The 72,089-nt window shown below is 41.7% G+C and overlaps 4 protein-coding genes across 4 annotated transcripts; 1 reads left to right on the plus strand and 3 right to left on the minus strand.

Moving 5' to 3' along the window:
* Positions 1-838: 838 nt before the first annotated feature.
* Positions 839-1,966, minus strand: LOC149277321 (dnaJ homolog subfamily C member 28-like). The gene has a single exon (XM_089503093.1). It carries the CDS (start codon positions 1,964-1,966, stop codon positions 839-841), a length of 1,128 nt encoding a protein of 375 aa, XP_089359219.1.
* Positions 1,967-5,682: 3,716 nt separating this feature from the next.
* LOC149277322 (trifunctional purine biosynthetic protein adenosine-3-like) lies at positions 5,683-22,804 on the plus strand. The gene is made up of 17 exons (XM_089503094.1): positions 5,683-5,827; positions 7,105-7,200; positions 8,690-8,864; positions 9,951-10,062; positions 11,205-11,330; positions 15,244-15,394; positions 15,997-16,116; positions 16,496-16,605; positions 17,110-17,308; positions 18,198-18,449; positions 18,977-19,129; positions 19,413-19,616; positions 20,070-20,201; positions 20,440-20,570; positions 21,120-21,261; positions 22,246-22,349; positions 22,601-22,804. The coding sequence occupies exons 1-17, from the start codon at positions 5,683-5,685 to the stop codon at positions 22,802-22,804; spliced, it is 2,556 nt and encodes an 851-aa protein (XP_089359220.1).
* A 2,872-nt stretch (positions 22,805-25,676) lies between these two features.
* LOC149277323 (trifunctional purine biosynthetic protein adenosine-3-like) lies at positions 25,677-40,814 on the minus strand. Its single transcript, XM_089503095.1, has 21 exons — positions 40,670-40,814; positions 40,158-40,253; positions 38,990-39,164; positions 38,580-38,691; positions 38,085-38,153; positions 37,679-37,804; positions 37,354-37,441; positions 37,001-37,086; positions 36,124-36,292; positions 35,635-35,866; positions 31,475-31,569; positions 30,517-30,626; positions 30,107-30,305; positions 29,757-30,008; positions 28,863-29,015; positions 28,528-28,731; positions 28,098-28,247; positions 27,578-27,708; positions 27,178-27,319; positions 26,978-27,093; positions 25,677-25,874 (listed from the first exon to the last, which is right to left on the minus strand). Exons 1-21 carry the CDS (start codon positions 40,812-40,814, stop codon positions 25,677-25,679), a joined length of 3,048 nt encoding a protein of 1,015 aa, XP_089359221.1.
* A 4,405-nt stretch (positions 40,815-45,219) lies between these two features.
* LOC149277324 (protein PAT1 homolog 2-like) lies at positions 45,220-55,597 on the minus strand. Its single transcript, XM_089503078.1, has 19 exons — positions 55,574-55,597; positions 55,336-55,438; positions 54,513-54,805; positions 53,954-54,025; positions 53,759-53,830; positions 52,114-52,278; positions 51,498-51,584; positions 51,072-51,241; positions 50,463-50,534; positions 50,113-50,251; positions 49,581-49,701; positions 49,298-49,395; positions 48,077-48,130; positions 47,438-47,590; positions 46,640-46,789; positions 46,414-46,554; positions 46,181-46,278; positions 45,359-45,508; positions 45,220-45,259 (listed from the first exon to the last, which is right to left on the minus strand). The coding sequence occupies exons 1-19, from the start codon at positions 55,595-55,597 to the stop codon at positions 45,220-45,222; spliced, it is 2,202 nt and encodes a 733-aa protein (XP_089359204.1).
* Positions 55,598-72,089: the final 16,492 nt, after the last annotated feature.

The following is a 72,089-nucleotide window of genomic DNA, read 5'->3' on the forward strand; positions in this document are numbered from 1 at the left end:
ATATTCTCATAAACTTCAACCATTACATAATTATTTACCAGATGATTCCTGAGCGATGTTACTACAAGGGGGCAGTGAAGATGAACAATAACCCATGTCCCAATAGCACAGAACTCAAACTGAAACTCGTGAATTTTCCCCGGACTGCTGCCAAATACCTCCAAAGCGTCCCCTAAAAGACAGAAAGGGCTGCTGGGACATCAAACCCCCCGATATCCATTTTCTCCCCTGATGCCCCTTTCTCCTATCATCTCAAAATGTTTGCCGGGTATGAGGGTATCTGTTAACGTTTGTGTTCTGCGCTGTGTCGCAGCCCTCCATGTGTATTACATGTATGTTCTGCGGAATTCATGCTATTCATGATGAGCCGATCTGGGTACATGTCATTCGACTGAAAATACTGTGTGTGTTACTACCGAGTATGATATGTGTACTTGAATGGACATCAGCGTGGCAAAGTGTGGCCAGTAGATGTTATCAATTAAAATTATATTTTAAAAGCTGATAAAGATGATGATGATAACGGCGGTGATGGGGGGTATATGGTGAATAATAAAATATTGAGGCTAGGACCCCACAGGTACATTTAATGTCCAGATTAACGGCACTGCTATATACGGTTCTGGTGTTCAGTTATTTCCAGGGTTGTTTTGCAATCCAGCCCTGCTCACCAGAGTTGGCCCTTTATAGCCTATTGTTAAACCGGGAAGCTGAAATATAACACTAGGTTTAGTAAATAAACCACTTAGTAGATCTCTCCCCTTCACGTTTGTCTCTAATAGAAGAAAAACATGCTAATGAGGTCATCAACAGCAACTTGTTTACCATGATATATATTTTATGACATTTTCAGACAGTTTATCCAATTGATAAGGCTTTCTTTCAAATTAAACTGTTTATCGTCGACGTGTTTCGATTCTTGAATTTCTTTTTGTGCTTCTCGTTCCTCTTCTTGCGAAGACAAATACGCTTGTTCAATTCTTGCTATCTCTTTATCTGCATTAAAATGAACCATTTGTCTGCTCAAAAGAGGAACAACCAAGTTAAAGTCATTTATCTTCTTGTTGAGCTTCGAGATATCTTCTCTCAAACGTTCACAAATTTCATCCCACCGCTTGTTCGTAGCGTAAGTCAACGGGTCTCCTAACTTCTTCCGAGAAGTCAAAGCCTTGCTCCTGAGCTTGTCGATGGTCTCCCGGATTTCTTTCTGCAGAACTATCCACTCCGGTTGATAGCCGTTGTCGATCAATATTCTATTGAGGTTATGGGTCATGGGGTCAACATGTGGACAGTAGGAGAACTTCTCAAGAGGTTTGCCTTTTCCGCTTAAGTTGTCAAACTCACCTTTCGCCATTGACTCCTGGATGAGGTCTTCTACCAAACGTTCAACGGCTTGAGTTAATTTCGCTTTTTTACTCTGCTTTATGTCTTTTACCAACATCGTGTTTTCGGCATACTCCCTCTCTAAATTTTTCTTTCGAAATTCCAGAACTTGATCACTGGCCCGGTCTACACGGAACTGCATGTACTGTCTCTGCCTCTGGCTTGGTGTCCCATAGCCAACACCTTCATAACTCAAATACTGCCTGTGCTGTGGGGTTTTATACTCTGATGCATCATCTTCCTCCTTGCGAGTTTCTTCCTTTTTAACCTCCTTAGGCAGATGTAAAAGCAAAGCTTTGTATGCTTCGTCAATCTGCATGAACTTGTCGGCATCGGCGGTGATGGAGCCACTGTCCGGGTGATATTTCTTTGCCAGCTTTAAGTACGAGTTTTTGACCTCCTCCGAGGAACATCCTTCAGGAACATCCAGGATTCTGTAACATTCTTTAATGTTCCTTCTTTGACTAAAGGTTGAATAAAACACGTAGCCTACAATGTGATGACACGATATTCGATACAGTAGTAGAGGTGGGTAGATGGACCATCTTCTATTCTGAGTTAATAAAATGCGGGGCAACTTCATAACTGGTAATCCTGGTGGGGGAAAAAAACATATATAAACATTTGAAGAACGTATAAGGGTGTGGAGTCTGAAAATATGTTAAATATTGTTGAAGTCATATTTGAATGTGCTTCCTTAACCTGCACCACGCGTGGGGAGAAGGTGTTCCATTTGGGTCAGTGGGAACAGTAATATATGTGTCTCCGAAGTCATGGATGTCTTCATTAATGTTCTCTGCAGTAGCAGCGTGGCACAATCTACTAATCCAATGCCTTCTATCATGTCAGATAATGGGGAGCTTGGGTTGTATATGCCACTCAGAGCCTGGCATAAAGAAGGTGGGTGGCAAAAACTCCGGGAATGCCGAGCTGTACCCCTGGATACTCTAGGATACAGTGCCAAAATCGGGACTGTCCCACTTAAAGCAGGACAGTTGGAGGGCATGGAACACATACTGGATCACCAACGTATAAAAAGTCCACCTCACAGTCCATGAAGAGCAGTGCTAGCACTCAAATAGTTAAAACGTCCTTAATAATGTATTTATTGAATCAGTGTGTATACTTAAGACAGTTTGACACATACGGCACACCGTCCTGCCTCACAGCCCCTTACCTTGTGTCATAATCATTCCACAGATCAGCTGTGTGCTTCACCTGCAGCAGAAGCAGACATGTTTGTTGTGGAGCAAGGGGTTATGGGTAATGTAGTTTCAGTGACGTTTGGTCACAGCGCCCCTACAGGCCACCTGGAGAAGTAAACTAAGGCTCGTGAAGAAAATATAGAATTTTATTTTATTATTGTCTTTGTCTTGGTGAAAATGTATATTCTTCAGAAAACCACATATTTTGCGTTATGAGGAACGTGTAAACAAAGCTATCAGCCTTTACGCTCACCAATGTCATACTGCAACTTATGATGTGGCGAATGGGATGCTGACCTTTAGTATGTAGGGGTTAATAAATTGAAATATGAAATATAAATAATTTTTACGTAATATTCAGTATAATTAATAATATGATTCTGCCTATTTTTTATTTGTAGGGTATAATTGGAAGACACAATCCAACCTTTAATGATTAAAAACAAAATCCATATAGATTTCTCCCTGAGGATCCTCTCCTACCTGAAATATAATAAAAAAGCCCCCAGATAAGACTGATTCGGCCTGTCTAGTCTGCTACTTTCCCCTTCTATAAGGAGCTAGACCTTAATCAGTCGTTGGTCTCGTCTTAGATTCAGGAGCCGTATGCCTATCCCATGCATGTTTAAACTCCCTCACTGTATTAACTTCCACCACTTCTGCTGGTGCGCGGTTCCATTTATCTACTACGCTCTCAGTAAAGTAACATTTCCTTCTATTACATCTCAACCTCTGACCCTCTAGTTTTAGATTATGTTTTAACATTTCTCCTGCTTTTAAATAAGCTTCCCTATATCACATCTCTCCTCTCCCTCTCCCTCCCCCAAGCTGTGCATATTGAGATCTCTTAGTATTTCCAGAATTTTCATTCTGACAAAGCATTCAGTGGAAGCTGTTCCAGCTCAGCACAATCCCCCATAATGTAAATGGGCCAACTGGGCAGATCAGAGGTCTCCCTTGTGGCCGCTTTAGGGAGTGTCTGGAGTAATATAGAACCTGGGTACCATTCTCATGATGACTTGATCCTTTTTGTGCTCGTTTTGTGGACTGTCTATGTAGATGTTTTTGGTATACCTTACAGGACTGTACTGTATCCATTGAGCGTGTAGGCTGCCAACTGCATACCAACATTTCGGGTGTCCCTCTCAGGACTCCTGTGCTGGGAGGTGTGCCAGAAGGTAGAGATGGTGGGGTCACCACAGGTAGTGGGTAAGGGCCATTCCAAAGAATTGGGCAGACCTGGAGGTGACCACCCAACATCTTACCCAAAGATCCACGGAAGTGGCCACGTAGGAGCTTCAATAGAGGTCTGTGCTGCAATTTTACAGACCCCATGCCAGTTAGGGGTGATCAGAGGATCTCCCTAACCAGCCTATGATCCTCGCTCACCTGGAAAAAGATAACAGTGGGGCAGTTATACCCTAGACAGCTGGTGACAGTGACCCTAGACAGCAGGACAGTGTCTGAAAATCATGACTGTCCTGCAAAAAAACAGGACTTTTGGGAGGTATTCAATTATGATTTTGGGTGACTATACTGGACATCTGTTGATCATAACACTGTAATAAATATCACAAACACCAAAACATTTTGTAAATGATTATCGTAACATTCCTTCTGCTCCTTCCGTGTCTATTACACGGCCATTTAATCACGGATGGAAATTGGAAACTCAAATGACTCTCTTTCCTAAATGGATCGTCGTTCCCTGGACCAAAGCAGCAGCCGTCTGCGGGATCGTTCTGCCAGCATCTCCAGCCCGTGGTGCATTTATATATCTACTGGACACAGGAACAGGAATTTCTTGTAAGTAAATTAATTCCATCTGTCCATCTCTTATATTTCACTTCTTTTTTATATTAATCTAAATCTATGTACATTTGGATTATTTATATATTATAATATGATATACAAGTAAAGGGCTGTATTTCTACTGGGCGGCTCACTGGGTTGGATAAGGAAAGCTGGTACAGGTCCAATATAATATAAAAAAAAATATAATATATAAGCTGCTTTTCCATGTGCCTATCTATCTAGCTATCTATCTATCTAGCTATCTATCTATCTATCTATCTATCTATCTAGCTATCTATCTATCTATCTATCTATCTATCTATCTATCTGTCTGTCTGTCTGTCAATATAACGCATTTATCTGACATTTACAATTGCATTACTATTGAATTGTAAATGAGTGTCTTGCAAGTGGCTTTATAATCAAATTACCATAATACAGATCATTTTTATACTACAGATCACATTTTCATATTTTTTCCACTAAAAATGATCTGTAACCTATTTACAATATATATATATATATATATATATATATATATATTTATGTCCACAAAATGTTAGATTTCTGTTTACTCTCACATATTTTTAGACTGTACTTCGTCGTTATTAATCCTTTGGACTGTCAATCATCCATATAATATACCGTACATGTATTCCCGTTTACAAACGTACATCGCGCATCTGAGAGGTAAATAACCCGAGTGTAATGTAAATGACTGCGGGAAATGTTAATTACTGCGCCCAATAAAAGGTCACTGTTGTCTCTTTTCATTTGTATGAATAATTGCCAGACGCTGTCAGTTAAATAAAGGTCATGTCCTGTCACGTTCCTACACAAATGGAAGATTAGCAGGTGTCACGGTTAGATGGTTGGGGTCCTTGATCAGTAGTAAGGGGCAATCATAATGTGGTATTGTCATAGGATGCCACCTTTCCAACAAGCCAGTTGCCCCAGTGAATTGTAAGTCTTGTTGGGTAAGCGCCATAGGGGAGGAACAATTGTCTTACACAGGTGTTCAGGGCTACCATTAGAAATCTTGGGGTCCGCTACAAACCTAAACACAGGACCCCCTGCTTGTCCCACCCAATTCTCCTCTTACTGCCCCATGCTCCTCTCACACATAATGCTAGCTCAGCCCTTCTTGCAGGATAATCTCACTTCATTATAAAGTGAGTCAGCGAATCATCCCATACTAGCCCTCATTGTAGGCAGTTGTGTATTATGGGTAGAGTTCTTGACCCATACACCTTGGGTAACAATGTATCTTGGTAACTTTTTTTTTTAATGTTGTAGAACTATGGCTGAAAGAGTGCTGGTGATTGGCGGTGGTCCTGGGGAGCAGGTCTTCTCCACGAAACTGGCACAGTCTGGCCACGTGAAACAGGTATTCATGGCTCCAGGCAACGCAGCAACTCCAGACACTGGGAAGATCTGTAACTCAGGTCAGTAAATACAGGAAAGAAGATGTATTATGGATTATAGGGGCCCTGGGAGATTCTCGGTGGATAGTAAATGTATGATCATATATGGTAGGAGAGAAGGAATATCGTTGAGTGATTAAAGAAGAGGCATTGGTGAGTGGGAGATATCGGCTGTGTTATTTATTAGACCTTGGAAAGTTCTCTGACCTTGCGTGCAGGTGGCATGGCCTGGAGGGGGACAAGCCATCAAAAAGCCCCACCTGACTCACCAAGCCACATCATTGTGTGAATCCTTCTGGAGGCTATAAATACATATGGAAGGGAAGGAAGCACTTTAACTGGCCTGGGTTGCTGTCCTCCCAGTCCTTACAAGTAGGACAGAGAGCCCAAGATAACAGTGAGCTTACACCATATCTATTAGAAAGACGATGAATACCAATAAAGTTATGGTGGGTAAATGTGATGGAAAACCCTTCCACTTAAAATTAAGGGTGTACGTCTTCTTTGTCCGTCTTAAACTGATTGGAAATAAACTTTCAAATACAAAAAAACAGTGCAAAAAAAATTCTGTGCCAAAACTGTTTACAAAAAGTGCTCCTCACGGAAGCCCCAGCCTTCCGGCTGGTGTGATAAAAACGATCTCGTATGCACCGCACACCTAGCCAGAAGGCTGGGGCTAGTGCAACCAAAAATAAAAAGTGCATATAGAGGTCTGAGGTGCTAAAGGTGCTTATCAGCATGTGGCACGTGAAAGGGTGCAGTGCGCCTAACCTCACACCCGGTGCACAGCGCCCAGTCCTGGACCAAGGATTGGGGACCTAAAAACACCCTCGAGGCTTCATGCATTCCCAGCCCTAAAGCCAGAGGACCAAGCTTTCCCTCTCTCACAGGTACTCACTTGATCTTAGCCAAAAGGCCCAGCTGTAGCCCGCTAGCTACAGAGGCTATCAAACTCAACTGACGCCTTTAAATTTGGGTTGGAAAGTCATTTATTGGGATTAAAAGGTTAATAAGGGCAAGATTAATCATAGATTGTTCATCAGATAAATCAGATTTTTGGGACCAGGTAGGATTTTTTCCCCCTTTATTAAGGGCACAATTGTCTTCATTGTGAGGGGTTTTTGTTGCCTTCATTTGAATTAACAATGGGTTGAACTTATATATATAGATTTGTGTCTTTACTATGTCAAGGTCTCACCTGGGAGATGCCTCATTCCAAAATTACTAACCGTATGTGATTATGGTTATTAATATTGTTATTATTAATAATAATAATTTCTCCATTTTAATTCCCACAGCTGTATTAATCAGCAACCCGGCTATCTTAAAGCAGTTCTGCAAGGACCACAACATTGGACTGGCAGTAGTTAACCCCGTTTCACTTCTCACTGCTGGTAAAGTATAGTCTAAATGCTGTTTCAAAATAATGTGGCCCAAGTGAAAATATTTAACTCTTTTGCCACCAATGACTTACCAGATAGGTCATCAAAATATGTCCTTAGTGGACCAATGACATCATTCACTGGGTCCTGAGATTTTTACCTGACCCTAAGGGGCTCAGTTTTTATCCGCATTTTTAATGTACAGTATATCAGTTTATACGTTACTTTGTTGGGGGTCAGTTCTAATGGATTAAGTAAGATTAGGTCAGGGTTAGGTAGCGGTTAAAAAAATAAAATAAATCCGTCAAAAATATTGCTAACCTATTTAAATAGGGTAGTTTTTAAATGACTTTTCTAACTGCGGATTTATGAATACATGTGTTTTATGTAAATCCCATGTCTTATTTGTATGAATAGGCTTTAAATAAACCCTGAATATATATATATATATATATATATATATATATATATAGTGGGTGCACTAATTGAGAAAGAGAAATAATGGTTAAAGAAACAAATGCTCCTATGAAGGGGGGACATTAGAAGGTTTCTCCACTAGGGTGTCCACAAGTCCCGCAATGGGACTGAGTGAAGGAGGTCTCAAGCGCAAGAGACTTCTCAAGTCTTCTGATTGGCTGAGACTTTAGGAGCCTCTCCTGGTTGGCTTAAACCCTCAGCGAAAGCTTCAGCCTACACAAGATAAGAAACCCACTGTGTGTGTGTGATAGGTGTGTGTGTGTGTGTGTGTGTGACCGTGTTTGTTTGCCTGACTGTGTTTTTGTGTGTATCTGGTTACAGAGGGGTTATTTCCTTGAGACTGCTCACGTCTGGTATTGGAGGAGGTTAATAGTCTGAGACTGCTCACGTCTGGTATTGGAGGAGGTTAATAGTCTGAGACTGCTTACGTCTGGTATTGGAGGAGGTTAATAGTCTGAGACTGCTCACGTCTGGTATTGGAAGAGGTTAATAGTCTGAGACTGCTTACGTCTGGTATTGGAGGAGGTTAATAGTCTGAGACTGCTCACGTCTGGTATTGGAGGAGGTTAATAGTCTGAGACTGCTTACGTCTGGTATTGGAGGAGGTTAATAGTCTGAGACTGCTCACGTCTGGTATTGGAGGAGGTTAATAGTCTGAGACTGCTCACGTCTGGTATTGGAGGAGGTTAATAGTCTGAGACTGCTCATGTCTGGTAATAACTGTATGTATATTATAATATAAATATATTATTTAATCTGAAATCAACATGGTTCTCAAGGTTTAATAATAATTTAGATGATTTAAAATTTATAAATTTTTATGGATGAGAAGACAGAAAGGCATTTACCTGCTGGCCAGTCTGGGCTTGGATTTACCTGAGATTTATACACAGCTGAGAATTTTTTTATGGGTGCCTAAGATGTATATTTGGTATGGAATATCCCTGTAGGGAGTTATTAGTTAGTAGAACGTTTGGGGTTCCTTAGATCACGGAGCTTCCTTCCTTGTGCTTGTTTTTGGTAGGAATTATCGATGATCTGACTGCTGCTGGACTGAGATGTTTTGGACCCACTGGAAACGCATCTCAGCTAGAGGCCAATAAGTGTCTTGCCAAAGACTTTATGGATCGGCATGGCATCCCAACAGCTCGGTGGAAATCCTTCACAAATCCTCATGAAGCTTGCAGATTTATTACCTAGTATGATGTCTATACATCCCAGAAATGCCTTCCCCATCCCTGAGTTCCCCCTAGCCTGCTCCTCCTAGGTGGCAGAAAGAATATCATAGGAAGTAGCCTAGATTGCTAGTGGGTATTTCCATAGAACAACCTTCATGTCAACAAAATGTTAGCAGACTGCGGATATTTCTGAATAGACCTAAAAACGTCTTCTTCTTTACTCTTCTTAAAGCCCCATCTTCCACATAATCGTTTGTTATGATGAGTGCTAAGAAGCCCTTTGAGTTGGAGCTTTGGACTCCTGGATATTGTTAATAGAGAAAAAATATAGGATTTTATTCAACCCAAAGAAATACAGCTTCTTAAAACTGAACGTCTCATACTTTCACTCTCTCACATTCAATCTCTCTCTCTCTCATGCTCTCTCAATGTCTCTGTACATTCTTTCACGACCGCTTCCTCTTCCGCGTCTCGCAGCTCTGCTTCTCTAGCATCTTCTTATTCTTCATCTTCTCTACGTCTTCCTTCTTTGCTAGCAAGAAGTGGAGCTGCAACACATAGAAGCAGAAGCAGTTGGCAGAGATAAAGGAAGACATTCAGAGAATGTGGGGGAGAGAGTGAATGAGAGTGTTAGAGAACATAGATGAGAGTGGGAGTGAAAGAGCCCATGAACAGTTAGGGAAAATTCTGAGCACTTCACTTATTTTCGTTCCGTTCATGGAGGGGTCTTGCTTCATTTTCAGAGATTCGTACAAATTGACAAAATTGACAAATTTCATTAAATTGACAATTCGTACAGAATGCACAAGTCTAGTTAAAACTATGACATGTTACGAGTCATTAAGACCATGCAGCCTGTTATTTATTCTTCCATATCTCCCCACTCGAATAAAGATATTGCAGATCATTTCACCCTGCAGTAATGTGCAGTTAACACAATGTAATAGTATGTAATATATTATAATTTGTCTATAAAGCACATGTACAGTGTTATACAAGGAGGGATACAATAATGACAAAGATAAAGGAATAATAGCTTCCATGTGGATATCTGATTACATTAAAAATGATATATTTGGGATTCTTTTTCTTTTCTTTTTGGTTCAGTTCAGACTTTCCTGCGCTGGTGGTAAAACCTAATGGTTTGGCATCTGGAAGAGACATACACATCGCCAACGATAAAGATGACGCCTGCAGAGCCGTGCAACATCTCACACAAGTAAGACCTTTATTTACTTAGCATTACTTAGTGACACTAAGAATGTACAATCATAACCATCATATACTGTATACTGAGAGAAGAACAATTAATTGTAAAGCGAGCAAAGGCATTTTCATTTCCATCAAAAAGAACGAACATTAAAGAAATTTCCAACGCATTTTACACCAGCGTGATTAGACACCTACTCACGCGAAACGCGTTACCCAGATGTATTTGTTACAGGACTGGACGCTGGTTACACAAACAGAAATGTTTATTGTTGAGGAGCGTCTGGAAGGTGAAGAATTTTCTGTAAGTTGCCAGTTTAATATTATATTACATAGAATATTTTTAGTGATAATTATTGATGGCCTTAAATTGATGATGTCATAGTATATCACAATCAATTAATGTTTCTATGAAATGCTAAATGTAGTTGGGAACGCTCCAGCTGGGAGTCTCTGGGTGGCGCCCTGCTTCCAAGAGTCTCCGGGTCAGTTTCTTCTTTCTATTGGCAGGAAAGCGATATTTGGCCACTCCCACTCCCTGCCCACTTTCTACCCTTCCCCACCCACTAAAGGATGTCTCAAGGGCTAGTCGCAAAGTACTTAAATACTGACACCATCAGAAGCACCGAGGAGTGGTACAGAGACCCAAGAGGGTCTGTTTATAAACAATTTTTTTTTCATGATGGCCCCCCTAGCTAGCTGGTCCCAAATATAGCAACCTAGAATGCAGAGCCGCAGAGATCTGCTTCCTGTTCGCTGTGTGATAGTCTGCAGTGGGAATTCAAATCAACAGGAGAAGCAACAAAAATGGGAATCTTGATTGAACAAAAATTGTAAAAAAAAACAAAACAAATGTGATTGTAGGGACCCTGTATTGCATCTGCTACACAGTTTAGCTCGATATTCATGGTACACAATTCTGTGTGGGGAAAATGTTATTGCATGTTGGCGTCCAGGTTTGGAGGACTGTGGCCCTATCATATGTCTAAAGTATTAAACAACAATGCTTGGAACATTGAATGATTCCATACCATAATATCACGTGACATGTATGTCTGGCACGCAAATGCTGGCCCTAAAATTAGCTTGTTGGCAACTACCAATGTGTATGCTTCAGATAACGGATTAAAAGGTCTGTTACTCTTTTCGCAGTGCTTGGCTTTTACCGATGGGAACACGCTTTCTCCCATGCCCCTCGTACGACTCCGGAAAGGACAGACACATCAAGATGAAAATTTACAAGCAGCAGCTACAGGAGTCTTACGTCCAACAACTAAGGTATGAATAATTGAATATTATCTTCCGTGCCAAACTGGGTCAGAGAACGGACTTAAATATTGCCAAATTTCTATATTTTTCTTTCTTTCTTTCTTTCTTTTTTTTTTTTTTTTCTTTTTTTTTTTTTTAATAATTGCTGTTATCAAAGGAAATCAAAGACATTCTCCAGAATATTGCTGACGCTGTAAAGCAGGAAGGATGGCAATATGCAGGTAAGGACAGTCCCTCTAAAGTTACACAACTCAGACATGATGCTATGGCCTTGGCAGCACAGACATTTGCATAATATACTTTTTATTGTTGGACATTAACCCCTTCAAGGACCGGCGTTTGCGTACTGCGTCTTCCCTTGAAGACCGCAGTTTTTTTAAAATATTTTAATTCCGTGCTCATGATTCGCTTCAAAGCGATCATGTGCACGGAATTGAGGGCGAGTGGCTGCTACGGATCGCTGGGGACATAGCGACGCTGGATCGCGCATCATCAATGACGTACCTGGTACGTCCCGGTCTGGCGGTGACCTATGACCAGGAAGTACCAGGTACGTCCCGGTGTTGAAGGGGTTAATAGACATCTGATCTACTGTTGTGTTTTTCACTTACTTTTTCACACATGGCTTCTCCATTTTGGCTTTATTTTTCTTGAATAAATCACCACACGGTGTAATATGTCATGTGTTGTTGTTCATCTGAGGTTGTCTTTACCTTATTTTTAGACCTGCTAAGAAACAGATGATTGTTATTATGTCCTGCTATGTAAAACCAAAGAGCCTCCATATCTTTTGCTTCTGTAAATCCAAATTGATACGCAATACACCACTTGTTCTTTACATATTGTACGGCGCTGCTGAATATGGTGGTGCTATATGAATCAATAAGAATAAGGGTACTCTGATGTATTACCTTAGCTTATAGTGTGTGTACAGTAACCCCCCCATCTGCATGTTTCTTATCCAGGTGTAATAGGCGCCAGAGTGATGTTAACCGGAGAAGGTCCTTTTATTCTTGGGCTTAAATGCACTTTCTCAGATCCGGATACCCAGGTAAGGGGACTGCGTTTCAGAAATGTCCCAGTTTTAGTTATAGCATGCTTTGGACTGGTAATCACATAACTACTTAATTAACTAAATTCTAGTTTTACTGAATAAAGCACGATTAGGATATTTATATTAAGAAAGGTACCCATATCTTCCTTGAATACATTCATTCTTATCGTTATTTTAATTCATTCTAATCAACCCTCATTCCCTACACAGACTCCAATACACTAGGGAAGGGGTTCCATTAAACATTACAGACTACGTAATAAACACTCCAGACGAGATAAGAATTCCTGGCATTATTCTCCAATTTTAAATTTTTGGGGTCTTTTTGCATATTATTTTATTAAATAACTGTCCTATAAATTGCAAGTACACAAAATTATATTAAAAGTGAGAAAAAAAAGACAATTCTTAAATGGTAATCTTGATTTCATAATAGACTACATGGTTTCTTTATTGGGAGACTACACATTGAATCTGGGCTTTATGCCAGAAGAAAAAAAAGTAATTACATCTTTAGGAACTCTGATAATTGCCTAATGTGTTGCTATAATTACTGTTACTAGTATAAATTATCTAGGAAACAGATTATATAATTGTTCACCCTATATTATTGCTGAGAATTTAAAAACCACATGGATTTATTAGCGTTAGGAGAGTCATAAGCGGAGGGGGCTGCGATGATCAGTAATGATAAATATCTCTTTCCCTGTTCTCACCAACCCATTACTGCACTTACCCCGTCACTAAAAATGTTTCCATGTAATTAAAATAAATGTAGAAAAATGTACTTCTTGGCATCAGTACCCAACACATTTCACCGGAAAAAGCGATCCAACCCTACCTGGCCCTATGTGAAAAAGTAATTGCCCCCTTAGTTAATAAATCAACTTATTAACTAAATGTAATAGATAATTGGGTTCAGTTTCACTAGACACATCCAGACATGATTACTGCCGGCCAGATTGAATCCAAACATCAATTAAATAGATTCTGTCTTGTAAAGTCGGCTCAAGGTCTCAAGAAGCAGCACGTGATGCCGCGATCTAAAGAAATTTAGGAACAGATGAGAAACAAAGACTTTGACGTCTATCAGTCTGGAAAGGGTTACAAAGACATGTCTAAGGCTCTGGGACTCCAGCGAACCCCAGCGAGATCCATTGTCTACTAATGAAGAAGACTTGGAACATCGCTGAACCTTCTCAGGAGTGGCCGGCCGTCCAAAACTCCTCCAAGAGCATCGACGACTCATCCAGGAGGTCACAGAATGTCAGGATCCACTCTCTGCTGCCTGAACCATGGCTGAATTATACTTCAGGCTAATACTTCAGTTACCACTAGTGGCCACCCTCCTCCCTCTGGAGTGAGCTGAACCTGATTATCAGGTACAGCTGCGCCTCATGAACTGAGTGAAGCCTGCCTTTATAAGACCTGCCCTGCCCATCAGTCAGGGCCTTGGCATTGAAGTTGTAGGACTGCCTTTGCTCTGAGCCGCTACCCGTGCCTGAACCCGTGCCTGAACCCGTGCCTGAACCCGTGCCTGAACCCGTGCCTGAACCCGTGCCTGAACCCGTGCCTGTTCCGGTACCCGTGCCTGTTCCGGTACCCGTGCCTGTTCCGGTACCCGTGCCTGTTCCGGTACCCGTGCCTGTTCCGGTACCCGTGCCTGTTCCGGTACCCGTGCCTGAGCCGGTACCCGTGCCTGAGCCGGTACTCGTGCATGATCCAGTACCCGAGCGTAAGTCCGTACCCGTGCATGAACCTGTACACGTGCCTGGCCTGGTGGTACTCCGTTCCCGTCCGCCCTGCCAGTGGGCCTCCGTTCCCGTCCGCCCTGCCAGTGGGCCTCCGTTCCCGTCCGCCCTGCCAGTGGGCCTCCGTTCCCGTCCGCCCTGCCAGTGGGCCTCCGTTCCCGTCCGCCCTGCCAGTGGGCCTCATCGTTACCTGTGCCTGAACCTGCCTGTGGGCTTACCTGCCAGTGGGCCCGCACCCGAGCCTGTACCTGTGCCTGAACCTGCCTGTGGGCTTACCTGCCAGTGGGCCCGCACCCGAGCCTGTACCTGTGCCTGAACCTGCCTGTGGGCTTACCTGCCAGTGGGCCCGCACCCGAGCCTGTACCTGTGCCTGAACCTGCCTGTGGGCTTACCTGCCAGTGGGCCCGCACCCGAGCCTGTACCTGTGCCTGTGGGCTTACCTGCCAGTGGGCCCGCACCCGAGCCTGTACCTGTACCTGCACCCGAGCCGGTACCTGCCTCGGCTCCCGTCTCTCTGCCTCAGCTCCCGAGCCTGCACCTGCCTCAGCTCCCGTCTCTCTGCCTCAACTCCCGAGCCTGCACCTGCCTCAGCTCCTGTCTCTCGTCCTATCCAGTCCTGCTACTCTGTCTGTACCTATATCAGTGTCACCATGCATAAAGGGGTACAGACAGAGTTCCCCGTATCCCCTGCACATGGACTCCTACACGACCTGCTCGCCCTGGTCCTGACACAGAAGGACCCTGACCTAAAGCTCAAGCGCAGGACGGTGATCCGAAGCACACAAGCAAATCCACTTCCAAATGGCTCAAAAGAAACAAAATGAAGGTTTCGGTGGCCGAGTCAATGTCCTGCTGCGCCTCAATTAAAACATGAGTGTATCCAAGCGTTCTACAGCCCTAATTGTGTATTAACAGTTAAAATGAAAACTCTCTTTACAATGGAACACAGTCACGTAAAAAGTTTTGGGAATGTCCTTCCCTCGGCGAAAGACTTTAAACCAAAAGTGTCCCTCTTTGGCCGTCTGAAGCCACGCTAAAAGAAATGTTAACTTTGTTTACGCTCTGGTGATTAGAGCTGTTTCAGGTTGGCTTTAAGGATTTCACACTTTTCCCGCAGATTATTCTGCCGCTGCTGAAGTCTGATCTTTACGAAGTGATTGAAGCCGCTATTACCAGGAAGCTTCACAGCTATTCACCAGAGTGGGCGCGGGACGGATCTGCCGCTAGCGCGAAACGCGTGGGTTACCCTCCGGGGAATGAAGCACAATGTACTTATATTTATTTTTAATTTTGCATTGGATTTCTCATGAGTTATGGGCTGGCTGCATGTTGTATTTCAGTATTTGCTGACACCACACAGGCCCTTGGAGTTATTTTTGGTGGGACAAACATGTGGTTAGGCAAACATTTAACCAAAAAAATTTAGGTCCAATGTGGGTTACGGGCCATGTGACCTAGAAAGGACCCATTTTTCGAGGGGCGTGCATACGTTTCACATGTACAGTGCTGCAGTATGTGGGATATAAAACCTCACAGGAGGGAACTGATGACTCCGTTATGCATCATACAACCTGCAGGGGGCAGCACTTTGACATGTGAAATGTATATGGAAAAAGAAATCATGGCCGCCATGGATAGTGATGAAATTACCTTTTTTGGTGTTTTTTCACCCACTTGGGTAACTTATACACAGTAAGACCTGTTAGTAAGTTTATTACATTTAGGGTAACTTAGGGTAATGACCTCACATTAGCAAAGAGCAGCAAACCTGTTTAGTAAATGCGCTGTTACAAAATGGCCGCCTAGGTTAAATGTTATTGTATGTTCCTGACCTCTTTCCCCTTTGCTTATCTTTTATTATATCATAAAGGCACAGATCAGGGTTCGGAGAGCCCCCACTCCGACCAGCACTACATTGAAGTGGTGACGAGCGGCAGAAGAGATCTTATATCTGAGCGAGGTGACCTTGCGCCCTCTTCAGACGTGTGCGGTAAAGGTGTGTTACCTAAACAATATCCATGTCACGTATGCAGGGTAGGGAGACCACTTAATAGCAACAGTTTACATGTCAGCAACATATATATGCCATGCATGTTTAAGATCCCTCACTGTATTAGCCTCTACAACTTCTGCTGGGTGGCTGCTCCACTTATCTACCACCCTCTCAGTAAACTAAAAATTGCAGGGAATGCATTTTGTAATATTTCCAGCCACATTCTCTGTTAATAGGAGGTGAAATGTTGAGGTGTGCTTCTAACCAAAGTATGACCCCCTTCATAGGAGATTTTTTGGCGTGCATATAATGAGTAGGAGAAGAAAATCACTAATTTCCAGGCTGTCAATTTAACGTTATTCTTTCACTTTTACAGGTTTGTGTTGGGATACCAGAAAATATGTTGGATATTATGAGTTGAACTCAGCTCTGTATAAAGATCCAGTTTTTCTATGTACAACCAATAGCGCTGGAAGTAAAGCTAAGGTGAGAGCCGGGGGGGCCGTGGTCCAGAGAAGCTGAAGCTCCAGAGATTGTATTTTGCTGACATCCATACCATTAACAGCTCGGAGTTGGACTGTAAGCTCAACGAGCACGGACCGCCTTCCTTAATGAACGTACGCCTAGTGTACCCCAGTCAAAATGTCTGTAGACCACTCTACTTATTATATGACTCCAGTTATTGCGCCTACCCTTTTATTATACTGAAAAGGGCTGGAGGTCAGACCTGAAGAGTTACCAGGTACGATCTTCACAATTTACTTCTACGAGAGCCTGGATATAGAAGGGCAGCATGCATCCAGCAGGGGGCAGCACACCACCTTATTACATAGTAGTATCGGAAGGGTGTGAGAAGGGACACTGGGTACTGGCCGCTTGCCCAGGCAGGTCTGGGGTAACCATTAATGGTGTCCTTGAGAATGTAATATTTCAGGCACTTCTTAGTAACAGAAGTAAAGCTGATGCCCATCTTGTCTCTTCTTGTTACAGGTTGCCCATGTCCATGATCGGCATGGTTTAGTGGCCCAGGAGCTGGCGGCGGTTTGCATGAATGACCTCCTGTATCAGGGAGCGGACACCCTCTTCTTCATGCCTCACTTGGCACGAGGGCGACTTCAAGCAAATGTGGCCGAGGAGATCTCTGACGGATTTGCCACAGCTTGTAAAACGGCTGGGGTGACATTACTCGGTAATGAAACATTTCACCCTCAATACAAAATCACATTATTTGCTGCATTTGCCCCATGAATCAATAGGTAGTTCTCATTTTTTATATTCTTTTATTTTGTGAGAATGTAATTTGCATGAACAGAGTTTAAAAGTACTTTGAAAGTTTTATAGCACATTCTAAGTGTTAGAAATTAAAATCGTGCTTATTATCGTATTAAAGCACTGCTTTTTATGTTGAATATTTGAAAATAACAAATATGCTTCTATGGCAACACAGAATTCCACCACTCATTGCCACCTCCTAGGGTCACAACACTGCCAGCATTACCACAATTAAAATAACCTGGAAAAACAAAAAAGTTAGTTTTTCAACATAAATTTGCAACCAGTAGTGAATCTCTAGATTGTAAGCTTGCGAGCCGGGCTCTCTCCACCAAATGTATCGGTTTGTCTTAGTCTGTCAATTCTTGTCTTGTCATATCCCTTGAATTTATGTATTGTATTAAGCGCTGCGTAAACTGTTGGCGCTATATAAATAAAGGATAATAATAATAACTTGTTTGTCCTATATTGCACACATCCCCCCCCCCCCCCCCGATTTGATGCTTGTTATATACAGTAGCTGCTAAATCCTCTATTCTGCTTCTGTTTCCAGCACCATGGAGAGCGACAGGCTGGATGAGCCTATATAGTTTTGTTAATCTTTGTAGCATGGATATATAGAAGCTTTATAGAGCTTCACATTTGTTTTCCTCTATTTGCTGCCACTTTGGAACATTCATCTTCGGAGAGCAACGTCTCATTTTTAATTCAACTACTTGATGGTTCTCTGGAATATCCGACCCTCTCCTGTCTTTTATACTTTGTATAATTTTTCACTCTCAGCCTACACTCTCTATTCTTCACAGAGAGACAAAGTGTGGATGATCCCGACACTTACCCCGATGGCTTTTACAGCCTCACTGGATGTGCGGTGGGGGTAACGGAGAGGAGACACAGACTTCCGAGGATGGAAAACATGACAGAAGGGGACGTACTTATCGGTGTATACTCATCGGCGGTGCATTCCAGCAGCGTGGGTCTAATAAGAAGGATAATGGACAAACATTCCCTCAAATACTCCTCCTTGTTACCGCTCCAGAACGGAGACCTCACCTGGGGTACGCTGCCCTTTTGTGCAGGGATCTCGGTCCTTCACGATCGCACTTTAGCTGTTCTTTAAAAAACATACCAACAACTACTAGACCGAACACGATATAGACTACTGCCTGCAAATATCAGCAATGTGCTACATATTTAAGTATCAAAAGTATTATTCTAAGTATGTAAAATAAACAGTTTGTAGGACTGCTGCTCAAGGCCCTCGCTATAAAACATTGAGATTGTTGTGAATTATTTATTGGATGCAGGATAGCATGTTACATTTTCTCACAGTATTAGCCTCTACTGCCGTGTGACTGTTCCACTTATCTACCACTTCAAATGAATAATTTCCAGCAGCAGTGTTTTCATAGCGGTACCTGCGACATGCCGTGGAGAGCCCTCATTGCATTAGGGTCAGTATTAGTAGCACCCATCACACTGGCAGGATTATTTTTCTACATCTTTGATTATTACTATTTCCGTTGGTACGTTACTGATTAAATCCTGAGTATTAATAATAGACGCTCTGGGTTTCTATTTTTAGGTGATTTGCTTTTGAATCCAACCAAGATATATGGCGCATCGCTGCTTTCTGCTGTTCGGACCGGTTGCACCCGGGCATTCATTCCGGTTACAGAAGGTGGACTCAAAGGAAGCATCCTTAAGGTCCTACCAGACTCTATCGGATTTATTGTAGGTATGAAGGAATTGCATTATGTACATGAGAACCCATAACGCTCCCTAGTATCCATAAGAAGTGCTGTAGAGTGCGCTGGTTTACATGCGTCACCAGTCTGGCCTAAGAAACCCCGATTTATAAGCTGAGGAGCAGGAGAAACACCATGTTTATTGACAGATAATAACCAATTGACCCAAGTTGTTGGTCTATCTAAGCCTTTGACCTTCTAGATTAGACAATGTCTTATCACCCAACATTGCTCATCGGTACTTTAAGTATTTGAAGGTTTCTGTATCAACAGATGCTCTGTGTTGGAAGATCCCATCCATCTTCTCTTGGTTGTACAAAGAAGGTGACCTTTCAGAGGAGGACATGATCTCAAGTTTTAACTGTGGCATTGGAGCCGTGCTAATAGTGCAGAAGAACATGTCCCAGCATGTCTTAGAAGAGATACAGAAGGAGGACGAGGCCTGGTTAATCGGGGCCTTAACCCACCATTGCGAAGGTTAACGCTTTTCTCTATCTGATTTTACACCGACAATATGCAGCCTTTCCCATCTTCTATTTAAGGTGGCCAATGTCTAAAGCCTGACCCAGGGCAGTCCTCCCAGACCTACCAAGCCAAGGAGGTCCTCCTCCTTCTCTGCGGTGGGTCTTCTTACTGTAGAGCTCTGAGATATGGCATCATATTCCAGAACAAATGCATTAATGCATTCAATCACACTTAGAAGATGCTAAGGAAGCGTTTGACCTAACACCATTCAGTGATGCACCGCAACAGAGCAATCAACCCCTAGTAAAGTTGCCCCCAACTCCTGGACCTGTTGCCCTACGGGGTAGACCAGAAACCAAGCACTTGCTTTATATCTCCAAGCCTTCTGATTCTATTCTATAATAACCGTTAACATATCACTATTCCAAATGTTGATCATTTCCCCCGTTCTGTCTCTTTTTATAGGTTCATCACGTGGAAGGGTCACCCATTTACTGGAGGCTCTGTGGATGAACATGTCACAGTTGTCGAAGAAAATAACGGCGAATCGACCACCGGCACGTCTTAGAAACGTGGCTGTGTATATCTGCACCGCAGGTACATAACATCTATACGGAGAGAATGGAATACAGATATAGGAGGGGGAAGGTAGACGAAATGAAATGTGCATCAGGAAGGGGCTGGCGTTGGCGCTCCACCATGTTGTACACATATGTTAACTTTTACCCATACCATTAACCATTGTTAGAATATTGATACATCTAAAGAAGACTGATATGTAAGTCTGAGCCTAAGAACTCCATATTCTTTATTCTGAGATTTTCCCCTATTTTAGGGGCTAAACTAAAACAGTTGATAGATAGCACCAGGCTGCCGGGCAGCTGCACTCGGCTGGGCCTTATCATCTCGAACAAGACCACGGCGGGGGAATTGAAAAAGGCTGCAGGAGCTGGAATTCCTACACGGGTACCCATTTTACTATTACATACATTACATAAAGTCATCCACCTTCTAAATAATTGAAAGATAAGTACAGTGTATTTGTACAAAAATAAAATCATTTATTTAAATGCATTTTGAAAGCAAGACCTTTCATTGCAGCCTGTATACATTAATAACAAGACTTTAAAGCGATCTTCCCACATTATCTATACTTTATACAGGGCCATCTCCTCCCAAATGGCAAGAGATGATAACTGATGTTAGCCTTTCGTAATGCATTGAGTCAGGGAGGTGACCCGCAGTTTAGAATACATTTTTCTCCACCCCAGAAATCATCCAACTGGAATACATACAGCATCCATAAACAGAAGGCAACATCTGTGCCCTCATGTATAATCATCCTTCCATATGTAGAAGAGACCTCTGAGGTCCTGAACCCTGAACGGTTGTGTACCTTTTCCTATGTTGGCCCACTAAATAGTAAATAAATGGTTCTATCTTCTCTTGGACCAAGACAGACAGATCAATTTTTTTAATTATTTGTGACTTCGAAGTATTCCCTCCTTTCTTTAGGTAATCGACCAGACATTTTTTGGATGTCACTCGGAATTTGAGTTCACGATAAGCAAAGTGTTGGAAGAATTCTCCATTGACCTCGTCTGTTTTGTTGGGTTCAGGAGGACACTGTCGGATCAATTTGTAAATAAATGGAAAGGTAAGAAAAGAGACGTGCATGCATGTAAAATGTGTATAAAACATATACGTAAATACGTTATACTATGTTATAGACTCAAAGGTCAAAGAAAAGGCCTACTCTGTGTATAGCAGAAATACAATATCAGGAAGTGTTAATGCAAGTTATCAAGAGAATGACAAATAAGTAGCTTTGGCTGATTTTTAATGGAATATTCATAGGCGTACAGAGGCCCTTTATCACTCCCATCACTCCTGTGTCCCAATGGCCCTTTATCACTCCTGTGTCCCAATGGCCCTTTATCACTCCCATCATTCCTGTGTTCCAATGGCCCTTTATCACTCCCATCATTCCTGTGTTCCAATGGCCCTTTATCACTCCCATCATTCCTGTGTTCCAATGGCCCTTTATCACTCCCATCACTCCTGTGTTCCAATGGCACGTTGTGTTCGCTGATCCAAGTTTAGGATTAAAAGGCTAATTGATTGTTCAAACTTTTTTGCAATTATGTAACAGCCAGAAATGCCCTTCCATGTAACAGTTAAGTGACCCCAGACTTTTGAACAGTAGTGTGTGTGTCCTGGAAGAGATGACTTGTGTTGAGAAAGTGGCTGATGTAGTCGCCCTCCTAGGCGAGCCAGCATGTGCCATAGCGGAAAGCCTGGGTGGCTCAGCTCTCCAGGAAGGTGATGAGAGACAGTCAGAGACACGCTAGCTATAAATCTCTCTCTTTCTGTTGTGAGTTCCCGAGTGTACTCCATATCTATCAGGTGAGTCCTGCTTGTTCTGGGCTGCCGGAGGACCAGCTTGCGCCTATCATTTTTATGTATTTTGTTGTATATCTGTACGGCGTCACGCTGAACCTGCCCAATAACTCAACTTTTTAAAAGGCTGCAATTATAAAACTTCATCCAATTAAAACAAATGGTGCTTTTGGATTCACATCTTATTTCAGTCCCAGAAAAAGTCACAACTGAAATATTTTCCCTTAAAATGTTTTTTTAGGAAAATTACTGAGCGCTTACCCGTGGCTGTCCCCAGCACTTAGCGTGGAGCGAGTTCTGCAGACCAAGCTCAAGGTTTCTGGCTGCACCATATGCTTCACGCTGGTGAGTACTAGACGTTTATCACAACCCGCTTATCCTCAGCCAAGTCTACCAACAGTCTAACGGCCCCCGCGGGAGCCGGACATTCTAGAACAGAGTCGTAACGATGACTTTTTGGGAGATTAGTAGTTCAGATTCTGTATATTAATGCTCTATATATACTATTGCACTAATCTATAGAGTTAAGTTTCACCAATAACAGAGTACTTAATCCTAAAAATAACAACCTAAATGTTACTGTGTAACATTTCTAGGATGGCTGCGCTCCCGGACCTACAGTCCTGCAGGAGACCGTGACGGTACAGACGGGCGACACAGAGGTCACGCTAAGCGCAAGGATGGAAGACGCCCAGCAGAGAGCGGTGACCAAGGCCCTGCTGCTGGTAGCCAGTGGGATAGTCAGCCTGCCAGCAGGGGGCAGTATCCACTGGAGAGCCCAAGACAGACATCAGCGGTAAACGTTAATAAACGCAGTAGTAGCCTAAACACCTGGCTACGAAACGTGTGTACGTGTGTACGTGTGTACGTGTGTACGTGTGTACGTGTGTACGTGTGTACGTGTGTACGTGTGTACGTGTGTACGTGTGTACGTGTGTACGTGTGTACGTGTGTACGTGTGTACGTGTGTACGTGTGTACGTGTGTACGTGTGTACGTGTGTACGTGTGTACGTGTGTACGTGTGTACGTGTGTACGTGTGTACGTGTGTACGTGTGTACGTGTGTACGTGTGTACGTGTGTACGTGTGTACGTGTGTACGTGTGTACGTGTGTACGTGTGTACGTGTGTACGTGTGTACGTGTGTACGTGTGTACGTGTGTACGTGTGTACGTGTGTACGTGTGTACGTGTGTACGTGTGTACGTGTGTACGTGTGTACGTGTGTACGTGTGTACGTGTGTACGTGTGTACGTGTGTACGTGTGTACGTGTGTACGTGTGTACGTGTGTACGTGTGTACGTGTGTACGTGTGTACGTGTGTACGTGTGTACGTGTGTACGTGTGTACGTGTGTACGTGTGTACGTGTGTACGTGTGTACGTGTGTACGTGTGTACGTGTGTACGTGTGTACGTGTGTACGTGTGTACGTCAACCCGCTGCGAGGTTCTTCTAGAGGTGCCACCACAGCGGCTCAGCTAACGACTGATTTAATGGAGAAAACCCTTTTCTTACACGTTCTCTATTTATTTCTCAAAATGTGTTTTTTTTCTTTTCTTCATACGTCAGCTTTCTTCTAAGGAGGCTTTCCTTACACCCGCAACACTATCTCTAGATGGTAGAACCTGCCGCCGCTCCACCTAGCAGCCCATAGTTTATTCATAAGCAGGGTTGGGGTTAAAATTACATTATTGACCTACCTCTGTAGTAGTGAGACTACTTTGAGAAGGGTTGCCCCCTACTTGGGTAGTTAAGATCAAATATTTCACTACAAACAAGTCAAGGCTGAAAAATGCCTACTTGAACACTGGTGTACCAAACTTTTTTTTTTTTTAAAACACCTCCCAATCTAAGCACAAATAGCAAAAAAAAAAAAAAAAAGGCACAAGCCTTAAAAATACACAAACGAGAAGGCAGGGAGTTTTATTGGAAAACCACAAGCTGCAGCGGCCACACGCCTCAGCTGGAAGGGGACGTAAGACCAAAGACATCTGGAACGATTAAGCGCGGAAAATCAACCTAGGCTTTATGAAAGCCAACATCGCTTTAGATACTAAAGGGAGCTAGGCATAATTTTAACAGAGGGGCAAGATCATGCGTGATTAACCCTTTCACTTATTGAGGGGGTATATAGGGACAGGAGCATTTTCCTTGGGTTCAGTAAGGTTACTATAGAATGCAGCGCTTAATACATCTCAAGTTTCTTGAGAAGTAGTAAGAAAATGTGTGTAGACCTCCACCAAGGGCAAGTATAGTGGGTAAAAGAGGGCAAAAAACAGAGAGGGGGAAAAACACAAACAAAACAGCTTGTATATAGGGGGCTACAAACCACCTAATTAGTTCTCAGATACCCCTAAACAAATAGTACAACAGTGAAAGTAATGGGTGTTAGCACAAAGGCTAGGCGGAGATGTGGATATAAAATTATTTTTTATGATATAGTTATTACAATAAATATAAAACACAAATAGTTGTTGCTGTTATTCACAGGATTTCTTCAATATAAATGCACGTGTGTTGGTAACGCATTTCGCCTTTTGGTACAGGCAATACAAATGTACAATCTCTCTCTATCCATATGGAAAAAAAGACAAGGGGAAGAGGAAAAGAGTTAGATGTGATGCCCAGTTTTATTGTAAATATTATAACCTATGCTTTTGTTGAATGTTTATGTAATTGAATAGCAATCAGTATTTATTTAATCTTATCTGCCCCGTTAGTGTTTAATAACAAGCCATTCCCATCTGTAACTAATAAACCCAATGAATAAAACCAATTTGTTTTTAATCTTAATAGTTGTTTTTTTTACATGAAAATGTTGTACATTTGTATTGTCCATAGTTCTAGCAAAACCCATTAAAATAACTATTTTAATTGTGTTTTCATTTTTATTGTATAAATTATATTTTAAATACATTATAATTTTATAACCACATCTCTACCTATCTTTGGAGCCAACACCTAATACATTTAAGTCAGAAGCAGGGCAGATTTAGCGAAACATCCGTCAGGACATTCCGGCCTCATTTGGAAGTCAAATCTCCACGAGCACCAGAATTTTATAAAATGTACCACCCAAAAAGGAGTAGGGGCAACCGAGGCCACAAACAGTAAGCTGTGATACTTATTTAAACCGAGGGCCATGGCTAGGAATGTGATAAATATTTTGGAACAGATGCACTACAAGGAACTTTTTGTTTGTTTCCATTACAAGGTAGCAAGTGGGGAAAAAAACAGCGTTAACCCCTTAAGGACAACAGTTGTCCTTAAAGCCATTAATGGCAATGCATTGTGAGCCTGTACATGTACGGGCTTTGTCGCGAAGGGGTTAAAGTGCTGCTCAATCGCTGTCATGGACATGTATGTGTAAACAGGAGGATATTGGGGAATCGTGATGTCTTCTTTTTTGGTAGGATTACAGAACGCGTGGGAGTCTTCCGGCAGCTGATAGGAAAGCGTATCGAAGGTAAAGCTCTGCCCATGACGATACTCTGTTAAAATGGAAGAAAAAGACATCTGTAACGCTGTGCGGTCATTAAACAGCCAATGTTTGAAGAACACACAATGGTTAAAGTGGGACAAGAGAAATGTTTCACTGGGTCTGGATCAATACCAGGGGGACATCCTTGAATTTGAGCTCCATCCATCCATATACCCAAGAGCTGCGCCACTTACTATGTTTTCTTGCGTGCGCTCCAGCAGAGCTTGCCATCGGCTCCCAGCGTCACCGCTCCGCTCGCCACCAGCTGAAGAGCAGCAGGGAAAGCTCTGTGCTCGACCTTCTTAACCCTTTCAGACAAAGTCTCCTCTGTGTCGTCCAGCTCCACTGGGACAGCTTCCTGATAAACAATGGCTCCAGCATCCACCTCCTCCTACATGAAGAGCAACGCGTAAAGCTTTTGGCATGTTCAAATACGCTTTACGTATCTTTGTGCGGTTCGGTATATAGCACTGTTTACATAGTAATTTCTTAATCACCCATCTCCAATTTAATTAAGACTTAAAAACAAAGAAACCTATGTGTTGTGGACATGGATTGCATCGTCCATTATTAGCGATTCACGTCACAGACGCACTATCTGGATCTCCCTTTGGATAAACCACTCCCCTAACTGTGGCATACATCACAATACCAATTAGTTCTATTGTTTAAGAAGTGCCTTACCTCTACCACCAGGTAGCACTAGAGAGTGAGTGATGTGTACATCTATTGTTTATCTAAGACCATAGATAATGGCTACCTACATGAAAAGCCATGTGGGCTATGCCAGGAACAATGGGATATCAGGAACTCCAGGAAGAAGGGGGAGGAGCAGAGGAGACTGGAAGGACAGGAAGGAAGCAGCATGGCAGAAGCTAAGGGAGCTGTGAAAGTTTGCCAGAGAAAAAGTATGAAATAGAAAGCTGCTCTTCCATCTTGGGCTAGATAAGTGCCAAGAAGCTAGGACTAGTTACGTGCCTAGTATTGTAACTAAGAATTAGAAAACAACTACTGAAAGAATCCTTTAAAGTCTTCTATATGATCCTGGTATCTAGAGCCATTTTGGAAACTGAACACCAAAGGAGTCATTTGATATGCTGATACTCTCTGAAGTTAAGTACATATGTTATTACAATGTTATTAGAATATAATTGTTGACTGTCTGTAACTTTGTTACGGTAACCTTTTTCGATATATTGTTTTTACCGCTAGAGGTATTAATAAAGTATATCATTATATATCATAACATCTGTTGGTATTCGTCTTTACATAGTTTAACTGTATTCCTGAATCAAATTTATTGTTGTATTGTTAATGTGTTTTGTCTAAATTGTGTATTTAAATATTAGCATAATTTTGCATAAAACAGGCCACGACCACAACACTATGGAATTGCAGGTTTTGTGTGTACGGATACATATATACAGAGCATTATGGATTTTTATTACCTATGATGGGTAAAAATTAACTCTGTGACATACAAAGGGTACTTACGGCTACAAAGTGCACGGTGCAGCCCGTGACCCTCACACATGCCTCGAGCACCAGTTTGTGAGCATGCGCCCCTTTAAAGGACGGCAACAAGGACGGGTGGATGTTAAGAATCTTCCCTGCAAGGAAACAGATATTTAGAATCACAGTTCTGTCTGCAGACACTCAAAAATAAAAAAAATAGATTCCAACCCGGAATTTACCATTCCATTTCCTGACAAATGGGCCGGACAAAATTCTCATGAACCCTGCAAGGCAGACGAGCTGAACGGAGTATTCCTCCAGGACCTTATCGACGGCGCCGTCAAACTCCTGGCGGCTGCTGTACTGCTTGTGATCAATCACCTGAAACGTTGGAAACCCAATATGAACTGACTGAAATACATATTATATACACATACATATATACACACACACACACATACATATAAATATATACACATACAAGACTAGCAAGAACACATTTGGTTTTGCCTGTCCTGGAGTGTCTTGGCCCATAAATCCTATAAATCTGGTTGACACACGAATGTCGGAAAGGGGCAACTCCAGGAGATCCTTTCGTAATCCCCTCTCGGTTGCCGCTGTGAAATGAAAGACTCTTACCACCGTAGGGATTCCAGCAGCTTCAGCTTTCTTCAGTCCTCCCACCCCAGCTTTGTTGGAGATCACCAGAACAATACTAGCGGCGCTGCCCGGAGACTGTGAGCTCTTTATTAAAGCCTCGAGATTCGTACCTGAAAATTTTAATATATAATTACGCCAATATATCGAACACCAAGATCCGGATTAACAGACACCGGTACTCATCTGGAACGGAAAGTATTAAGCCTTCGAGATAATTTTGGATATATCACAGTTGGCCACCCAATTGCAACGGGCACCCAGAGACAGTGATATCTTCCATTTATGCTTTCACTCCGATACAATTTAAAAAAAATACTATTTAGTAACGGCTCCTACAAACAATTAGCTGAAGGCTAGTCTTTTTTTCTGAGGTTGCATTAAATGCCGCCAAATTCTAGATTTCTATAAACGAGATATTGCTAATTGCATTGATCCAACTGTAGACACAACAGATTGTTTTTCTGAGAATCAGTTACTGAGCAAAGGTTTCAATTCTCACCGGAACCAGAAATGAGGACGGCCACCCTGACTTTGCCCTCCGGCACGGCGTTCTGAAGAGCAGGGCTCCGCTCCGAGGTATAGCCCTCTGGCTCAGGATCTGTCTGGCGAAGCGCGTCCATTAAGTTCTTTATTTCAACACCGCCAGAGGCTTAAAGAGAAATTCAGTTCGATATGAATGCTTGAGAGAGACCAAACAAGATTACAATGCCATCTGAGCAAGAAAAGTCACTGGGTTTAAGGGCACATCCTTGGCGTATACATAAGCACGGAGAGACACGTTTGGTACTTATGTGTAAAGTCCTGCTCTTATGTTAAATAATTTACTTGATAGTAAGACCCATATCTTGGTGCAAACAAGCTCTACTTGTGGTCAACTTTTTTCGCATCATGTTTTGTTCTTTATAAAGCCAGAACTTGTGCCAACACACCCGTGGGGCTTGGAGTCACCGTCCCGATGATCCAGGCTTCCTCGCTGCTCCGAACGTCTTTCAGGACTTTCTCCGCCAGGTCACTGTCTACTACCAGGACGGCTCCGATCCCGCAGTTAAAGGTGCGGACCATCTCCTGCTCAGAGAGTCCTCCGTGAACCTGAAGCCAGGAGAAGATGCCAGGTATCTTCCAGCAAAGGGCATCTGAAGAGACAAAAAATATACTGATAACCTGAATTCTCCAGCTGCTGGCGGATTCCAGCTTCTATGGTGCTTTTTAATCACACGAAGTATAATGGTTCAAGAGGGAAACAAAGTAAAGCTGCTTTTCTCACCCAGGCTGACTCCAAATGATGGAGGAAGAACCCTGGGGATGTTTTCCAGCAGACCTCCCCCAGTGATATGAGCGTAAGCCTTCACGTTCCCCGACCGCAGGACAGGCAGCAGAGTCTTACTGTAGATCTTAGTTGGGGTCAGCAGAAGCTCGCCTGCAAAAATCAAAATGACAAAGTTACAGACTGTGTGTCAGATGTATCCACTTAACCGCCATGAGCCCCAGGTGACTGGACAGTGGTTTCTCAGACCTGCGCCATGATAAGAACAAGACAAGACACCATATATTCTACTGCAATGATCAGCGTCATTGGACCAGCAAGAGGTTACATTTCCAGCTTCTTTCTAAACAGTTGAAGCTTTTGAGCCATACGTATATTAATTTTTATTTTTTTATTTTTAACACATTAAATAGCAAGGACTGCAACAGTAGCACAGACATAAATGTAACATGATTCAACATGACAGAGTAGGACGTTAAAGGGACACTGGCAACCATGTGCACTTTAATGCAAATGATAGCCAAGTGGTCACTTTATTTAGTTTGGTCCCCCTTAGAAACGCATGGAGGGATTCTGCGAAGCCCCCGTATATATTTGCCTCTCTTTACCTGCCACGCCAGCCGAGCACATCTGCTAACTAAAGCACATGCTCTCTATACTCGGCGCTGCGCAGCTCCAGTGCTGGCTCGTATGGGAGCGTTTCAGAGAATCTGAGCCGTCCCCATGAATAATGCATTTTAAAGCCCTCACAAAACTACTTTCATACATATTCTTCATTGATGGGACCACACGGTACACCAGAGCGCGCCTTTAAAACTGAAGTATCGAATGTCTAAAGAAACCGAGCTTTCAGTAACACGCGGAGCCTCTTAAGAAAGAAGTCGAAATCCTCACCAAACGTCTGTCCGCCACAGAACGAGGGCGCAGGAGAGGAGAAATCCAAGGATTGCTTGTCTAGAATCTTCCTCACGAGGCTGAAGCCATTACTGTGAACCCCAGAAGAAGCGATACCAATAACCACGTCCCCGGTGCCGATCCTGTCCATGCGCGGCAGCATGTGTCCACGTTCGACAGCTCCGACCGCAAACCCAGCCAGGTCGTACTCCCCGGGGGAATACATACCAGGCATCTCGGCCGTTTCTCCTCCTGTCAGAGAAATAATGGAACATAAAGGATGCCAAACAAAGATCCTTAAGGATTCCACATTCCTAAAAAAAATGTATTTGCAGAAACAAGACTATTACCTAGCAGGGCACATCCAGCCATTCTGCACGCGTCCGCTATACCGGAGACCACCGACTCAGCCACCGCTACGTCTAACGCGCCACATGCAAAATAATCCAGGAAAAAGAGGGGCTCGGCTCCCTGAGCCAAGATATCGTTGACACACATGGCTACCAAGTCCTGGCCGATGGTGTCATGTTTGTTACACACGTGTGCAATCTACAAGAAAGGAGAAACCGTTAGCATCTTGTCCTTGGATGCAAAACTTAAAAGTGACTGAATATTAGACACAGAGATTAAGGTTCTAACACAATTTCTACCCAGAAAAATTGTAATTGTACCAATTTACTCCTCGGCCTTCCGTCAGGCTCCAGACAGACAGATACACGTCGGGGGCATTTTCAGGGGAGGCTGAGAGTTGTTCTATTACCTTAAGTTTGGTTCCAACGCCGTCTGTCCCCGACACAAGGATGGGATCCGTGTATCCTGCAGCTTTCAGGTCAAAAAGCCCCGCAAAGCCCCCAAGCTCCGCGTTACAGCCTGTGGGGGGCAAACGGCAGCAAGGTGTGAATATTTATGTTTTTTCCCCATCATATGCTATGACATCAAACACGTTGACATTTCATTACAGATAACAGTAATGGGGTGTCTTTAAATGGTGCGTAGCATTGAACAGATAAGTCCTTTTGGGAAGAAACCAGCTTTCTGGGGACAATATTTTCTACATGCGCTATAGCCAAGGGACCTGCACTATAAATAAAGCTGGATATCATTTAAGGACGTAAATAGACATAGAAAGGAGATATATCGCAAATGAGGGTATTTAAACATGCATGGGACAGGCACAAGGCAATCCTGACAATAAGATAAGACCAAGGACCAATGGGTAAACTAGACACAAATGGATATTATCGATCCCCACATTATATTTCCCTAAAGTTTTTACATGGAGATTAGCGATGCTAAATGGGGTTCTTATACAGATACCCAGAATTTGGGGTGGGGTTCTGAACCACAATATTGAATATATACATCTTTATGGGTTTGTTTTACCGCACCGTAAATCTCAGACTACCTTCCCATACACAAATACAAGGCTACGAGTGCACAAAATACTTAAATAGCTCATTGTACAGAATGTGGAGGAATGAGTCTACCTATACGAGGAAGCCCCATTTAGTTAATCTTTCACAGGGCCACAATGTGTCTCGGACATACGATATCACGCAGGTAATCCCCAAACCCGTATATCCTTCCAGCTGCACCTCGGAAGCTATTTTTTATGTAGTGAACATCCAACCCCCCATAACTCTAAAGCCTCTTCTGTCATATTCCTAGAATTTGGAACGTTTGAAAATCTTATTACCATAATTCTCAGGACCACTTACCAGACCTCGCCGTGGATGCCGCAAACGGTTTAATTTTTTGGACCAATGTATTTCCAGCTTCAATATCCACCCCGCTATCTTTATATGTCAGGGACCTGGCAGACGGCACACAAAATACACAAATAAAGGGCTAGCTCACGTTACAAACGCACACTGCTTGAGGGGCATCTTCTGCGGTTTTATTAAACATTAAAGCGGCACTCAGTCACTTTAATACATTTAGTGGACAGCTTAAATTTTCGGTGGTCTCCCTTGCAAATGCACGGTGGGATTCTGCCTATTTCTATGGCTGGCAGCCAAACACATCTTTCACTGACGGCTCCCAAAACGTATATTCACCACTAATCAGTTCCAGAAGTGGTTAGACAAGGGGTTCCATGGAGGGTCCAAACGGATCCCCTGTACCGATCAGAAAGCACAGGGCCACAGAGCCAGTGCTGCCCGGCACCCCAGGAACTGATGCTATTCCCAACGGTAAGTTCCTTTATTTTATTTTTTTTTTTAAGCGGATAAAGAATGCATATGAAACACTTTTCACATTCTTCGATGGAGAGGCCGCCAGAGACCCAGAGCTTCCCTTTAATGTTCGGGAACACCATAGGAGCTCTGGGAAGCAGGTCTGACCAGGAGGGACCTCAATACTCTGTAATAACACGAATAAGAATTATAAAGAGGTGTTGGGACAGCTTTAACTTCAGTATTATGTCACGGGTAAAGTAAGACAGACAACTGTTTATAACAAGTTTCATGTGTTTGAGCACACACAATAATGGGGGGTACGGTTCAACTAAGCAGTGATACAGGAAGAGAACTCAATATAAAAAAAAAAATGGTCAAACACAAATCATTTTAAATTCAAGTCAAAACATTTTAATTAGGTTGTGCATCTATCATACAGAACAGGGAAAAGGGTGACAAAACCTGACAAACTGTAATCGGGTAAAGCTGAACTAGACAGCAAGGTAGCAGAGCATTGGGGGTAGATGTATTTTGATATATAGGTGACATTTACATTATATATATATATATATATACCGTATTTGCTCGATTATAAGACGAGGTTTTTTCCAGAAAAAAACTTCTGAAAAACCGACCTCGTCTTATAATCGAGGTCGTCTTGTAATCAGGCCTCAGATCATCCCCCACGATACCTCACAATTCCATCGGCAGCTGCCGCCGCCGTATCAGCTGCAGCCACCGCCGCCGCTTCTGTATTCGCGGCAGCTGCCGCCGCCGCCGCTTCTGTATTCACGGCAGCCGCCGCCGCTTCTGTATTCGCGGCAGCCGTCGCCGTTTCTGTATTCGCGGGAGCCGCCGACTCCGTATCCGCAGCAGCCGCCGCCTCCGCCTCCGTAATCCGCGGCAGCAGCCGCCGCCTCCGTAATCTGCGGCTTCAGCATCCTCCGATGCGGCCGAATCGGAAGCTGTGACCATAACAGATGCGCGGGTCACGTGGGTCGCGCTGTTCTCACCTGACCCAGCTTCGTTTTTTACGTTTTGTGCCTATGATTCTATGCAAATCAGTCCTACCTGACAGTCTGTGCTCCTGTTCACAATTTGTGAAGAGGAGCATAGACTGTCAGGTAGGAATGATTTGCATAGCTGGTTCAATTAGGGGCACAACCTAGTGAACTACATTTCCCATGATTCCCAGACCCCTTTAAGCGTGACTGAGGAGCATGGGACATGTTGATGGGACATGTTGATGGGACATATAGATCTGCTATTCCCACTGACAGGTGAGAAAGAAAAAAGAAAAAAACACTATACACATGCAATAAGAAACCACCACATTACTACCACCATTCCCCTGTGTCATAGTGTAAAAGTGCATATGAGTGAGTGTCAGATTTTAAAAGTGCATATGAGTGAGTGTCAGATTTTAAAAGTGCATATGAGTGAGTGTCAGATTTTAAGTGTGTTTATGAGTGCCTGTCAGATTTTAAGTGTGTTTATGAGTGACTGATTTTAAGTGTGCTTATGAGTTAGTGGTAGATTCCCTGCAAGGCCCATTTCATTCTATAATACACCGTATGTAAAATACAGTAATGCTGGTATTGCTTAAATCACTGGTACGTAATGTACGTTTATTTCCAATAAAAACAACACTACAGAGTATGCAAACACTTTACAGTTACACATACCATATACAGGAACAGAATAGCATGACTAGTGTCTTCTTGTTATTATGGTTTTAGAGTACCTAAACAGCAAACCTGCCAAATTGCCATCATGTCTTCCACTCCTTCCACATCCAGAGGAGAGCCTTCAAGAGTGTCACCAGTAGAGAAAGCGAAAGGAAAAGGCAAATCTACTAAAAAATTCTTACGCAAGAGCTACGATGCCAATTTTAAAATTAAGGTGATAAACGAGGCAGAAAAAACAAACAATTGTGCAGCTGCCAGAAAGTACTGTGTCACAGAGTGTAATGTCAGGAGATGGCGGACACAGAAGAAAGAACTCCTGAACACACAGTCCACCAGGCAAGGTTTCAAAGGCCCTAAAGTTGGGCGTCATGAAGAACTTGACAAACAGGTAGAAAAATTTGTCTGTGAAATGCGTAGCAAAGGATACCCTGTAATCAGAGAAGCTATGCAGATAAAAGCACTGGAAATTGCAAAACAGTTAAAAATAACTGAATTTAAAGCCAGCATGGGATGGTGCAGAAGGATGATGCTAAGACATGGTTTGTCTTTGAGGCGACGCACAACTTTAGCACAAAGACTACCAAATGACTTTAGTGAAAAACTCCTTTCCTTTCAACGCTTTGTGATCGCTCTGAGGAAAAAGCATGACTATGCCCTCAGTCAGATCTGTAATGCAGATCAAACACCGGTGTTCTTTGACATGCCAAGCAATGCTACAGTGCACAAGAAGGGAGAGAAGTCGGTTCTTATAAAATCTACTGGGAATGAAAAATCTCGAATAACCGTTATGTTGGCAGTACTAGCAGATGGAACAAAGCTTCCACCATACATTATTCTGAAAAGGAAAACAATGCCAAAAGAAAAAGTACCATCAGGGGTGATAGTCAGAGTTCAAGAAAAGGGGTGGATGGAAGAAAGTCTAGTTATAGACTGGCTTAAAGTTGTTTGGGGAAGACAACAAGGAATCCATTGCAAAAAAAGAGGAATGCTTGTCCTTGATGCATTCAGAGGACATTTAACCCCAAATGTTAAAAAGCAAATTTCTAAGATGAACACTGATTTGGTCATCATCCCTGGAGGTATGACCTCACAGTTACAAGTCCTGGATGTTGTGGTTAATAAACCATTTAAAGACCATTTAAAAAGGCAGTACAATGCATGGCTCCTTTCTGATGATCACACCCTCACTCCAACAGGAAAAATTAAAAAGCCATCTATTACTCTTCTATGTGAATGGGTACTTCATGCCTGGGGCCAGATTTCTGCTGACAGTATTGTTCTTGGCTTCAAGAAATGCTGCATTACTAATGCCATGGATGGCACAGAGGATGATATCTTGTGGCATGAGACACCACAGAGCAGCACTGAAAACAAAGGAGATGAAGAGGACGAGGAGGAGAAAGAGGAAGAGGAAGATGATGATATCATTCCAGTCATCATTGATTAAAAAAATCTAGAAACAAAGACTGTTTGTTTTTCCCTTTGATTGTTTTTTTGCACGTTTTTTTGCACGTTTGCTATTTTACAGATAATCTGGTTGTTATATGTTAATGATTAAACTATTTTTATGACAAAAACAGTGGTTTTGATTTTTTTCCCATTAGGGTCGTCTTATATTCAGGCCTTTTCTTTTTTTTCCCCAATAAGATCCAAAATTTGAGGGGTCGTCTTATAATCGGGGTCGTCTTATAATCGAGCAAATACGGTATATATATATATATATATATATATATATATATATATATATATATATATATATATATATATATATATATATATATATAGAGAGCAAACATGACAGGCGACACGTTGGCGCTTTATATACACATAAAAAAAAAAAAGTGCAGGAGGTAAGAGCCATCAAACTTAAGGTGGTTTTATTTTGGCTTCCAGGTCAACTAAACTTCTTGGTATTAAGACTAATCTCTCAGTCCACCATGAAACCAGCCAGAGGCCCGGGAAGGTCCCAGATATACTGTATTTACCATCTAATTCATGTCTTCTAATACACACCTGGGTTGCTTGAGATAAGCAATGGCACGGAAACCAATATCTTTGCGATACACGGCTCCGGGGAATTCTATGGCAGACACGCCTTTGTTGGCTTCCTCCAAAGCCGACACCAGGTCTTTCTTAATAGAAGTGACGGTGAGAACTCTTCCTCCGCTGGTAACTACTTTTCCATCCTTCAAGGTGGTGCCAGCGTGGAACACCTCCAAACCGAGGTCTTTGGCTTTCTCGAGCCCTGGAGGAAACAGGCACGCGGTTCAGATATTATACGTCTCACGCTAACATTAACACTACAGCAAGTGGTTTCAAGGAGACATACAGACGGCTGCACCTCTGCTAATGAAGCAGATCACAGTTGGGTTACTTGATGAGCGATGGAGAAGCACTACCTAGTTAAACACTTCTCCTACAACATAGGCCTTTAGGATATCTATATTCCCCTGTTGAAAGAACCCAGAATAACTTTTTATTTATTTCCTTAAGTTCTCTTACCAGCGATCTCCAAGCCCTTGGGATAGCTGCCAGGATAGCCACCACTGGCCATAACAACAGTGACAGCGGCATGGTCTTCAAGCCATACAGGCATGGAACTAGACAGCTGACCATCGATGGTAGTCTGGATAACTTTGTACAGATCACTCTTAAGCAGGGGAAGGATGACCTTAAAATAAAATTAACCTGGTTATTTGTCTTAGTTTGGCTTTCAAGAACATCTTTACTGTCAATGGACATGGGGGCTATGGTTTCAGATACAAGACGGGAGAGAACATGAAGGTGTGAACGTCAGAGAAAAGAAGAGAACTTCAAAGTATCCGATGTCTTCAATGGCCGCGGGGTAAACCCACCTTTGGAGTGGGAATTAAAACGTTAGCATTAGAAAAAAATGCAACAAAATGAAAAACGTACTGAATCAGTTGAAACCAATTTTTGAAAATCATATACAATTCCATTACATGGCCAGAGGAAATAATTTAATACGGTTATCACGAGAAACAAATCACAGCATCTCACGCTATAAATGGATTTGTAACAAGACACACATGACTGCTGGCTGATCCCAAGTCACAGCCTCACCGAGCAGAGAGCCGATCGGTGACAATAATCTCATTAACCAGCTTTGACACAAACTTCTTAAGTTTTTAGTGAATTTCCGGCATAGTTACCTGTCTCATTTACAGTAAAAAGTAAAATTGGGAAAGGGGCAAATCCATTTTTTAATAGAGTGCATTTGCGAGCATTATTAAGAGATAAAGGATAGGCTAGCAGTCGCCATTATCCTATCTTCGGTTCGCACCATAGGGGTGCTCCGGGTGAAGCCCTTCCTTCCTTCAGTTGTGTATATAGAGGCAGAAATGTTGGGGATTCTCACCTGACATTCCGGGTCCCCAAATCTACAGTTAAACTCCAGAACCTTTGGGCCGCCCTTGGTGAGCATGAGTCCGGCGTACAAAACACCTGAAAGACAGCCAAAAGTACGTTGCTTTTGTTATTAATAGATATTTGTCTGCCTTAAACCACAGATCCAGAAACCAAGAACAGCAGAGATTAGACGACGGATGAGCTGTACAATTACCATAGATCCTGCCTCATCACTCATGGTTCTTATTAAATTCTAAAAAGTATCAATACAAAGCTATAAACACAATGAAAAGACATCTACAAGCGATACAGTTTCCAGACATGTAACCTGCACCCCACGTCTCTGTAACAGGGAATGCTCACCGATATAAGGAGATCCCTCTTTCCGAATTCCATTAACCGTTTTCTGCAAAACAGAGTCGCGGATTTTCTCCAGTAATTCCTTGGAAATCTAGAATACAGAATTCCATTGCACTGCATTATATGGATGAGCACTGCGCCTGAGAATACGTCTACAAATCTGTGCCAATGTCCTCTGCGCACGGGCTGTGGGTTAGTTCTGTGCATTTGTGGCTCATGGTCGCCGCTTCCCGATGCGTAAATGTCCTCGCCGCGTCTCTCTGATACACCCATGACGGAGACAGCGCATTGTGATGTCTAAGTACTCACAATAACACAAGCTGTGTACCTGAGGTGCTGGACAATAGGCTCCCATCCCTCCGGTGTTAGGACCTTGGTCTCCATCCATCAGTCTCTTATGATCTTGGGCTGGAGGCATTGGGGCAACCGTGACCCCATCACTAAAACATAAACACTGCCAATACATCAATATGATTAATATCTCATGAAATGACCAAGTGTTTCAGCATCTTAAAAACTTATTTCACTAATTTAATCTCCAGAGAGTTTAGCAGCAATTCCTGGGAGGCTATTCCTGACTTTTTCTGTAAAGCTGAAATACGTGTATTATCCTTATTTTCCAGCATCCAACCGTTGACATTCCCAGTAAACTATATTACTGTTTTGGGTACACAATATGGTTCGACTTCATGTAATAAACATAAAATGCAGGTTTATCCTGCAAAGACACATACCGACACTTCTTCACCCTCCAACAATTCTTCGACGACAACTGTGTCGCCCGCATCGCCAAACGCTTTATCCTACGAGAAAAACATTGACATTTATGGCTAGAAAAAAAAAACATGTTTTGGAAAAATTTCATGGATAATTAATGTTGCCAAATGGTCAGTATTTTACCTGATTTTTTATTTATTTATTTTAAAGAGCAGCATTACTTTAAAAGCACCTCCATAAGTAATTTTGACTTAAACTATACTATAAGCTCCAATTGAAATCAGTCTTTCCATAGATTCGCGCAGGGGTCTGAATCAATTGCTGCCTCCAGCAAACACCGAGCAATCACTGTAAGCATTTGATGCATAGGGAAGGGGCAAATGCACATGGGGAGATTCTGCAGACCCCCCCATGTATTTGGAAGGGGAACAGAATATGAATAGGACCTCTCAGCTGTCGTACACATTATTATTCCATGACGGAGCTGTATGGGACACTTGTACATCAATTACCGTCATGATTTCATTCACAGCTTTGCAGGCTTCTTCCTTGCTAGCGGCTACAATCACTCCTTTCCCGGCTGCCAGACCACTAGCTTTCACGACCAAAGCTGGGAAATCCGCACTAGATAAAGCAGAGAAAGGCTCAGGTACTCATCACCTGAAAAGCCATGCTTTTACACCAACGCAAAAGGTTATATAGAAACGATACACAAATTCTAATAGTGCAAACACTGAAAGTAACAAAAGAACTTTGAGTTCAAGTGCCCGTAACGGCTGATTCAGAAGAAAAAAAAATACAATATTGCCCCAAAGTGGTTAAAAATGTCTTCATAGGCATACAGAGACCCTTTATCACTCCCATCACTCCTGTGTTCAAATGGCTGACACGTTACATTAATACGGTACGGACAGCGTGTTACCTTGTAATGAAAGTGCAGGCTTCCTCCGCACTGGTAAACGATTTCCAACGAGCTGTTGGGATGCCGTGCCGGTCCATGAAATCTTTGGCAAAACTTTTACTGGACTCCAGCCGGGCTGCTTTCGCAGTGGGTCCAAAACACCGGACGCCTGCTGCGGTCAGATCATCAACAAGCCCTTAAAGATGGAACAAAACAAAAAAAATCCTATTAACGCATCAATTTTGCAGAGAGTTTACAGCAACAGAAAAGCACGTACAAAAAAAAAAAAAAAGAGAAAATGGGAAAAGCTCCAGTAGGAGTCCTGTTACAGACAATATATACCCTAAAAGGGACACTGCAGCCATCACATGCATGTTAACGTATATGTTATGGCCCTTTTACATTTCCGAGGTTCCCCCTTTGCAAACGCATGCATAGATTCTGCAAAATTCACCCAATACGCATTTGCCCCTTTGTGACCCCCTATTTCCCATGTAGGACGTATGTTCAGACACACGTATAGCCTCAAGAGATATATATAATATATATATATATATATTATACATACAAAGACACACACACGTATCGCCAGTCAGCTCCGGTGCCGGCACGCCATAAGATTTCCATAGGAATGCTTTCCTGCCAACGACTGGCCTCCATGAAGGAGGCAGATAGCTGCAGCTTCTACATAAGTGCTTTTTTATATTTTTTATTATTATTATCATTTATCATATTAATATTTTTTAAATGCATATTAAACTCACAAAGTAGTTTAATATACATTCTTCTTTAGCAGGGCCGTCTGGGACAACAAACTGTACCAAGCGTTCTTCAATACAGATGGGCTACCTAACTTGTTTTTCTTGTTAGCAATTTAGAAGAATGTAGAAAATTCGGTCCTTGGCATAGACTCTAACAAATCAAACTTTCTGAACGTTTCTTTCCTTGACCAGGAGGTAGCGCTAGGTGAGTGATCTATAACTACACATATCAATAAGGACACCTCCAGTATGGGGGGGAGAGGGTAGAGAAGGTGACCCCCCACATCTGACAGGCATAAGAATTTGCTATTGCGTGTTCTAGGATATGTCATGCTATAGATCAAGGAATGTATCAATCACCATAGTAACCGGAGGAATGTCCTCAAGCGCTTAGAATTCACATTATAAGAAATAAAACCTCCGCTTACCTGCCGCAAGGGGAGCCTCGGGGCCGACCACCACGAGGGAAAAGGCATTGTCTTTGCAGAATTCAACAAGCTTCGTGTGATCACCGACTGGTGCATCTACAAAAGAATTAAAAAGTCACATTTTCATATATATAAAAAATAGGAAAAGGATTAAATGTTAAAGATTCCATTTTTTTTATTTAAAGTGAGGGGAACTCGGCTCATTATCCAAAACAACGGCCTTGTTTAACGTGGAGGTTATGATCACATGTCATATCAATGAATAAACGTGTGTTCCACATACTAAACAGATCACATGTTTCCAAACACGGACAGTAAGGATAGCGGATAATTCATTTATTCCGCCACAAGATGTAGATAATTACAGCTATTCAAAGTGATACTTTGTTGAAATCTACATAAACATTAAAAATAAAACTCAAGCCCCATAGCCAACAAATGAAATGGTTCAGATTTCTGTGCTTGTAACGTAAATCTGTATACGGAAAGCGGCGATTGAAATCATTACAGACCGGTATTTGAGATTTTCCCGCAGTTGGCCGTGCCGGCATTCCCCGGGGCCACCGATACTTGCTTGACGTGGGCAGACTGTGCCAGCTTCCATGCCAGAGCGTGCTCTCGGGCACCACTGCCGATCACCAAGACATTCTCAGCCATCGCTGCAATAACCAAGGAGACATACATTACCCGTTGTAGAGCACTACGGAATTTGATGGCGCTATATAAAACAATAAATAATAATAATACACGATAATAATCCTAAAAAAGGATGCAAAGTGGAAACACCGTCATGTCCTGATGATAAAGTCATGATCTACAGATTAATGATGTCAGCTGATGACAAAATAAGTCGGTGTTTCTAAGCATCCAAATTAGCTCCATGCAATAAATAAATATATTAAAAAAAAATTAAATACAATAAAAAATATTAAAATTGTATAGTAATAAAAAAAAAAAAAAGCGTTTTGTAACTTGATGCAAATTTTAATACTCAGTATTTATAGGTATTGGAATAATAAGCGTTTCGCATTTCAAGAAAGGCAAAGTTTCTCTAGTTTGTTATTTATTTTAGACATTTAACAAACTACTCTATATCTAGGGGTGGCTTAACGGGAGTTTCATTGTAAAAAAAAAAAAACATTCACACAAGCAATAAAAAGAAAAATTAAGCAAAGACTCAAAGTTAGCGGCTGGCGCACAGCTTGGAAATCTAGTAGAAAATAAGTAAAGGAAAGATCTTAAACAAAACCAAAGTTTGGGAAACATCTGACCCACAATAAAAGCTCATAAATGCTAGTTTTTGTGGTAAAATTAGTTAAAAACAATGACACAGATGCCGCCGTATCCATCTTTTTTCCCTTTAAAGACCCTTATGGATGACACCTTTTAGAACATGAGAGAACAGTCACACTATCTATGGGTTAAAGGGTACTTTAACCCCAGACAAAAACTGCAGTCTTCACAACCAGGTAAAAGGGCAGCCGTATTCTACTTTACATAAAAAGCTATAGGAGACACGTATGTGTCATTTATTAGATATAATAGACAACATATAGTGGAATACAGTTGATAATTACCCTATATATTTAGCACTAGGTATTAAAGTTTATTTTATAAACACAGCCCAACATACTAAGTTAACCAGCACTGCTGAGGCCCAATAAATAAACAAAAACCTTTATTTATAATGAAGTTCAAGAGCCCACCCTATACACCCCAGTCGCCTCATGTCACATATAACATGCATGCATCCTTACCGGGATCTATACAAAAGCACCCACGTGTCTCCACGGCAGAGTCAGCGAAGCAAGTGAGACAGAATTGGGCAACTCACAATCACAGCGTACCCAAAAACACCAATCCCAGCAAGAGAAGCGAGCGGCGCCCTCTACAGGCCGGGGGAAGGTCTGCCTACGGAAACAACCCCTTACCTGGAACTACCCCCGGCCGCCTGCACGTGTAGCTGCACCCGCGTGTTCTGCACCGAGCAGGTTAGAGGAGTAGAGCAGCGGCCGTCCTGATAGCCCCTGGAAGTTACAGCAGCGCCATCTGGTGACAGGAAGACTTTTTTGAAAATCCAAGCTTTATCAAATTTTTTTTAAATGAACAATGCAGTGCAATAAACGTTTATTGACCATACAAATTGGAACAGCATGAAGATCATATCACAATACAGTAGACCGAGACGAAAAGTCCTGAGAACTGATATAGCATCAATACAACATAACGATGTGTGACACCAATCGAAACGGCCTGGTATGAGTAAAAGCCAATAATGCGTAGGTATAAAAGAGCGTATCACGCAATAGGTGCAACATAAACAAAAAAAACAATAATAATAAAGAATGTAACATGTAAACAAATGAACAATGCAGTGTATTTGCTCTCTGGTCTTATTTGCATTATGCAAAGTTAGAGCTGCTTGGTGTATTTGACTAGAAGGGAAGTAACATGAAAGGCTTGGGGGTTATAAGCAGTTTAATTAGAAGCAGTCATTTTCCTTCTCTCTCCATTAATGTCCAGGTAACAGACAGCACAACTTACAGCATTACAAACTGCTCAAAATGCTCGGGTAAGGGCCACAGAGGAAGCCGGACCCCAAACACTCCCTGAAGGGATATGCCTCCCCTTCCAGACATAAGCCTGAAGGAGGACCAGGAGATGGTCCTTTTTGAAGCCCAGTGAGGAGAGTCAGGAGCCAGAAGACATCGCCATCTCTCCCACCAGAAAGAACCGAATCTTGAAGGAATCCGGCTCCAGAGTCCAAAAGTCTTGTGTCAAAAATTCTTCAAATCAAGTATTCCTGAAATACAAAAACTGCACCAAAAAACCTCGGACCAACAACTACATGCAAAAGCAGTCAAGCAGACGTGTACAAAACAAACAGCGCGTTTATGAGGGCACGTGAAAAAGGCGAAAAAGTGTAATCTTATGTTTGTGTAATAGTTAAAAAGACTAAATGTATTTTATACGATGTAGAAACACGTTCCCTTTCACGTTGTTACTTTTAGGGCTGTAGAATCCTGTGATATCCTCACACCCGGCAAACATTCCGAGCTCCTAGAAAAGAGGAATGTCGGGGAGGAAAGAAAAAAGGACTGTCCCCCTATACATTATTTACATTGCAAAAACCGCTCGAATAGCAGACTTTATACCTGTATTCCGCTTCCCTTGGACATATTTTCTTTATATGGAGCAAACAATATACGCAGCACTCCTTACAGTCCATACGTTTAAGGGAATAATAGAGTATTCGGAAGGAATATCATGGACGGTGAAAGGGAGTTCCAGGAGGTATAGGGCAGCACTGAACAAGAAACAGGTGACTAGCGAGGAGAAAAGCCTTAGCCCATCTAAATAATGTCTGAGTCAAGCAGGGGAGAATTTTGTTATTCAAAACAGCAGTTGCTGGCATTAGATACGAGTCCCCCGTCCCATCTCAAGGTCTGGTATGTTTACCCGGTGGTTTCAGAAACACTTTGGTGGCTAGACATGATGTCCATTGCATGCACATATTAACCCTTAACCAGTAAAATGAAGAAACCACAGACAGTTTATAAACTCTATATAAATGGCGGTAGCTTTAAGCTTTATTTAAAGGGGTATAAGAGGCATTAACAAAACATTAACCATTTAACGTAATAACCGAATATATACACACACACACACACACACACACACAATACACCCTTTCTTAGCCAGATTGCTTAACCACCAAGCCTCTGTCGACCTCAACACAGAGGCGACCTTTACCCCCTATAAAACTACAACATATAACAAATTTATAAGGGGGGGGGCACTTGTTCAGCAACAGCTTTCCGAAGAGTTCGCTTGAGGTAAGTTAAACTCTCTGCGCGCTCAGTTCAAAATTGTCTCGCTCCGCAAGCTCAGCCGATTGCACCAATCAGCTGCGCTGATTTTCCCACCACACAGAACGCTTGCGCAAACGCTCGTGTTGCAGCACAGCTGATCAACCAATTTGCTGTGCTATCTAATCTACCTGCCTGGCAACCAAAAACTGGATTTAGCGGACCTAGCCCGCCAAAACTTAAATACCCTAACCTCCTTGACCTTTTAATGATCCCACTTAACTAATGTCCAGCAATGGCCAATTTGCGTGCCACTTAGGCAGCTTGCGATTTTAATTCTGCTGCTTTGGGAACCACAACAAGACTATATGTAATAGTCCATTCCCACACACATTATTTCCTCCTCCAACACTTCAATGCCATATGAAACTGATAATCTATAGTATAACAAAAACAAAAAGTGTATTCTCAGGGCCAGGACCAGACTAAAAAGGAGGCCAAGACATCACTCACCTCTTATTTACTGTGGTTTTATTATCCAAATAGTTAAAAGTCACAACTAAGGAAACACCAAATACCCAATTCAGGAGTTAAAATCAGATTACTTTTTCCCCACTCAACCATGTTACCGTACCGTGTGCCTTAGTTTCCGAAATGCAGTCAATGCATTGAGATGTCTCAAACATTTATTCCTTTTAGTTTTGCTTTTATTGGCTTTGAAATAAAAGTAACATTTTCAAAACGGTCAGGGGCCGATAGGACCGATGTTGCTCCAGATGTATCAAAAAAAAACAAAAACCACATGAGATAATTGACCTACAATTACATTTTAATCCCGTTTATGTTAAAAAACCTCCAAGTGTCCAATATGGCACCTTCCACCAATATTACACGCGTGAGCCCAATGTAAAAAACAGCCACAAAAACCCATTTACAATCAGTTTATTTTGCAAGTGCTGTACATGGCAAATGTGCAAATAATTCACACAAACCAAAATAACTTACATTCATAATTTTCTTCCCCCATTTTACATCATATTAATTCAAATATTCAAAAAACAAAAAAAAGTCGATATGCCGTTCAGATTTGTGGCACATGTTCATCAAAATTTGAACGCCATGACCACGTCTGAACAGATAATGCAACCAAAATTTCCTTTAAAACAGGATTAAATATTTAAATTCCGATAATGGAAATTCCACTCATCATAGACCTATGGCAAGTGAATTAATAAGTTGGATTTCTCCTTGTTTCACGAAGGTACCGATGTGTATGGGGGCGCTGTAGGACATCTAAGGGGAGAGAGCAAAATACATGCATCAAGATCTTCAGGAGATACAACTTTCAATCACTCCATGTAGTCAAAGTAAAAATATTCAGTGGCAACTTACTCCATTTTGTCCTCAAGCTTATGAATAGTCTGTTTGTCCAGATAACGACAGAATAGGGAGAGCAAGTTGCTGGGCAAGAAAAGTGGTTCCACCATAGAGGACTTTGAAACATGGGATAACTCTTTTGCAACTAGGAACACCGTGTCTGTCCTGTATAAGAAAAATATAGCTGGTTATTTAAAGTCATCAACATTGTGCCCATATCGCCAGTCCTCAAAATCTGATGGTAAGTCGTATATTACCAACAAAATTTAAGTAATTTTATAAATGTAACAGAGGTAAAATAGACCAGAGGCTGAGCATTATGCTTAAAAACACACACACATACACACATACATACATACAAACTTATTACCTATTCCCACGGCAAACTCAAAAGTCTTATGCCATCTACGGCATAGTTTACCTACATTCTTCCAACCAGATATCTCTATACTTAATCTATATTCTAGTTACCTATATGCAGTTTATTTAGTAGTTGTATTATACAACTTGTATATATTTAACGTTTGACAGTAAATGGTGTCAGGCAGCCCTGAATCTATTGGCAGCAACACAAGGTGTACATGTACCACAGTTAAGAAGCAATAGCATAGGGCATTTACGTGCTGGGGGCACATTTGTCAAGATCTACCCTGCCAAACACAGATGGTTTTATTGAAGGTAAACCGAGAACAAATATCTCCATGCCCCTACACATGCACTACCCCCACCTACAGATATGAACCAGAAAAAAGTTTATATTCTCCTTGCCACACTTACTCAGCCACTCATAAGACAGTCAAAGCTTTGGGTATAAATAGCTGAAAATGACCGGATTACCATTTTTCAAAGTCACCAATGCAGGGTTCCATTGGCGTGTCAGAGGACAGGAGACGCTCTCCTTGGCTTAATAAAGAGTATAACAGGGATATTCCGAACTGGAAGAAGATAGATGTAAACGAGTCAGCAGTATATATACACATCATTATATGCAATACCTTCTATAGGAGAGAGAAAAAAACCCAAAAGAAAATGCTTAGATATTTCACTTCTTACAGACAAGTAGCTTTTACCTGGTTTTGAAACGCCACAGTAAGAGGCATCTCATGAGTGTCCGGTAAAGGTCGGGTAAGTTCTTGGATAACGCCGATAAGCTCGGTGAACGTAAGCCTATTAATTATACCCGTCAGAGGCCCATACAAAATGGGAAGAGACTACAGGAAACAAATAGATAAAATATGAGAATCAGGACAAGTACATTCTGGGCAAAACTGCCTGTAAATTCAACCAAGTTATCACCTTTTCTGCTGCATCATTTTTAATGAGGAACGACAAATGATGGACCACCACGAGGAGGACTTCTCCTGCCTGCTCGCTGTGCAGGAATGGAAACAGGCGCACCAATAACTTCTTGCCTTTCCCCACTTCTAACAACTGCAAGAACTTGTTCTCGGTTTCACTGCAAGAGGAACCCAGTGATCGTAAAGGACCGTACATGCAATAGGCAACCAATATCTCTACTGTCAATATATATGTGTAGCAGAATCAATAACACAACGACAGCCAATGTTCTTAATGCCGCGCTTTAAAAGAGGCAAAGATCAGGGCGAGCTCTATACCAAATATCATCACATGGGACAGTCCCCATTTTTCCCCATCTTTTTTGCTTTAAAGCATTACAATAATAGAGAGGTCCATGGTGTCCCACTTGTAAAGAGGCATATTGGGGAGGAAAGAGTGGCCACATTTGTTTTGGCACAGATAGAACGATCTCTCCCAATAGAGTGGCCAAGGGGGGCTGCCACCACATTAGACCTGTCTCCCTAGGAAGGGTACACCACTACCCCCAATGAAATTAGCACATTCAAACTTAAACCTTACATGTAAATAGTGCAGAGAAACCTTCACTGTGGCCATCATTTAGACACCTTACCTATAGTAAGTCCACGTATGCTTTCACGCAAGAGAAAGAAAATGTTTGTGTCCGATAAAAAGGCACTGATTTCTACCCACTATATTATAATTATTTTTTTACTACATACAAAGCACGGTTGCCTGCTCTAACGCGGCGTTTCTATACGCCGAGGTTTAAATCACGTACGCTTCATGATTGCAGGCTGTGACCTTTAGGGAGCCGTACAGTCTCTGCACTTTGTAGTCCAGTTTTTGCTGGAAGCGGTCATGTTGCTCCCCAGACACGTGGCACATTTTCCTCTCCATTTCTTCAATCTCTAGCAACATTACAAACAACTGAAAGAGAATTGTAAACGTGCTGAAAGACAACGTAAAGCAGTAAGCCACGAAAACAAAAAAAAAATTAAAAAAAAAGTTTCACTCGCCTACAACAGGCTTAGCAGAATTTATTTCCAAGCAAAACCAGACTCGGTAAGGTCTTCTTGTTCTTTCATGCGCTTTATTTACTTGCTGGTTACTCATCAGATGGCTGCACAGCAGGTTCATAGAACAAATTCCCATGGAAGGATGGCGGCAGGCAGGCATCTGCCCAATAGCTGCCTATGGCCACTAAAGCCACCTACCTTCAAGTAGCATCTACCTTATTGTATATTAAGCCAAGTGGTGGCTGGGACAGGTAGGTTAAACAAAACCCTTTGGTTCAAGGATTTATTTATTTTTTATTAAAAAGTCTGTAATTGATAAGTCAGCTTGGGATCTGTTTGCTTTATACAGATGAACCAAAAGGGGGGAAAAACGACGACAACAGAATCAATTACTCACCTTCTCTACATGTCTGAGAACCCGCAACTTCTGATAACCAAGAGCTTTGATATCCTGGACAAAAAAAAAAAAAAAAAAGTTTGCCATTAATGTTTATCATGGACTTCCAACTATACAGGTTACCCTTTACAGCGGCTGGTTTGGACGTATAGAGCCGGATTATTTATTGCAGTTACCAAGAAAGAATGTACAAAAATATTCTAAAGAATGTGTAAAGTAAAGGAAGATCTACACACCAGAAGTTAAAGTGGAGCACTAGTGCATTTAACAAGCCGTCAATGGAGTAACTTACAAAAATGAGATAAAAAACCGCTAAGCAGAGACCCTTTGTCAAATCATGGACAAACATTTTGGTGCAGGAAAATACAGAAGAGGAATCACACCCCAAAAAACTACACATTCAGATTCTGTGGTGCTGCTGAAACGAACAACATGTACAAGCAAAGCAAGAGATCAGCGCACACACAGCAAATGCTGTAAAAAAAAATAAAAATAAAATATATATATATATATTATATTCCATCACATTTATACCTGTGAACTTTCTGGGTTGTGGGAGCGGAGTCTTGACACGCCCCACTCCCCGCCCATTTACCCTTTAAAGGGGGGGGTCCCACATCACTGGAATTTTGTGCACATCCTCCCAAGACCTACTTAGCTAATGACAAGTGTCAGACATGCGCAGACGATCGTTATATCACTTATATAACCAATTACCTCTACTGAAAGCAGGGAGCATAACCCAGAATGCTACTTGCACATGCTGTGTAGCACTAGCTTTCTAGTAAGCCAATCACATGCATGCTATCTGATCGCTCATGTTTTGTTAGAACGAATGCAATTGGCTGCAGCATCAACCTCAACGGGAGAGCAAACTGTATGTGCAAGAAATTTACACACTAAGCCTGCCAGGCAGCGGAGTAACACGGGCTCAGGGGGTCACAGCCAAGCTCGTGACGCTCCTGTGTTCCTTAAATAATTAGCATGTGTTCGTAGTTGGGGGCATATGCTGCTTGTGACGTCAGGGGACCTGAGGTTATTTTCGCCTGTGGTTCCCTTTTACACCCTTGCTTCCAAGTGGACAAGACGACAACAGAAATAGTCCCCCCCCACACACACACACCAATAACTAAAGAATTTACATGCTTAATGGACTTCAATATGCATTAGAAATAAAATAGTGGGACTAGACTGTTCCTTTATAATAAAAGGAATACTTACTTCATCTGGTGTAACAAATGAGACAGCATCAATTGCTCTTCGGGGGCTGTAACAGGTAGAGACTGCCACCTGCCCCAAGGAACCTTCAATGTGGACCACTAGCAAATATGAAGTAGATACAAAGTCACAATAAATACTTTCAATATTTAGCACATAGCCATTAGGCTGTTTTTACCCCCAGCTCAACGACAGAGGCAAATGTAATTCATTGCAGTCGCCATTTTTTGTATATACATGAGCTTTATTCACTCAACACACTAAACCCCCAGTTAATACTACATACCGGATTCATAGGTTTCTGCCTTTTGTATATAAGGAGTAACTAGTTTAGTGGGTTCCCGTTTTTTCCGTTCCCCCAAAAGCTCTTCCTCAGCCAGCCTTCTCTCCAACCTCTCATAATATGTCTACAACACAAAAAGAATATAAGAGAGCAGACATCAGGATGATGAATTCTAAGCTCTGAAACGTGTATGTACCATAACCTCGTGGAGAAACATCTATTCCGGAAAAGTAGATTCCCTAAATTACATTGGAATTGAACATTTTCAGTAGTATGATTAGGCTGGGCTATCCTCCCTTTCTTCTGAGGGACGAAATATGACGTCATCCAATGGATGTCATAAGTCAATGGGGAAAAAAAATACCGTCTACTATAGAGACGTCGGAACGGAAGAGCTCTGATCTTCCCAACCGTTTCCTATAAGCAAGCAGCGCGTCTGGATCAAATAGGCCCCTAGTTTGGGCAGCAGAAGGGGCCACTGCCCTAGGCCAGAATATGAGTTTGTGTTTTTTGGGGTTTTTTTCTTGTCACATACCTGGTAATAATAATCATCCAAATGGGGGTTTTCACTTTGCAGTTGAATCATCTGCAGTTTAATTACCCATTCCTTCTCTTTCTGAGACATGAGACTGGCATATGGATCGGGCCTGTTGTCCCACTGCTTCCGTGTAGAACTTAGCAGGGGTGATAAATAGAAGAAATTATAATTACATATACATTATATATATATCCTTCTATGAAGTCTCTCATACGACCTTATAAAATCTAAGATTATAATGAATAAACCGAAACCAGCATATTTGCAGTAGTGCTGATTATCTGGACACTGGTCCAGCACCTACTACATATACCCATTAAGCGGCCGTTCCGAACCATTCCCGTTACCTCTGTGTTCTCTGGCGCTGATTAAGTATTCTGCGATGCTGAGGATGTAGTTGTGTTACATGACCTGGAACCCTGCATCATGGGAGATAAGAAAAACGTATTATGGAGCTCATCAAAGGTTCCATGATGCTGCAAAGATTTGACCTATTTAAAGAGCTTTATTAAAAATGCATGCTGGGATTTGTATAATACATTCAAGCGATCCAAATGTCCTCTTTGCACGTGCATGCTTACAATAGTATTACATCTTTTTCCAATACTTCACATTTCGTACTATACTGTGGTTATTGTAATATTTATTATCCCAAAAGATTCATTATCCTTAAGCCTTAGCATTACTAAAGGGGTGGTCCGCGGAGAGATTAACAAGGAAAAACTTAAAATCAGCATCCCATTAAATAATTTAAATTTTAATTAATTTTTTTGGCGACACAAGTGTAAAAAAAATAAAAAAAAAATAAAAAATTGGGGACTAAATATGTAGCCTTAAGTGCAGTTTAAAGCCTACAACCTGTGTATATTACCTGAAAGACACGCCTTCACTATCAAACAAAGCAAGACTTGCAGATGCATTCACAGTAATGAAGACAGGGTTGGGTATTGACTTACTTAAACCTCTGCAGTGTGTTACCCATAGGACTGAAGAAGGGGGACATGCTCGGACTGGGCGACATTGGGCCAAAGTGCATACGGACCATTTTTGGAGTCATAGGACGGGATGGTGTGCTGACATTGGGAGACATAGGTCTAAAGGGAGTCTGAGACATAAAACCCGGAGACTACAGGAAAAGAAAAAAAATATACACATGTTTATATATAATAATTTGCATAAAATGCACAAAACTGTAACAGAAGCTACCATGAAGTATTCGTAAGGCTTAATATGCAAATCCATTTCAGTCATTGATTAATTAATGACTCAATTAAAAATGGAGAACATTATTACAGGCAAGGTCATCCCCCTCTTTGCACACTAAAGTGTGAGCTGTGGTCAAGCAGCAACAATAATCTAATTCCTTACTAAAGAGAAAATACCTGGTTTGGTGTAAAAGTTGGATGCCCCCTTCTTGGTGGGGTAAATGGATAGGATGGACGCATAGGGCGGGCTGCCAGTGGAGATTGCTGAAGAAAAAAAAAAAAAAAAAAAAAAAAAAAGATATTTAGATTCAGAAAAAGTAGAATTATAGAGATACACCCCCCCCCCCATATACTAGGTCAGCTTCTAACCTCTGACCGAAAAATACTACTAGTAATAGGAATACAAATAACTTAAAGAACCCATCTAGTCTGCCTAGATTCTGCGGCAAGATTAATCAATTAGTTTGATCCTATCTCAGATTTAGGGATGCCTTATATGCTATCCCATGCGTGTTTAAATCCCCCTTTTTTTTTTTTTGTTTTTTTAGGTGGCCATACCAGAAAAAAAACACGCTAAGCAGGTGTGTACATGTGTTGCCCAAGTTTGGAGCACATACCGACTGCTACATCTTACATCCGGTAAGTTAGAGGATAACCGATTGCCAGATAAAAACCGTTAAATGGATAAAAAGCCGTTTATAAAAATCATTTTCTTTTGGTTGGAACCAACAGCTTTGAGACACCAACACATTTCTTATAGATATTTTCACCGATTTCTCGGATATCCACTCACCTGCCTCATGAAGCGCTGCCGATAAGGCTTAGGAGACATCACACCCATCTCCGGGCCTTTGAGTCTCGGTGAACACATATATCCTCTAATGGGAGAGTCCAGGAAATCCAGGTTCATTGGTGGAAGGTAAGGTGCCTTGTCCATAACTCTAAGGATTGCTTTATCCTACAATGAAGAAGAAAAAAAAAAAATAAAAAAAAAAAAAAGTCACTTTTCTTACATAAAAAGGCATCGCAATATGTTCCATAAGCACAAATAAAACAAACCATCTGTTCTGCTCACCTCGAGCTCCTCACATGACCTATGCTATAATCATGGTATGTTCTGTACCTGTATGTCTTAAGGTGTTATTGTTGCCGGCAGTTTGTGTTATTAGTTTTCACGCGTGTTGTACGTATCATATCAACTTTCTATTAAGTGGATAGCTCCCACTTCTGATATTTTCACTAAAGCTGCATGATCTTTTATAAAGACCTACCAGTTTGCACGTTATGTCCAAAAACAGTAAGACTGCCACACGTTTCACTTTTTAAAATGAAAGTGTTAACTCACTAAAGGTGAGAGTTTGCCAGAGAGTTGCGGTTCCCACTGGTCATCTTTACCATTTAGTATAAACAGACCAACATCTGCAAGGTCGCCCTTAGGCATCGTTGGACTTGAAGAGGTACACTATAAACATTTAAATCTTGTCCATTATATATAAAAAAAAAAAAAAAATTATAAATAAATCATGAGTTCAGACACAGACTGACCATCGGGCACACCGGTTGTCCACCTCATGCAGTGGAGAACCAAGGGGCATGGTGTGGGAGATAGTAAGAAACAACGTAATGATTTAAGACATCATGCCCTAAGGTGTCCTGCCAAAAGAAAAATGCAACAAAGGGAAGATTTGTAGGTATCTGTAGGTGATCTCGTGGAAAGGGAAATATTGGGACACTGGGATCTGATTGAGATTAGTATAAGGGGGTCTGCTGGAAGAGAGCTATATAGAGGTTGGTGTTGGTTATATGGTAGAAGGGGACATATGGCGAAATCGCCAATTCAACTGTTATTACAACACAGCTATCTTGACTTACATTTTCCAATTATGTTGCACGCCCCATAACCCCTTAAGGGCAATGGGCGGTCCCTAAACCCATTGAAAACAATGCATTTTGAGCCCGTACATGTACGGGCTTTGTCATTAAGGGGTTAAAATTCTCACCAGGTCTTTGCTTAGTAAATAGACCCTACAAGGTTCTATGTAAGTTTATCAATACAAACATCTACATATACAGTGTATATATATATATATATATATATATATATATATATATATATATATATATATATATATATATATATATATATATAAACAGAGTAGGAGGAACATTGGGATGCTGTGCTTCAAAATGCCTGGGCCTGTTTTAAGTCACAGTTCGGAATGTTTAAATAGTGGAGAACGGTTCAAAGTCACTATAAAAAAATTACAAGATTATGAATCCTGGAGTCTCCTGCACTTCAAACCTATGAAGCTGGCATAGTTGTATACTGCATAGTTCCACCTACAGCGTAGAGAATTTCCACATTCAAATAATTCAGATGCACAAAACCACCAACCAAAAAAAAACAAAAAAAAAAAAACAAAAAAAAAACAACTTACCTCCAAAATCTGGTTAGCTAGTGCTGCTGAACCTTTTGGAGAGGCCTCCCAAAGTCCTGAATCCATCCCGGTCTGGGTGTACAAAAAAAATTAAATAAGAAAATAAATATAAATTAAAAAAAAAAAAAAAGGGGGGGGGGGGGAGGATAAAAAAAAAAGTCTATATTTCAGCCACCAAACTGAAGGGTAATTTACCAGTTCATATTCTGTATCAAATTCACACCAAGTAGATCCTATTCCACTGTCCACAACGGCGCTGTCCACACTCTAGAGAGAATAAAAAAAAAAAAATTAAAATGCAGTTTTGATCATAAATACAGAGCACCAGTGAAGAATGAGCTCTGTTTGTTGTGTCTTTCTGGATCTATCATTATTGCAATTAAAAATCAGCATTAGAAACATTGTGTTAATTTGTGTCTCTATAGCCGTAAATCAGAAACACTTAATCACCAATGTTACACAAACTCAGGGAATGATAGGTTATTGCCTCGTCAATTGAAAAAGCAACTAACGTTTGTCTGAAAACCCATAATTCTACTCCTTTGTGTTATACAAAGAGTAATTAGGTAGTACGCATAATATTATTATTAATAAATGTTGGATGTCTGCTGCAGAGACATGGATATCAGATTACCCTTCACAGTGAATGTTGTAGGTATTACATTGAATTGGGTAAGTCCATGGTGGGCAAATAGGACTTTTATCATACATTTAAGATAGGTATATGGTACCGTTTTTCCTAAACTCAAGTTACCTCTAATGTTGGTTTTCCATGATACGCCTTCATCACAGCAGGGTCTCCCAAATCAGAATCTTCCATGCGCGATCTGTCTGGATTATCATCCATTTCTATTGAACGTTCTGCGTCTTTATAAGATTCCACCACAATTTTAACTTCTTGAATATGATACTTTTTGTCCTCCTTTTGTTCTTTGGCAGGTGATCTGACCGACGATTCCACTTCTTCATCCTTCACCTCAGCTCTCTGTTCAGGCTTTTCCTTCTCAGGCTCCACTGGTTTTGAAACCTCATCTTCAGAATCTTGGTCTTACGAATAATTTTATAGGACGTTAAATGTTACAGATCTGCATTTGTCAAAGTGTGTTGCATACATTTACACATCCTCACTAAAGCACAATATACACACAGTGTTACCTTATGGAGAAGCTGCAGCTCCCTGCTGCCTCTATGGCCTGACAATTCTCACTTCAAGCAGCCAATCAGTGTCAGAAAAGCAACACTTTTGAAATCACAGGGGTGTCTCAGGACCCTATTGGACCTGCTGCCAAGCTAGCAGGGCAGCGGATCGGTGGTAGGTAAACGATCTATCAGAAGATGCGTTCAGCTGAACACATCTTCCCGCAAAACAGAGGCGAGGGGCATATGCTCATGGAGGATTCTGCAGAACCCTTACATGCGTATCCAACGAGCACATCACGAAAATTTTAAGTGTGACACCTGAGCGACACCTTTAGTAAAATATATGCAAAACAGACATGCTCGATTCTGAGCTTTTTTTAACCTTAAATGAAACCATGGCGTAAGACTTTACAAACGTATGACCCACCATTCCTTACCTAATCCAAACGTCACCTCATTGTATAAATCAATGTCTTCATCTTCCTCTGCCATTTCTTCCAGTAAAGATCCTTCTTCTGCCAGAAAATAATCTTCTGGCAGCTTTTGTAAGGAGAGACCGCAGAATACTTGAATAAATATGGTATTTAAAAAAAAATAAAAAAAAAACAAAAAACACAAAAACACATCTTCTCCTGTAAGTTACCCTCCAAGGGAAACGCAAACCGAAATACTCACAATTTTATCCGAGCTGAGGTTCATGGCTTACGTTTCGGACTGCAGGAGCGTTTGGAAATATTAAACCTGCAGATAACAAGAAAGGGGGTTTAACAGGGAGACATTAAACAATTTACCGGGAGGTCTTCCCTTGGACACGACCCAAAATACAACACACTATACTGACAAGATTTACTTTCATATATATAGCAACATCCCTCCTACTCGCCCAAAGTGTTTGAATAGAGGGGCAACTAGAGACGTGCAGTGTGTGTGTGTCCGTCCCATAAGTGGATCAATAATAGGCCATGAACACCAGGGCCATACTGGGGAGGAATAGCGAGCACATATAAAAGCACTGGATCTACCGCGCTAGTAAAATGCGAGTAACCTGCCGATCAGCACCGACCCAGACATTTGCCCCAGTCCTCCGCTTACAAAAGGCAGCGAAACACACATTTACACCCATTCTGTAGAGACCCCAGTACGTTTTGTTCTGTATGTACATCTGTGCATACTTTGTATTTTTAGAGTTGTCAAGAAATGACTGGCTGCCCCCCTTGACTTTAATACTTAAATAAATGGGGGCTCCTCTCGCATACTGGACACCAAGCTGCCGCTAGTACGCGAATGAGAAAGCGAGCAGAGCTGGCATACATGCAACACGCTACAGGAGCGACATTTTACAGCTCTTTTTAAAGTGATCAGCATGCACAAATTCTCATGAAAACCGGAGTCCATGCACAACGGGCTCGTATGCATAAAGAAAAAAAACAGAAAAACAAAGGCCAAATAGAAATCAAGGTAAAAAAAAATGAAAGTTATAAAAGGAGACGTTTGATCCAACATACTTCAGCTAACTACAGTAAACATAGCAAGTATGAGATAAATCTAATATATACACATAATCACACAGTAAAGTGCCTTGATATTTCAAAACAATAAGCATTAACAACGAAGCAAGTGCAAAAAATACTTCAGATTTATAACCTAAATTTGCAATCTATTATCAAATAAAAGAAAGTAAACAGCATCATTCCGTTCAAATACAGTTAAAAATAAAACCCCTCTCTGGGGGGAGGATTGGGGTTATTTTTTGTTTGTTTTAACAGAAATAACCTGATGTATTCAAATCATTTGCTTTGAGAGCACCAAAGCATAAATATCCGCATTGTGGACATATACCTGCTAAATCAATCCCTTACATATAGGATATATCCTAGGATATAGGATTATTCCCATCAGAAGATAAATACAGGACTTAAGTTTTCACCTACCACTCCTAGCTGTAACCAAACTCTCAGAGCCAATCCACACCCCCAACCCACTAAATAATCCACTCAAAAGTAGTCACCTGTGGGACTGCTCTGTGCAGCCATTTATGAAACCCATTTAAAGAAACAGAGCCATTAAGGACTATATAGGTCCTAGGAGAGATATATATTTCATATATAACAGAAACACAAAAGGATATATTAAAATATATATATATGCCAGTGACTTGAAGCATATAATGGGTCTTATCTCCAATCAAATACATATATAGCACTGATCTGATATGTTTGAGTTTTTTAAATAAATTTGTTTTATTTGCTTTTTTTTTGTTTTGTTGAAAGCGTCTGCCATATTTTTAAAAACTCTTTTAGTGGCGCATTAAACACACTTATTACGGCTGTTTTTCTTTGCGGTGTGTAATCTAATGAAATTCTAAGTTTCTGCGTGACTTAAAATATACAGCAGAAGGAGGATAAATTATGTATAGTGTCAAGATTCTGCATGTCATTCCGAACAAGTTTAGAAATGCATTTCTTCTGTTTTTATTACAGAAGAAATGCAGGATCTTCTGTTTTATTATTATTATTTTTGATAATATTTCTTATTTATTTTAGTTAAAGCAGTGAAACTGACGAGAGTCCTCCATTTGGCACCGATTTTCAAATACAACAATTCTAGCAAGAAGAAAGGCATAATGTGGTTCTATAACTGTAACCCTGTCTGTTTTAGGTTACTTATGTACATTAAAAGGGAAGTCTCACATATTTTTTCCATGATCATTAACCCCGGCGCTATTAAAATGCTGTTTAACCATTCCATTTGTGTATTTTTTTCTTTAAAATAGCAACAAACTTTAACATTGCGGCCTATAATCGAGCCAATACAGTAAATAAAGATATTGGGATGCAATGGGTACACAACCGCCCCCTTAATCAGAGACAATAGGGTCAGTAAAGGGATTAACAATACAATGGGGTCCCAACCTCCACTATCTATTACTGGCCGAATCAGTTCCAGGCATGGCTTGACCGGGGTAAATGTCTGTAGTGGTGGAACGGGGGGGGGGCTTCCTTATACAATTAGTGCACCATGGGGGGGTGTCTGACATTAGACTGAAACAATGGCGGTCACTCCCTGGTTGCATTTCCTGGCTGTCTGCCGGAGATAATCCCCTCAGCAAGTGATGGGATGATATAATTCTGGGGGTGACACAGAAGTCTTTACAAAGCCAGGGCCCATAGTCGGTAGTGAGGAGGCTGGCTCTCAGGCCTCTCCAGTGGCCCAAGTGATGGAGGGTACCATCACAGGGTTAACTTGAAAATATGGGACCTCTACTGTGTCTCAAATGATACATGGACCCAATAAAGTGATCTGTCACAGTTCCAAACTAAAATGCACTTGTTCCAATTTTGACCCCACAATGTCTGAGAAACACAACTAACCGAAGCATATGGGGTATTGCTGTGTTTGGGGGGGGGTTGCTGAATACAGATCAATAATGTTTTTTTATTCTTTTACATATCCGCTCAGAAACAAATCAGGATGAATCTACAAAGCGGATGTGAAAAATGCTTTATTTTTTTGTTACACCAACGTGGCGTCGTGGAATCAGCTGCCTGGGACATGCCGATACGCCTCTAACCAGATTCCCTGAGCTGTCTGGTTTTGGAAAATATATAGATTTATGGGGTTAAATTGAAATATGTGACTTCTTCTGTGCCCCAAATGAGACCAGCAAGCGATCTGTCAAAATTTCAAGTTCGAAAACCGATAGGCTCCATTTCTGACCCCACAACATCTGAGAAACATGCCATAATCATGCATGTGGGGTATTGCCGTACTCGGGGGTGTTATAGTAAGTTTCAGTAATTGCATGTTCCCCCTGGAAAGAAATGTATATATATAATGTGTTTGTTACAAAATTGGGGGGAAAACGAAATTTTACTGCAATGTTTGGCACAGATTGGAGCTAAATTGATTAAATAAATATTTTGGGATTATTATTTGTCGTATATAGCGCCATCATATTCCGTAGCACTGTACAGATACACCAATAACTGGTTTCTGTCTCCGTTACGATATTTTGCGCTTGTGTATTTAACTAAATCAAAAACACGTCAGTGACAATTATCACGATGGAGTCCATGCTTTATTCTCCTGAAAAATCATCTAATTTCACTGGATTTACCAAATCTTACATTTTTCTCGCCTATTTACTATGTTTTTCAGTAAGAATAATTTCTCCCTTAAAATTCCTCTCGCATACAAAACACCTGTATATTTAGAACATAGAATGGGACGACAAATCGGCCCCATTCGGCCCGTTTTCCCTGCTGTAAAGACTCAGACCTTAATCAGTCGCTGGTCTTAGATTCAGGAGCCATATGTCTATCCCATGCCCATTTAAATTCCCACACTGTATTAACCTCTACCACTTCAACTGGGAGGCTCGTCCATATACCTACCACCCTCTCTGTAAAGTAAAACTTCCTTACATTACATCTGAGCCTCTGACCCTCTTAGATTACGGCCTCTTGTTCTAACACTTCTCTTCACTCCTGTCCTTTGAAGATAAAGCACTAATTTTAGCACTTGCTCATAATAATAAACTTTTTTATTATTATTATTTTTGGACTTTTTTTTTTACATTTTTCTGGAACTGGAAGGTTCCCCTGATGGCGACATCACTGCATAATTATTTTTAAATGTTAACACATTTCTTTTTAGGTATTTTTTAAAAAATATTTTACTAATCACATTGTGATTAGAATGCTGGGTTCGATTGACTTGCATGGTTGAATGCAGTATTTGTATTCAACCTGCAAGGGGAGCCAGAGTTCTCAGGAGGGTCTGCAGAGACCCTCTTGGAAACTTTGGCAACTTGGTTATTTTTTTAAATGACGCGCCTCTATCTTGCGAGTGGCAAAATCTCTCGCAGTGGCAGTTGTGACCGTTCTCCGGTCACGGAAAAACAGCCCGACCTGTCATTGGTCATTAAGGGGTTAAATCCCTTATTCCCTACATATTGAGAGCAACGTGAATTAATTGCCAAACTAATTGTAAAGCGCATCAGTTCTTACACGCATACAAATATACTTTTTACATTTTTCCCGCAGTATTTGCTCAGATAGAGATCTTTCGTTAATAATCACTTTCATTTATCTTAAAACCCCCACTCAAAAGAAACAACACAGCTATTTTTAGCAACAATCAATCTAAATATGTGTATAGCTTGGAGGATGCGACAGAAACATTTAAATACATACAGGGATTTAAGAAAGTTTTATTTCAAAGGAGGAAACGTGTTAGAACAAGAGGCCACAATCCGATGTTTAGATGTAATGTAAGGAAGTTTTTATTTTACTGACAGGGTAGTAGATAAATGGAACAGTCTCCCAAGAGAAATGGATGAGGCTAATACAGTGAGGGAATTTAAACATGTATAATACAGACATATGGCTCCTGAATCTAAGACGAGGCCAACGACTGGTTAATGGTTCGAGTCTTTCTAGGAGTAACAAAAGATGAAGCCGAATGGGTCTGATCTGCCTTGAAATTCTATGTTAAATGTTGGTACAAAGACGCAGCAGATATCTCGGTAAAATGGCCGGGATACACATAGAAAGTCCGTTGCTAAGGTAATTGGCGTTAACAAGGGGCATAACCGGCTATGATGGAGTCACAGAGGCAGCGTACACCCCGCGAGCTTCCAGAGCCTTCCCCAGCAGCCACTAAGCTGCACTGTGCGCGCCCCCAGAGGACTTTACTCCCCACGGGTGCGCGCAAGCCAAGGAACCCTTCCATTTCCCGCCTTTGAGGCAGATCGGGCTCCCTGTGGTGGAAACGTTAATTCTATTAATCCAAGTCTCCCCATACGTACGGCCCGCTGCCTCTAACGCATCGTCTCTACCCTCTATGTGCTTTCATTACCCCGTCTTTTTTTATGGGAGCACATAGCGGATATTCCAATTGATTTACTAATGCGTTCGGCCTAAGCATTTCTGATTTTACCCACACAACCATCAGTCCTCTCTTTTAACCCCTTACACTCCCAGTGATTAATAAAGTTTTGCTTTCGCCCTTCCAGGTTTAAGATAGGGGTTAGTCGTCTGCCAGGTACCGCTGTGTGGAATGGCGGAATGCACGGACGTACCGCCAGTTTCCCCAGCCGTGCCCGCGCACTCAGTCAATGCTTACAGCGCTTAGCCGCGTACCCGCGCCGAACCAATAACACGGAACGGGTGCGCGAGCGCGCACGTACATGCGTCGGTGTGTCGGAAAGAGTCTGGCGGAGAAAGCGATCTGGAGGAGGAGGTCCGGGGCGCCATGGCGACCAACATAGAGCAAATATTCCGCTCTTTCGTGGTGAATAAATTCAAGGAGATCCAGGAGGAGAAGCTCAACAGGTAACCGGGCAGCGGTGGGGTTAGAAAAGCGATACGATAAGGGGAGGCCGCGGCTGTGCGGGATTGGCCGAGGCCTACTTTGGTTCCCCCTCCTCCACCGTTACCTCCGGGGCCTTGGAAGTGCATGGCGATCCCGTGGGCGTCGGGGCACGGGCTGAGGCCCGGTGGCTACGGATTAATATCGCGCGTGCGAGGCGGGAAATGTATCTTGCGCAGTATCGGGAACCCGGAACAGGGTTGGGGACGAGTTAACCCTTTGCCTCCCAACTGGGCCTACGCAGCAGTATATTGCCCTCTAATATGGCACCCAGAGAGAAGTCTGATAAACACAACTAATAGACAGTGGTTTCAATTGCCTTCGATTACACATACATGTGGTGGTGGGGGTGCTGGATAAGTGATTAAATATGGGTTTAGTGCACATCGTTTTCTTACATAAGCAGCCGATAGGATGATACCCACCATATACATTTATTGTGGAGAGCATGGATGGGCCAGTTCCAGGCTAGGGGTAGGAAGGTGGAATGTTGCCTATGGCAAGGTGTGGGCAAAGCCAGGCCCCCGGCTGGTGTATGATGCATAGTAGACCTATGGCTGTATGAGATGCTGGTGGCACGTGATACATATTAAGGAACTTAATAAGTCATGTGATTTCTGTATGCTAACTTCACTATGCAACGAAGACTTCTCTGAGGAGGTAGTTAAGTGGAGCAGCCTTTCAGCAGAGGTTTAAACATAGGCTATGCATAAGCCTGTTCTGATCATGAGATGAGAGCAATGACTAAGGTGCGAGGTTTTGAAAGTAGAATCGTTCTTATCTGCTGTAGAATTCTGCTTTCCGTCTTCCAAAGAATGGCTGCAGAGTGTTTTTGGGGGGCGCCGGTTTGTGTCATGGCAGAGCTTTCTTCCGATGCCATTTTCAGATTTACAGTTAAACATTTACTTTGATGAATACATTAATTTGCTATAATTGTCGCTAAATTGACTAAAACACCCCAAAAAACTGCGTTTGCTCGATTATAAGATGACCCCCTCCAAATTTTAATATTAATTTTAGGAAAAAAAGAGCCTGAATATATGACGATCCTTTAGGAAAAAAGTTTTACTAGTAAATATTCACATGTAAACAATTTTTTCGTATTTAATAAAAATTATTATTATTATTATTATTTTTTTAATTTTGGTTTATTTGCCACTCTGCCCCCCAGAAATGCCTTAAACCCCCTATATGCCACTCTGCCTCCCTGGAATGAGTTTTAACCCCCTATTTGCCACTCTGCCTCCCTTATAAGCTACTCTTCCCCAGATATGCTTTTTAGCCCCCTATATGCCACTCTGCCTCCAGAAAACCATTGAACCCCCCCCCCATGCCACTTAACCCTCCCCATGCCACTCTTAACACTTATTGGAAATTGGAAATTTTTATTTTGTGAAGCCTGTGTCACATTTGGGGCTGTCTAGAAGCCCACCAGCCCGAAACCCCCCACAGAAGTATGTATTCTTTTGAGAGAAGATAAGCCCGGGGTATTTCGTTAGACACGTATCCTACAACCAGCGGGTCACCGATCCCTGGCAGAAGGAGACGCAACATTAATTTGTGTTGCTTTTTTTCTCCAAATTTTCCATGTGTTTTTACAATTGGTTGCACAGATTCCACGCAACTGCAGAGAAACCCAACAAACGCATCTCCACATTACAGAAATACCCCAAATGCACATGTTTTAGTATATATTTATACAGGGCCCGCTACATGACCTGCGCATTTCATTGGCTACAGCACACAGAATAGGGCAAGTTACACAGAAGATAGAGGGTTAAATGACCCGATACACAATACAGTTTAGATAAAAACATACCTTTTCGCAAGTATGCTAGCCTCTCGCTTGTGGGCCCACTACTCCCATCAACCTTATCGGCCTTGCTAACGGTGATAGGAGTTGTGATCCGGTGTGGGGAATTGTTTTTAGTATTTGTGATTGATTTTATTCAGAGGTAGGGGTGGCTGGCTGTGGCATAATGTCTGATCATAATATTTTTTTTCTTTTCTCGATGGCCCGGTGCAGGCAGCCATCACGTCTGCTCCATGCAACGGCCGCTGCCTTTCTTCTGAGCCCTGCTCATATTGCATCCTGTGCTGGTGCTTTATTTAATGTGTTTGTAGCTGCCCCATAGAGGTAATATACTGCGCATGGATAAATACTGCTAAAGATCACCAGCAAGTTTTTATTTTTTTCCGTCTGTGTTTTAGTTAAACCCGCAGCAAGCAGTAACCGGGACGTCACAGGCTTGTCTTCGGTTACACGGTATAAACATTCGTGTTTGTTTACGCCACCTTCTCCGTAGACAACAAACACCGCAGATCGCATCTAAAATATGTGCATTTTTTTTTGACGTACAGTGATATTTTAAAGTTGTTCAGGGACCCGTTACATATTTTTTTTTTAAAGTAATTATGAATTTTAATCGTATTTATTCTGCTTCTAAAAAGTGTTAGCAGTGCGTTACAGCCGAGTCTGTGTGAAAGGAGATTACATCCAAAGGCAGCTCACTTCATTTCTGTCCACCCGGGTAAATTGCATCGTTTGTCTGCTTTTTCTTTTTAACTGAAGTATACAAAGAAGTGGGAACCATTTTTCCTGCCCTAAAAACCCAAACCACAATCAGTGTTGTTTATATTCAGGAGCCGTATGGTTAAATTCCGTCACAGTATAACTCTACCACTTTTACTGGTAGGCTGTTCCGCTTATCTACAACCCAATTGGCAAGTTAAAACCTCCTTACATTAAACCCAACACTCTGACCCTCATGGATTTTAGTGCCCCAGTGGGTAGCTTTGAGATAAAATACTAAATTGCCACACAGTGCGGAAAGGTTACAAACGATTCTTACCCCGTCTCATGATTTCAGACAGACGGTAATAAACCGCAGCTCATTCAACTTATACTATATTTATACATATAATATATATACGCTGTCTGCGAGCGCAGCAACACTATGCAGAATAATATAGAGATATGCTAATGAGCTGCTTATGTAGACCCCTCCTACTTCTACTGGGGGTCTGTTCCACTTATCAACCACCCTTTGAGTGAAATAAATCCTATTTACGTTACATCTAAAAATTGCGGGCAATCAGTGCTTTCCTGGGCAGATCTGCTGATGTCCCGGTGAGTGTGATAAAAGGACGTGTATGGTGTATGTGTGCGCGATGGCGGGGGTGGGATGCGGGACGTCCGCTTTAGCTTTACTGTAAATGTGTTAAAAGTAATCGGTTACATCGGAGGATTGGGTCCTGGCCTCGTTACATTGGTGTGTGTTAAATAGATATGACTTTAGGTTTCCTCCAGCAGCTCATTGCATCTACGTATTTTCCACCGGCCCCCGTTCTGTCGTTCAGCGGTCAGCTTTTATCACGTTAGGGGTTTCATTGTGAGTGGGACACGGCTTTCTTTATTACACCGTTGGGGAAACTCTGTAGAATGCCATAAAATAATAAATCTATCTGTACGCTCCAAAGTACTCGAGTCTGTACTTGCTATTAGCAGGTCTCCAGCCATCTTTCAGGAATCCTTCTTGCTTTTCGTTTCGCGGCCACCTCCCTCTGCGCTGCGCATGCATCGTGCCGGGTTGGGGCGCCATGTCTTGGTGCGTGGTATGGTAGACGACAGCTGCTGTTGTAGGGGACGGCTGGCGCAACACCCAGCCGAGCTACAGCTCTGCTTCTATGTACCATGATATTTCTCATGAAGTTATTTATCTGGTGTAGTTAAAATGTTTCGTTTCAATAAAATAGCAACTTTATGGGTTTGATCCGTGTGGCTTAGGATAAAAGCGTCGTTCTTTTATTGAAGCTCGATATTATATTTTTATATAAGTTAATAGCCTTAGTCAAAATAGACAATATTAACCATCTCATATCACATGAGCCCCAATTAAACTGCCGAAGCAGAAATTGGTTGATTAATGGAACATATTCATGATTTGAAGGTCATTAGTTTAATAAGGCCAAGTCCATTAGAGAGGCCAAAAACGTACCCCTGTTTTTTTGACATACGGACATTGTGGGACAGAGAAATTATATAGCAATGTAGTGATTCAAAGATTAAAATCGGTTAAGTGTATAATTGTATGTGTGCGTAGTATAAACAAAATCTATCTCATTATTGATACAATTGAAACATAACAGCTTGTCGCTTATAAACCCGTTTCCAGCCATTCTGCCAGCCCGATGTATAAGTGAAAAGCTATTTGAATTAAGTTTTCCTTGGTTATCTCTGCTGAGCTGAAGCTGGTATAGAGAAAAAAAAAAACAAATATGGCAACTTGATGTGCTGCTGGTTTTCCCACAATCCAACCCATCGTGTCACAGAATACTGTTTGCACTGCATTCTGGGATAGAGGAAAAGGCAGCCTCTAACATCCATCGCATGCGCGGTATGGGGGGGGCAGGCACTGTCAACTGGTGTAGTTGCTAACACAGTGTGATTATAAAGTGGAATATTGTGGTTTGGATCTAGTTAGGAACCAACTCCCCCCCCCCCCCCCCCAGTCATGTGTTTATTTTCAAATTACCCAACCTGGCACCCAGTGTTTGTTGAGCCTCACCATGTAATAAAATACATTTACATGCTCTAACACTTTACAGTAACACCATACGACACACCAACGCCATACATGTACACACTGACCCTGACACACCAGCGCTATACATGTGCATGCACACTGGCTCCAGAGCTATACATGTACACGCACACTGGCTCCAGAGCTATACATGTACACGCACTCACATAAACTATTCCCCCCTCGCCTGTCACGCCATTGCCTATGATTTGCCATCGCAAAGCTGGCACACTATGCTTTCCTGTGCAGTAAAGCGAGTGATGCGAGGCACCCAGCGGGGTCACTTCGAATGCATTATGGCCGCCAGGAAATTATTTCTGGGTGACCTGGTACCCGGGATTTGTGGAGCCCTGGTTTATGACAATGCTAATGAAGTGCTTTCCACTTCCACCGTAGACTTAGTTTTCAGCTGGGTAAAAATGAATAATTTTTACTTTGCAGCTGTTGGAGAACATATATATATATATATATATATATATATATATATATATATATATATATATGGTCAGCACTCCAGGTCTTTAAATTAACAATTTCTCTTTATTCAAAGTCAAGTCGACGTTTCAGTCATTGCTGACTTTCCTCAGGTAATATATAGATATATACTACAGGTGAATTTAAATATATAGAGCTATAAAATGTTTTTTATGAGCACTCCAACCTCAGTGTTAAATGCCAAATGTAGCAACACCTTTGTAGAAATTATATATATAACGTTCCTTGTATTAAAGCGTGTCTTTTTAGGAATTATGGTTTAGTCCCGCTAGTTGTACTTTGTAAACCAGGACTCCACAAAAACTCGGGCACTAGGTCATCGTGGCTGCTAGGAATTGCACCCTGGCGCCTGGGGTATCATTTTCCATACGTACCAACCGGCTTTATACAGAACCAAGTCATAAGTCTGGCTTTTCCTTCCCCTGCACTGGCAGGCGGTCAGTTGTTACTTAGTTATTATTGCATCGGTGGCTGGTGGAGGGTTGGGGGACACAGGGCTAAAACACGTAAAACAATGTAATTCTTAGGGGCTTCAGAGGGGAGCCTAGTTAAAGCGTTTGTGGACATATTACAACAGGGGTCAACAAATTTGCTCTGTGTGGTTCTTCTACCGATCTGCCTCTGAGCCCAACGGAGACATACAATAAGGAAGGTTTCAAATGCGATGTTGTACATCAAAATTATGACTTTACCGAGAAGCATGAAGAACATATTAGCAGATGCCACAGGGACATAGAGAAAATTATTGCATACACTAACCCCCTTCACTCCCTCAGACATGTCTGCAGTAATCCAACTTTCTGCTACTGACACTCAGCGCCATGTAATGCGGGAGCCCGCCTGAGCGTCCCCCTATAGCCAAGCCATAGCGGACCCTGAGGCAGGTAACACAGGTATGCGGCACTCAGGTGCCCGTGTTACATGACTCTTAGAGACGGCAATGGACAGCTTACATGCAGTGCAGACGGGTCTGAGGAGGGTTTGATGTATGCAAAATGTTTTTCTTACGTCCCTGTTGTATCTGCTGATATGTTCTAAGTACATTTTGAGGCTTGCTGGGGAGGGGGGCCACAGACAGACATACCTCCAAGGCACCAGGTAATGATTTTGAGTCGACCTGGCGACTCTTTAGATTTTACGGCTGGCATATGTTCTGTTTTTCTGTGTAGATGTGGTTTTCGTTCAGTCCTCTCTCTCTGTTTCCATTATTTTCAGAGCGCCATTTGTGCCAGGGTTATGTATATGGACCCTTCCTTTGCTTTAGCACATGTGCTGTGAGAGGACTGACCAGATTTATGTACTGAACTTGCCGATATGAACCAGTGGAAGTGTGGCTTCTTGTAGTGTTTTTCATGGAAGTACCCAGCAAAGCTTGTTGGAAACATTGAGCATCAGGGGTCAAATGATAGTTTGCTTCACTGATCTGTGAAGAGATTGATGCTGTGCTGCCCCTTTTAAATGGTTAAAGTATTACTTGTTTGATTAAGCATCAGTTGCTTAATGGTCCCTGAATGCTATACGTGCAGGCTTTTAAACGGTGAGAAATAATGCAAAATCCAATTTATGTAGCACAGTGTTTTATAGACCTTTCTAAAGGTAACCATGTAATACACTGGAACTCTAGCATAGGGTGAAAATGTAACATAAGCCAGCATAGAGATACAGACTATGAATGTTTGGTTCTCCTGCCCTCCATGTCACAGAATGCTTTGCATCTGCGCAGGTTCACCATTCTGCTATAGGATAGAGCAGAAAGCAGTCTGGGTAAGAGAAGCCATATTGAAAAATACTGGCACTGGATTTTAAGTATGTTTTTATATGTGTGTGTATATTATATAGATCTATGTGTGTGTGTGTGTGTTACACAAATGCAGTTGAAAGAGAGTCCCAATTTTTTTTAGTAGGGTAGTTGTGTAGTCGCTAGGCTACCTAGTGTTTGTGTGTGTGTTCAGTAGGTAGGTGTGAGCTGGAGAAATTTCCTGGTTTTCCCAAGGGTGTCTTTGCTTTCTTGTTCTGGGTGGGGACATCCTCCACTGACGTTGGACTCCCCTTGTGTGAAGCCACCTTATACCAAATACAAGGCCACAATGTGCTGTCTTTTCGACAGTACGCGGCTTCTATATTGGGCCATCGTACACTATTTGTCTTATTTCCATCAAGAACTTGAGCGGGTATCTTTTCATACCGTATAGGAGAACTTCCACATTTTCTAAATTAGATATATTTAACGGTTCTAGTTTTGCGTGATGTTTTCAGGCAGCTGCATATTAGCCATTCGTATGCATTCTTGCTCTGTTGGCGAAGTATACTAGATAAACATTGTGACTCTTTATCGTGCTGCCTGTGGTAAACAGCATGGCTCAATCTTAATGATCCAGTTGGAGACTCTGACTAACAGAGTTCTATGGAGGAACAGACCATTATTATTTCCATAAAAAGTGTTGTCACCCAAAATCTTATAACTAACAAAAATGGCGGCCTCCAGGGTTGCACATAAAGCTTTACTGGAACAGAGTAAGATAAAACCAGATTTTTGTCAATGCTGACCTGCATTACTGTACACAACGCTGGGAGATATGCTGTAAGAGAAAATATTTTTCTAATAGTTTTCCCAGTTAACCCGTTGATAACAATTGACGTGACAGGCAGGCATTGGCGTTAAACGAGAATAGAAGTCTATGGCCTTCTTCGCTCAACTGGTGTTGGCAATGCCTCGACATCTGAGCATTCAGCAACACACAAAAAATGTAGGGGCCCAGTTTGACCGCTCCTAGGAGCGATCATATTCACCGTATCGAAAGGCCGTATGCCTAGAAAAAAAAAATGCTTAGAAGGCAATCAACGATCACCTTCTATGCTCAGCTGCTGTTACTGAGGCATTTGGCAACACAAACGGGTCCTTTTCAATTGCTCCTAGCACCATTAAAAATGCTACTTGAAAGAGTCGTGCTGTCTCTAATACGGCAGTGCCCATTCAAAAAAGAGTTCCCAGAGGGTCTACCCTGCAGGTCGATTACAGGTACCAGTATCTCACTAATCGCTATTTTTTTTAAACATATATGGTGTGATGGGTGTAAACTGAACTGGCTGGATTTAAGGATGCCCAAAATAGGACATGCGGGCAGAATGACCAGATTTGAAAAAAGTGGTTTTGATACAGCAGTGTGCTACATGTACTTATTGTCCTATAACTTAAATTTAGATGATATGATCCAAAATAAAGGTCTAATTGTGCTGAAAAAACCCACCAATATATTATTTGCATGGGTAAAGTAAAAGAGACGAAAATTACAGCTAAACACAACTACCATGAAAATGTTACAGCTCTGTCCTTAAGGAGTTAAGGTCTGATAGACCCCTTATGTTAACCCAGGGGTTTTTGGTACCTCAAGTCCCGGAGCTATTTTGCCATTTTTGCGTAATGTCGGTTCAGCGACTATTCCCCTTTCCTGTGAATAGTGTACCCATGTAAACTATGTATTGTGTTTTCAAGGAGAGAGCTTTCTTTTGATACCACAGTTAGAGAATTAGCTGACAATTTAGGATGAGAAATTTAGTGAAAATACTGAAAACCCTAATTTTTTATGTATTTTCCCCTCTTAATCCTCACAGAATTATGTAAAGTGATGGAAAATCCCCTCCAAATGTATCAATTCTGGTGTCCTGATTTCAGAAATACCTAATTTATATAGAATTTCCATATTTTCCCAGCATTTATAGGGAACATACTATAAGGTGTACATAATTTTTTACAAAGCTGTAGAATTTTTACATTAGGTATGATGGGATTGCAACTCCAATTTGGAACAAAAACCAAAATTACCCACAAGAGTATTTATTTCTGTAATGCAAACAACCCAGACTATCCTGTCAGGGGTATTTGGGCATTCTTCATGCAGCCATTTGGCCACCAATCACTGTCAAAGGTGGCCGCAGAAATTACTTCCTGCACTTTTTTTTTTTTACCAACACTTCTGCGTTGCTTAGATTTATTTGCACAGGGTTTGTGTTACGGCAGAGAAACCCGTCCAAAATTGTTTAGCTGCATCTCCTGATTACGGAAATACCCCACATCCTTATTTTTTTCTCCCTAGAGAGTCATATCCATCCCTTAAAATATTACCTGACAGGGTAGTGTTTTTCATACTTATGGCTCAATGGGTTTGGGGCAGGACGGTTATACCTTTTTAGATGTTGTGCTAGGGCAATGGGATGTAAGGTTTTATTTTTATTTTTTAGTGATTTTTATTTTTTTATTATTATTCACTCTCCTCCCTGTGATCTCCCTGCACTTGCTGTTAGCAATCGCACTCCTATCATGCCAAGTCAGCCAGTACATGCTGTAATCTGGGTATGCCTGGGAATGATAGGAGTATGATTGCTGTTAACACTCATATACAGTATCTCACAAAAGTGAGTACACCCCTCACATTTTTGTAAATATTGTATTATATCTTTCCATGTGATAACACTGAAGAAATGGCACTCTGCTACAATTGTTATTTAATGTTTTGGTGTGTAACTTTTAATAAGTGTTTGGTGTTTTTTTTTGTTTTGTTTTTTAAAGGTGTGTGGGGGGGGGGGGTCATTTTCAGTTTCGGCTAAGTGAATGCTGAATTATCAGTATTGGTCCAGAATATTTATTCGGTGCATCCCTTCTTTCATTTATTCAATCAGTTTTTGTTTACTAGTTTAATGTAACCTACAATTAGAATGTCCAAGCGCTACGCTATATAAAACATTAAATAAAAATAATAATGTTCCCAAAAGGCTTAGTAGAAAGGTGTAATTGGGCCTTCAGGATTAACATATGAAGGAAAGGGGTTGCAAAGTGTATAGTTGTGAAACCAGATTAACTGAGGTGCAGTGAAATATCTATTTTTCAATAGTTTGTAATCTAGCATTTCAGAATTTTTTTATTGAAATATATGCAATCATTTTCTTTTGCACCCTTTAAGAAGCCTAAGTCATTTGGAAACATTAAGAGGCTGTCTCTATTGTGTGCATTCCAAGCAGTCTACTTGATGTCCAAAAGACAACAAATTAGATTTGCTGTCTTGTGCATTTTAAGCCATCAAGGTAGAAAACGCTGGCGCAAGAGATCATATCATCATGCTTGCTAAACTTTAAAGACCCACAAAGCACACTGACACTTTTCGATAGAATAGTATAACTAGATAAGGCTCTTGCATTTGTAAATTGTACTGCACTGCTAGTCCATGCTGTACTGGAATTGTAACAATGGTAAAAGAATATGTTTTGATACTGTTAATTCTTACTTGCTAATTTATTCTTTAGTGATAATGCTGAAAGCTCCCAGAATGGCGAACTGACACAAGGGAAGGAATCTACATCAGAAGACAACACTGTAGTTGTCCAAAGAGAACAGAGTGAACAGTCTCTGCAGAACATGGACAGAATTCCGTCTGAACCTCTTGGCCTTGAACAGCCACATGTTTCAGGTAACTTAGAAAATTTAGGTGAAGGTAACGGTTTTGCAACCAACTGGCCTCAAACAAAACCTCACAGTAGCTCGCTGTCTCGGCTCCTATAAATACTCTCGCTCCTGCAAAAGACCGGTCGCTGCTCTGTGAATCACTGGGTTGGACACAAATTTTTTCAGGCAATCCACAAGGGTAGGTAGCACTCGAACTTTGTAGAAAGTATTACATAAACTTCAATACAAAATACCGTGGTTGCTCGATTATAAGGAAAAAAAAAAGAAAAAGCTTGAATATAAG

The sequence above is a fragment of the Sceloporus occidentalis genome, unplaced genomic scaffold (assembly GCF_023333645.1).
Source record: "Sceloporus occidentalis isolate IW3139 unplaced genomic scaffold, rSceOcc1.0.p SCAF_219, whole genome shotgun sequence".
Taxonomy (NCBI): Eukaryota; Metazoa; Chordata; class Lepidosauria; order Squamata; family Phrynosomatidae; genus Sceloporus; species Sceloporus occidentalis.

What these genes read in the sequence shown, in the direction of transcription:
- LOC149277321 (XM_089503093.1), bottom strand. Translation starts at nt 1,966, where the DNA reads ATGAAGTTGCCCCGCATTTTATTAACTCAGAATAGAAGATGGTCCATC.
- LOC149277323 (XM_089503095.1), bottom strand. Translation starts at nt 40,814, where the DNA reads ATGGCTGAGAATGTCTTGGTGATCGGCAGTGGTGCCCGAGAGCACGCT. An exon ending in TGGAGGGTGAAGAAGTGTCG is followed by an intron (nt 37,805 to 38,084) that starts GTATGTGTCTTT and finishes ATGTATTGGCAG; the next exon opens with TGTTTATGTTTTAGTGATGG. An exon ending in ATCATTTGGAGTCAGCCTGG is followed by an intron (nt 28,732 to 28,862) that starts GTGAGAAAAGCA and finishes TTGTCTCTTCAG; the next exon opens with ATGCCCTTTGCTGGAAGATA.
- LOC149277322 (XM_089503094.1), top strand. Translation starts at nt 5,683, where the DNA reads ATGGCTGAAAGAGTGCTGGTGATTGGCGGTGGTCCTGGGGAGCAGGTC. An exon ending in TCTTACGTCCAACAACTAAG is followed by an intron (nt 11,331 to 15,243) that starts GTATGAATAATT and finishes CTTTTCCCGCAG; the next exon opens with ATTATTCTGCCGCTGCTGAA. An exon ending in GGCTGGGGTGACATTACTCG is followed by an intron (nt 17,309 to 18,197) that starts GTAATGAAACAT and finishes TATTCTTCACAG; the next exon opens with AGAGACAAAGTGTGGATGAT.
- LOC149277324 (XM_089503078.1), bottom strand. Translation starts at nt 55,597, where the DNA reads ATGAACCTCAGCTCGGATAAAATT. An exon ending in GGCAGCGCTTCATGAGGCAG is followed by an intron (nt 51,585 to 52,113) that starts GTGAGTGGATAT and finishes TTTTTTCTTCAG; the next exon opens with CAATCTCCACTGGCAGCCCG. An exon ending in CATTTGTTACACCAGATGAA is followed by an intron (nt 48,131 to 49,297) that starts GTAAGTATTCCT and finishes TTTTTTGTCCAG; the next exon opens with GATATCAAAGCTCTTGGTTA.